The sequence below is a fragment of the Ornithodoros turicata genome, chromosome 5 (genome assembly GCF_037126465.1).
Source record: "Ornithodoros turicata isolate Travis chromosome 5, ASM3712646v1, whole genome shotgun sequence".
NCBI lineage: Eukaryota > Metazoa > Arthropoda > Arachnida > Ixodida > Argasidae > Ornithodoros > Ornithodoros turicata.
Genome location: NC_088205.1, coordinates 28,606,429 through 28,678,517, shown reverse-complemented (window position 1 = coordinate 28,678,517; position 72,089 = coordinate 28,606,429). Strand labels below are relative to the sequence as shown.

Here is a 72,089-nt window from a genome sequence, read left to right as displayed (position 1 = left end):
AACTAAAAACTTGACAGCAGTTAGGAGAACTAACATCGTTGAGGTTGTAATAAAGAGCAAACGTGTATACATTATGGCTGTTATGAAGTCTGTTGGTATCATCTGCTAAACTGTGAGCAATCAAACAAAACATAAAATAAAGGTGTGGTCGGAGTGAACGGCACGACAAAGACAACAATAAATGATGACGATGAGATGGGGTGTTTCACCGCGGAGGTGCGTACCTTACCCCACTGCACGTGGAACATTATGTGAAGATGATGAAGGAAGGATGAAAACACAAGAAAGAACTAAAATGAACAGCAGAAAATGGACCAACGACAGCTTAAGACGACATGTACTACTTTGAACAGGAAAATGTGATATCTGAGGTTCTACGATGTGCTGGGGTTGTCAAACCAAGTTTATCGAGGATAGGTTCATAATTATAGACACCAATGTGTCGGTCATAGAGAATGTCAATGACTCCAAGGGATTCAATGTTGTCATTCGGTCAATCTCTTATCTTTGAAAATTAGTGAAGCTAACTAAGTATACCATTTAGTTTGCCATCGAACACTGATGAGACCGGCTAGGAAAGATATCCGAGAGGCCAGGTATGTTAGGCGCCCAAACGGCACGTCCGGGGCTCTCATAAATTTTTAATAACAACTGTGGCACCTAACAAAGGACCACCTGTATATCCTCATGCGTTTCCATACTGACTCCCGGAAGAATTCGAGGCTCGTTCGAGGAGATCGAATGTACAATCGTATTTATGGAATAGCGCACAAAAAAAAAAAAAAAAGGAAACTAAAAAAATGACATGGTTGCAAAATTTGAGACATACACAAATAAAAGATTGGACTAAAATTGACTAACGAACCAACATTCAGTTTGATTCTAGAAACAAGGTATTTTGAGGCACGATAGATCTATAAGTTGAGTGAATGTTGGCGTGGATACGTCGCGGTGACGTAGATGGTGTCGTCTAGACGAAAAAAATGCTGGAGGCTTGAAGGCTCGGCAGTGCAGAGAACCTACGCATACGCATGTAAGATGAGGGAAGTAGGACAACCATGTACGCACACGCATGACGCTGAACTATAAAACCGATCTGTATATTCCGAAACTCCGAATGGATGAAGACACCGTTTGCGTAGACTGCCGGTTTCGTTTCTTCTTTCTCGCTCTCTCCTTTTTTCTTTTTCTTTTCTTTTTTTTTTTTGGGGGGGGGCTTATTAATACCTGAAGACAATTTATGATACAGCTATAGGATGTCAGGGTGCTCGCTAACGCAGGAGCCTCTCTAGCGAGGAAAGCGCAAAGGCGGTCACGTGGTCGGTTTGTATTACAGCACATTACTCTGCTCTCTTTTGACCACAATAATGCTCGTTGGCTTATCAATGTCATTGGTATTTTTTACACACTGTAGATATGTCGTTCACCTCGAAACTACAAAAAAAGTTAAGAAATCACGACTTTCTGCTGTTTTTTGTTTATTTGCGATTATCTGGCGACTTTCTGTTGTCGTCATCTCTCAAAATCTCTCAAAATAAGCACAATTTCAGACAACTAAAAAAAAATAGAAAAGTAAAGAAAACATATCGTTCTGCTTTCCTGTCTTTTATTTTCCATACTTAATACAGCTAAAGCCGTAGTGGCTCAAATCTATCCCTACTGCAGCCTAATGCCGCGTGCTTTTCGACAGCCGTGCTCCTGGCTTTTCTATTCGTCAGTGGAGAGGGCTCTAGCAGGTGTGCTGTCTTATCAGCCTAGTTCTTCTGAAGATTTACAATCGTGATCCAGACGTACATGCTCGCGCTTTCAGCAGACTGCTTGGGACTGTGTTGTTCGCTATCGCGTTTTTTTTCATTCGATCATCTTTGTTTCCATAGCTGTGAAGAAAAGTTTATTGACCGGTTGATAAGCAACTGCGTGCACCACGTAAAAGTCAGTTGTGTAGCATTGATTGCTAATACGTATGCGTTGAATAAATACGAATGAAGGACGATGAACATTTGATTTACACATAAGAGTTAGTGACGTCTTCATGTTGGGAAAAACTTCGCATGGCTGCATATGCGATCACAATGTCCTCCTTTTAACGTTGAAGCCAAAATAATCATGGGGCACTCCAAACCACGTTACTCAAGCTGTGACGCAATATTTGCCTCAGCTTGCCGTCGTCTCGATCTTTGGACGTCATTCCCGATTTCCGTTCTTAGCTCACCTCGCGTCATAGAGTCCACATATAACATGCGTGACACGCGCTGGTTGAGTTCGACACTTAAACCTGGCCTCTTTCCTCTTGGATGCCATCTTCTTCCCAGTACATGACGTCACGTTTCTGATATCTCCTAGCCTGTAGCCCAGATGAATACGGGGTCACGCTCTACTGTCCGTACCCCTTGCATTCGTTTCCCAGATCTAGAAACATAGTTAGGACGTTTAACGTCTCCTGACGCAGATCTTTCCCTGCAGTATCTTGCTCAAATTCTTTTACCACACGTCTAAAAAGATCCCACAAGTGTATAGTTCATCTCTGGTGTCTGAGGAAAGGACTGGAGTCACAAGGCGTGGTATATTATCAAGAAGTAAATCGACATCCTTTCCTGTTAATGATGTGAATTTAGCAACTTCCGTTTTGCTGTCAGTGAGCAGTCTGACGTTCGCGCCAGTTTCCTTTATAATGTCCACCAGTTTTCTCACGGACGTGTCTTTTCCTTTTGGATCGCGCACTCTATTAGCAGTGTCTACGTCCTGCATTTCCAGAGCAGGTTTTCAAGAAGCTGCTCGACTATTCGTATCTTCATGTGCAAAACATCAGGGACAATGAAGCGGTGTTCTATAGAGAACAATGGGGGGTGCCGCACTGAGATTTTCATGTTGCCGTACATCTGCGTCTGCTTTCCACTGGCCGAATAATAACTTGTGAGTGTTTGTTTCACAAAATTGATTATCATAATAATACCTAAGAGGCTCGTTAATTCAAGAGCTTATACGCATTCCATTACCGATGCCAAACAATTTAAGAAATGCTTATGCGACCATTGCGGGCGGAGGGGTGACGTGGAAATTGGAGCGATCTGCATGCCTACACTGACGGCACTTTGCTGGGGGAAGGGATGAAGAGGGGGAGATGAAGGAGGAAGGCTCACGCGTCTGGCTGGCATGACCATTGCGCTGCATTGCCGTTTTTCAATTTCCACTTTGTACGTGTTGTCATTGTTTGCTCCAGTTGACCAAAATGTTTCATGTACTTGTTTATATACCTCCACGTATCTGCACATTCTTTTCATGTGGTTGTATGCTGCTATGTTAACATTATGCTACGAAATGCTAACCTCCCGTGTGTATTGCCTCCATGGCCAACAGGGGAAATAAATACATGAGTCTGTAGGTCTCACAGCAAAACAACCGTCCACCTTCCGCGTACATGCTTTGAGAGCGATAAGAGATAAGAGCGATAATCAGCTTCTTTTGCGGGACTCGCCGATGCCACTCGACTACTGAAGTTTCTCTCTCTCTCTCTTTGTTTTTTTTTTCTTTTTTTTCTTACAGCGGTTGCAGACCGGCCACTGCTGCACGGCTCATGATGTACTCGTACCGGGGAATTATTATTTTATCTGTATCTTGTTGAGTTGCCCGCTTCATCACGACTTCTGCATTAACCACACGACAGACAGAAAGGCGAGGGCGATTACAGCAGCTATCAACGAAACCCGTGCACAAAAGTAACGACCGACTTATTGTTTTCTTTGATTTTAGTGACTTTTTTTCCCTTTCATACTTCATCTAATGAAATCATTCCTTGTTTATCAAGATATCTACTGGACCTGATAGCACTGCGGTCTTGTCTTGTTTAGAAAGTATGCTAGGACGTTGCCAAAGCTTATTCGCTCTGCGTGCGTTCTTGCTATTGTTCCTGTATGCAAGAGCTTTTGTACCCCTATTTTCTGCGGCTGAGAATTCTGGGAGTCTGCAACGGTAGTACGAACAGATGGGCCTTCCTATATGTCTTCAGACTGCCTGTACGCAATAGAACGAATAATTGCTAAAAGGGTATTCGATAATCTGTATGGGAATATACAAGGAATATATTACACGTCCGTGAGAAAGCTGGCAGAGATTATAAAGGGATCTGGTGCGAACGTCAGACTGCTCACTGACAGCAAAACGGAAGTTGCTAAATTCACATCATTTACAGGGGAGAATGACGATTTACTCCTTGAGAGTCTACCACGCCTTGCGACCCCAGCCCTGTCCTCGGACACCAGAGATGAACTAGCACAGTTATGGGGTCTTTTCAGTGGTGTGGTAAAAGAATTGAGCAAGATACTACAGGGAAAGATCTGCGTCATGAGACGTTAAACGTCCTAACTATGTTTCTAGATCTGGGAAACAAATGCAAGAGGCACGGACAGTAGAGCGTGACCCCGTATATACATGTTTTTTCGCATCACGCCGCGATGAGCCACATGCAGCAGCGCTGACTAGGATGGCCTTCTAGCCAAGGACTAGAAAAGATAAATTGTGTCTTAGAGAACCTACCGGCGAACAAACAAATGGGACGACACATGGGATGGGCTAAAATATGTTAAAGTTGAAAGAAAATTCGTCTGCGCTACTGGCTAGGAGATATCAGAAACGTGACGTCACGTACTGGGAAGAAGGTGGCACCCAAGAGGAAAGAGGCCAGGTTTAAGTGTCGAACTCAACAAGCACATGTCACGCATGTTAGATGTGGACTCTATGACGCGACGTGAGCTAAGAACGGAAATCGGGAATGACGTCCAAAGATCCAGACGACGGCAAGCTGAGGCAAATGTTGCGTTACAGCTTGAGTAACGTGGTTTGAAGTGCCCCCGATTATTTTGGCTTCAACTTTAAAAGGAGGACATTGTGATCGCGTACGCAACCATGCGAAGTTTTTCCCAACATGAAGACGTCACTAACTCTTATGTGTAAATCAAATGTTCATCGTGCTTCATTCATATCTATTCAACTCATACGTACTAGCAATCGATGCTACACAACTGACTTGTACGTGGTGCACCCAGTTGCTTATCAACTAGTCAATAAATTTTTCTTCACACCTACAAAAACAAAGATGATCGAATGAAAAAAGACGCGACAGCGAACAACACAGTCCCAAGCAGTCTGCTGAAAGCGCGAGCATGTACGACGGCTGGATCAAGATAGTAAATCTTCAGAAGAAATACGCTGATGAGACAGCACACCTGCTAGAACCCTCTCCACTGACGAAAAGAAAAGCTAGGAGTACGGCTGCCGAAAAGCACGCGGCATTAGGCTGCAATAGGGATAGATTTGAGCCACTACGGCGTTAGCTGTATTAAGTATGGAAAATAAAAGACAGGAAAGCAGAGCGATATGTTTTCTTTACTTTTCTTTTTTTTTTCGTTGTCTGAAATTGTGCTTATTTTGATAGACTTTGATAGATAGAACAGGATGTCGCCACAAAATCGCAAATGAAATTCAAACAACAGAAGTCGTGACTTCTTAACTTTTTTTGCAGTTTCGAGGTGAACGACTTATCTACAGTATCTAAAAAATGCAGATGACATTGACAAGGCAACGAGCATTATTGTGATCAAAAGAGAGCAGAGTAATGTGTTATAATACAAACGCAACACGTGACCACCTTTTACAATTGCGCTTTCCTCCCTAGAGAGAGGCTCCTGCGTTCGCGAGGAAGCCTGACATCCTATAGCTGTATCATAAATTGTCTTCAGGTATTAATAAGCCCCCCGCCCTCCCCCCCTCAAAGAAAGGAAAAAGGAGAGAGCGAGAAAGAAGAAACGAAACCGGCAGTCTACGCAAACGGTGTGTTCATCCATTCGGAGTTTCGGAATATACAGATTGGTTTTATAGTTCAGCGTCATGCGTGTGCGTGCATCGTTGTCCTACTTCCCTCATCTTACATGCGTATGCGTAGGTTCTCTGCACTGCCGAGCCTTCAAGCCTCCAGCATTTTTTTCGTCTGGACGACACCATCTACGTCACCGCGACGTATCCACGCCAACATTCACTCAACTGATAGAATTATCGTGCCTCAGAATACCTTGTTTCCATAAGCAAACTGAATGTTGGTTCGTTAGGCACACTTTAGCCCGCCAATTTTAGCCAAATCTTTTATTTTTGTATGTCTCAAATTTTGAAACCATGTCCAACATTGTTTTGTTTTTTTTTGCGCTATTTCATAAACACGATTGTACATTCGGTCTACTCGAACGAGCCTCGAATTCTTCCGGAAGTCAGTATGGAAACACATGAGGATATGCAGGTCGTCCTTTGTTAGGTGCCACAGTTGTTATTAAAAAATTATGAGAGCCCCGGACGTGCCGTTTGGGCGCCTAACATACCTGGCCTCTCGGATATCTTTCCTAGCCGGTCGCATCAGTGTTCGATGGCTAACTGAAATGGTATACTTAATTAGCTTCACTAATTTTCAAAGATAAGAGATTGACCGAATGACAGCATCCAATCCCTTGGAGTCATTGTACATTCTCTATGACCGACGCATTGTTGTCTATAATTATTAACCTATCCTCGATAAACTTGGTTTGACAACCCTAGCACATCGTAGAACCTCAGGTATCACATTTTCCAATGCAAAGTAGTACATGTCTCGTCTTAAGCTGTCTTTGGTCTATTTTCTGCCGTTCATTTTAGTTCTATCCTGTGTTTTCATCCTTCCTTCATCATCTTCACATAATGTTCCACGTGCAGTGGGGTAGGGTGCGCACCTCCGCGGTGAAACACCCCATCTCATTGTCATCATTTATTGTTGTTTTTGTTGTGCCGTTCACTCCGACCACACCTTTATTTTATGTTTTGTTTTATTTTTCACAGTTTAGCAGATACCAACATACTTCGTAACAGCCATAATGTACACACGTTTGCTCAACGATGTTAGTTCTTCTAACAGCTGTCAAGTTTTTAGCATTTTATATCCAATACCCTTACCACGTGAAGTAACACACAAATATTTGCGCCTCGTATTGTTATTTCTTATTTGTCTTCTTTATCTGTTGTAGTCTCTTCTGCGGCGAGTCATTTTCCAAACCTGTGGTTGCGCGTGGCCTTGAACGTAGGCTTCGCCGCCACGCGTTCGTGCGGCGATTGAAGGCTCCTTTACAGGTTCAAAATTTGGAACCCGAATGGAACCTTGAAGATGGCACTATTCATGCCCAAAAAAATGCTCAAAAGTTTCGTCTTGGCAGACGCAACATGCCATTAGAGAACGAATGCAAAGCGCTGCCAGCAGAATATGTAGCACGCGCTTTTCGTTCCAAAATACACAGGCTCTATGGGAGCCGTTTTAGGTGAAGCCTGCTTTACGTTTTGTCCCTAATTCTTGGGCATGAAGAACGTAACCCTTTCATTAGCAAGAAGACATGCATTTTATCAAATGTATGTGCGATCGCAACCCTTCATCGGAAATGCCACATCTACTGATGGTTCCAAGGAGATACTACTTGAACATGCCCCAGAAGCAATTCAGAGTTACATTCATGACGTGATATTCACGCAGAATCTATAGTCTATGTGAAAAGTGCAGTTGGTAATGATAACGCATTTGCTGTTGGCTGTGTTGTTGCAAAAGAACCTTCTGAGGAGGACTTACCCGTGTTCGTTGAGATTGCAGGCATATATGTTATTAACTCTGATACCATTTTTCTCATACAAATATTAACTGCAGTTGAGTATGATGAGCACTGTCATGTATTTGTTCTGTCTTGCAATTAGGAGCAACGTGTTTTAAGAAATTTAAGCACTATCTCAACAGATCTCAACTCAACTTTCTATCTCAACTTCTAAATCTGCATATATTATCTGATGGTAGAGGTGTTGTAAATCCACGCCATGCACTTTTGTAATTTCCCGTTCCCTGTTGTTGTATGTATTTACTTTTGTTCATGTGAACGAAAATAAACATACTCCCTTTATACACCCAGGCGACACACTTATGACCATATTTCACCTGAGGGTGTAGTACACCATCGTTACACCCTCAGGAACTTCCAAAACAAAGTTTTAGGGTGTGAAAGGGGTGTGATCTTTGTTAATACACCTATTTTACACCTTTAAAGGTGTGAAACGATTTAGAGTGCAGAAAGATATTCGGAGAATGGGTTACGCCATATACAGCAAGAGGGCCACAACTGTTAATTTGAGCGTTCGGAAACTGTCACACAAGGAACAGTATGTCCAGTCGCACTGTTAATGTCAATGTCGTTCTTTCCCTGTCTGATGTAGTATGTGCCTCGACCCACATTCGAAGCACGTCAAAACAGTCTCTTATTGCGTCAGAACAGTTGTCATTTATTAGCCTCCACTGATAATTCATATGCTGTTGGTAAACAGGGTGCGTAGAATTGATCCACTGTACTGAACTGTCAATACGATGTGTCATGCTATGTGTTGCTGTAGAGATGTGTAATGTTAAGGCTGAGACATACACTGAAGGCAGGAACACAAACAGGCTATCTGTATTTCAATGCAAAAGTGAAGACAATGTTGTACTTATTATATCTTCATACAGATAATAAGTACTACAAATGTCAGCACACACTAGTATACAGGTCCCAATAGTTATTATACTCTAGGAAATTTTTGTAAATTTTGTTATATTTTGCAACATCAACAACCGCAACAAACTTGCAGGCGAGTCAATCGAATGACAGATGTGGCCTGACTTGTATTGAAGGAAAATGATATTGTGTCAAATAGAGAACAATGTAATGATTGGATATTTGTAATAAAGAGGCAGAGATTGTAATCGAGCAGCATCGCTTTGACACTTGCATGGTTAAGACTAACTTTGAGGGCTGGCTGTCGCTGCATCGAGCTCTTCTGAGTGGGCATAGAGGACCTACAGTCAGGAAGCAAGTGTGTGTTGTTCACACTTGACACATGTATTTCAATCGAAACTGGCAAATTAATTCTGTATGTCTTAAGCTGGGTTGCACTAGTGCAGATTAGACCTCCGTAAACTTGAGAGTGCAGTGCCATGGACTGTGCAGGCAATGGCTCATTTGTATTTGCTCGCTAATTGAATGAAAATTCTAACATTTAAATTTTACTAGTGACACTTTTGGAATGTCTGTTTTACGTATCGGAATCTTCAGTGAAAAATATTAAAACTATATGTTGGCAATTGGTGATTTTTTCAAGTTATCAGTTGTTTACAGTTTACACATTTTTTGTGCAGAGCAGTGTCCAAAGCTCTCTTACTCAGCTCACTTGACGTATCTATCGCATGTTCATTTGTCTGTCACACAAACAGGGGTGACAAAGGATAAGAGCGTTCACACAGGCCAACTTTCTGCACCAACCGCACGTTCATGACCGACTCAAAGTGGAGGGAATCTGTCACCGAACGAAACCTTCAGAAATTGGTTGTGCATTGGCAAATCGGCGAGAGGAGCATTCTCACATGACTTATGCCCTCACTTCCAATGGTGATGCAATTTTATTTGTGTCATAGTGCTGTACTACTATTATTAGATTGCAGGTGTAGCTGAAAAATAATAGTCCTTAAAAGGTCAAAGCGAGAGAAACATCCCAGTTGGCATTCTTAAGAGAATGTTGTTCTCTTGGTGAAATAAGATGATGTGAGATTGTTTGTCTGCGGAGCTACCTAGTTTGTACTTGTGTATACGCAGATGGCACCGCCTCGAAGTTGGTCTGTTGGTCTCTGTGAACACTGCTCAAAGAACAGCCACAAGGCATGCTTTCGAATCCTTCTCTACCTGACTTGTAAACAGCAATGGCTATGATGTCATTCCGCAGGTGAGACAGCACGTGAGACGACACGAGTGCTGTGCACCAGTTCGGTAGAGAAGACGAATGAAAAGCTCAGTGTATCTTCCATGCATAGGTGGGGAGTAACGCGTTACAAAGTAGTGCGTTACCGGTAACGCGTTACATTCGAGTAGTGAAATATGGTAACGCATTACATTTGGGAGAAAAGTAATGAGTAACGTAACGTCATTACATTTTTAATAACTAACGCGTAACGGCGTTATGCGTTACTGCGTGTTCGGGAACATTGCTTCATCGTCTAAACTTGAAAGCTTGAGCGAGGACCGTGCCTGCAGAATCCGGGAAAATCCCCGATTTTTTCTATTCATCTTCAACAATGACAAGAAGGTCACATCGGCACCCACGAAGAACGCAAAACAAGGGTTATTGACCTACCTTGGTTGAGATGTCACCTTTGTTCACCACCACTGTTTTTCCCTCCCTCTGGTATTTTTCGGACGAATGAGGCAAAAGCAACAGAAAAATAGCCTCTACCCTCAGAACAAGTAAGTACCAAGGGATTGGCTGTTTGGATTTGTACTGTGTGAGATAAGAGGTCACCGTCTGTATCAACCTTGACAAGGAGCACTTACTGGTCATTGGGCGTCCTCTCAGCCAAACGGGCGAAGCTCACAGATGAAAATTTTGAACATCAACTACTTCTGTGTTGCAATAAATCGTACATGTAAGTTGTGTTCATGCGTGACCCTTGTTTGTGCCCAACATTGCTTGTATTGATTTGCGGAATGCACCTATGTGACTCAGCCATAAATGGTACATATTATAAGGACAACTGGTGAAGTAATGCAAAAGTAACGGCATTACTTATCAGAAGTAACGGCGTTAGTAACGCGTTACCTACTACCGCAACAGTAACGAATACCGTAACGCGTTACTTTTTGAAAAAAGTAGTGAGTAACGGTAGTGCACTACAAAATAAAAGTAACTTCCCCACCTATGCTTCCATGTAACCCTGACACACAACTGACAGCAGCCAAAGAGCACATTTGTACAATGCTTCACGCAAGAAATATGTAAACAGAATCCAACTAATAACTCGAAAAAGTCACGGAGTGTCAATGCAGTTTGTTTTACAGAATATTTTTTGCTGGAGGTACTGGCCCACTTGCACAAAACTTCTGCTACGATGCTAACCTTGAGGCATTTCCTTTGACACAGCTCTGGCAGTGCATTTCGCTATAGGAACGTTTATGTCAGTAGCATCTGACACAAGTACTAGCAAGGCTGTGCCAAAGGGAATTCCTCAAGGTTAGGACCCTAGCAGAAGTCTAGTGCAAGCAGGCAAAGGTACTTACCTAAAGGTGTCCAAAGTAAAATTCAAAAATTGATATTTATTTAATTAGTGAGCATATACAAATAAGCCACTCACTGCACAACTCATCTTTAGCGATAAGAAAGCTCTCCTATAGCACCAACTGTTTATGAATTATTCAGACTGGGAACCTTCACGAAAGAAGTCCAAAAGAAATGGGACGTGGACACCAAAAGGAGTAACAATTAAATGGGGTGTCTACACTTTGGCAGTTTATTCCATGTAGCAGCTGCAGCTTTTGAAATCTAATCTACAATATTGTAAATTGTGGTAAGCAGACTTCTGGTAGGACTCACATGATGTGAGGCCATCTTTAGGTATAGGAAGGGAGTTGCCTCAGGACAGAGGCAACTTCTTCTTCTTTCCTGAGGCAACTCCCTTCCTACATCTCTACCGGTTCGCTGGATTTCTACCCATCTACATCTTTAGGTATGTTTGGTATCAGATGGGTAGTGATTCTATTAGTAAACATATTGATGACACTTAAGAGATCCTTCTAATTTAATAGACGCTACCTGTAGTAATCAAAATGCATGTAACTTCTGAAAAAAATATGCCTTATGAGAGAATATCAGGTGCCCTGTCTAATCCTTATGTATGAAAAAGGGGGCCGTTCCTCCAAAAGCCCTGAGATCAAGAGGAAAGTGTTCTCCTGCACCCACCTTCCAACACCTGCATACATACAAACATACATTATATCAATGTAAACAAAGGGGTTGTGTTGATAGACCTGGTGGTTATGATGTTTTCATTGTCATCACGCATGCTTGTGTTTGATCAAAAGTTGACTGCATTGAAAGACAGAACTTTTGTTAAAAACCTTACACCACTTGTTTTTCTTTGGTTTGTCTTTCCCTTTTTTTTTCCTTCCTGGGAATAGGAAGCCGCCATAGCAGAGGCTAACCATTCCCTACTACTTCTTAATATAATAAACATATCCCTCCCCACCACCACCACCACACACACACCGCTATCCCTTGCTTTTACGAAAAGTGTGCTTTGTAGCCTGTATGATAGATGAGACCTGCGCTGGGTATCTGCAACCACGTATAAGACTATGCAGTATAATAATAATGCATGATAATACTATATAATTAGTTATATTATTAATATTAGTTTAACAATAATAGTATACAATAATAATAAACAAATATAACAGAGCATGTGTGGGCTTCATCATTTCACTCAACTAAATGGTTGCTGTGGCTGCAAGACATGAACTTTATTAAACACAATTGTATTACAACATTATGTTTCTTCATCTGTCTTTCAGATAGTATAGCAAAGACAAGTGCTATTTGATCTTAGAAGCAGGAAGCATGACAGTAACAAACAAACAATAATGTCTTTTTATGTATTTGTCCTTTCTATGTGCTCCAGCCTCAGAACATCAGTTCTCTCATGTTCAACAGTTGCCGCTTGCGTCGATCTCGTCGTATGAATGTGTGTATGAGTGAGCAAAAATGTAACAGTGAAAGCAGGATGAGTGAGAGAGAGTAGCTGGTTTGTCCTTTCAGATGACGCACCCTTGGAAGTCGCTGGGGAGGTGTGTTAGCTTAGCTCAATTGGTAGAGCCCTGGACCGGTTATCCAGAAGATGTGGGTTCGAGTCCTACAGCTGGCTAGCCTTTTCAGTGACTTCCATCTTTCATCAATAATGAGGTTGCATGACAATAACTTGACCTACAATCACTGATAGAACAGCATAAATGCAGGCAAGCTGGTGGACAAATTGCATGGTAAACAACCCTGAGCAATGGGCAAATGTTGAAGACAACACGAAAAGACTGCATCCTGTCATGTTGTTTTCAGAGTACGTCCAATGACGAGGCCTGTTTACCACAAAGCATGACCTACAAGATTTGCAGAACAGTCTGCGTAAACTTCTAAAATACTTTTTTTACGGGTTTCAAAAGATGGTGCAGTACAAAAGCAATTGTCAAAGTTCATCGAGCATCACATTGCTCTGCCCTAAGGGCATAAATAAACAAATCAGAAGGAAGCAGCATAACGAAGCAAAACGAATGGACTGGCCTTGCATGCAACTTTTTCATATGGGAATAATTGCAAGACGTTGTGTAGAACACCAAAACAGTAAATTCATTGATTCAAACCCCAGGTCATTACATATTTTTGTTCAAATTGTCATAAATTACTCCAAATATATGTTGCAGCTCACATTTTTTTGCCTTTCCTCTGAAGAAGTGCTATTATGAGTGGGGACACAAAAAAGCAGGCATAAGTTAATAACTGCAGAGATATTCAAAAGAAGCATGTCGATGGTCTTCTGCCCGTAGGAGGGTTTCACAAGGGAATGAAAAATGTTGATCAGGCAGAAATGCCGTTCAGTTAATAAACTTTTCAATACACTGAAAACTGTGGGCTAAACATGGAGGTGACATGAAGTTTGTGTGAAGTATGCAAACGTATGAATTACCGTAGCTCGAGGGAATGAGAGAACACCTACATTAAAATGTAGCAGGTACCAGACAAGTTCTTGTCGGTTGTTTGAGGTCTATCTTATTAACGGCCGTGAACCTGCCTGGGCTATGCTTGTATGGCATTAGCACCAGACATCATAAAACGCAATATATTTCCTCTTTCTTGTGCAACGATGGCCCGCTTAAAGACTAAACTCTAACTCTAAAGACTAAAGCTCACTAACACAACTGTTACCTGATAGCCATAGCCATACTACTGGTAGCGACACAACTGTTACCTGATAGCCATAGCACTGTACATGTTCATCGCATTGCCCTAGGTGGTTTGTTTTTCTTTTTGTTTGCCTTTCTTTGCTGGGAATAGCAACCCGCCATGGCGCAAGCTAACCTTTCCCTCCTATTTTTTTACATAATAAAGATATCCCCCCACCCCACCCTGGTGACCTTATACGACTAACCAATAGATGTCTTTGTGTTGTTGAGGCTGTGTGTTCTTCGAGTTTCCCCCTACAATCTGAACGTTATAGCAGTGAGTGGGACCAGAATTCATCAAAGCCATGCTCTTAAGCACAGAAAAATCAACACTTTAAAAAAAAATCTCATCGATTTAAAGCTTTCTGGCAGGTGTTGACACAGCCTATAGGAAAACCAAAAAGTTGTAACTCCAGTGATATGGTGCTACCATAATTGATATGTTGTTTGTGCACAGCAAACTGAAATATTAAAAGGCCATTATTAGCGGGAAAACATGGGGAATACAGTTGTAATGTTTTTGTATTATACGGAATTAGGGGCTTCACTGCTGCCGTCTAACTGCAACGACATGCATGAAGCCCAAGCAAGTAATTTATCCTGCAGCATGTGGGGGTTTCGTGGAAACGACATTGCTGTGTGACATTGCAAGTATTACTCTAGTGACATGAATAAATAATCTCTTTTGTTTGCTTGTAATGAAAAAAGAGGAGAAATTGAACATGTCTCCCAACTTGTTCTGCTGCTCCTAACATAATACTCCCTAAATATACTCCCTAAAAATACTGCTCATGTGCTCTGCTCGCAAGTTTGGTATTCACTATGCACATGGTCGCTATTCAGAAGTCCACTAGCCACATGTTCACTAGCAGTCCACTATTCACAGTTATCCCAGGATCATGCACAGAAAATCCTAAAAGGTTGTATCCATCCCACAGCTCTGAACACAAGTGCCGCGAAGGCAGCATCCCTAGTGTTCGGTGCCCAAAGTCCCAGCACCTTCACTATATTGAAGACACTGCTGTCTAGTCGAGCCCTTTTTGTTTCATAACCTGGCAGTGTATGTTACTGTTTTACAGAGCTGCAGTGCCTTTGCATTTGTGAGCAACATGTTGTACTTAAAGCTCAATTTATGTGCATACATACATACAGCATGTGATGGTGTGGGAATGATCAAGATTGAGTCAAATGGGTGCAAACACTGGCACTGTATTTTTTTTAGTTAACCCACTCCCTTGCCTTGATCAGTAAACATGTGAACCTAGACACCTTCCCAACAAGTTTCTAAGTTTGCTAGATACCCCCTTGTAGAAACCGTCGTATGACAGCTTCCCTAAATAATAAAAACAAGAGAAACGTGTCATGTGTTAGTTGCGAAAACGGAGGGCTCCCAGTAATACCCAACCAGCAGTGGCCCCAGCCAAAAATGAAAAGCAAGTTGTAGGCATCTCATGACCATGTCAAATACATCTTGTCACTCTTCCTAACCAAAGTAATTTAAAGGGACCGAAAAGTGAAAAATAACCCTCATATTTTTGCCCACTGTCGTGCACAACATCGTTGTTTGATAAGATACAGAAAGCATTACTTCTCAATTCGGCATAATTTTTACGTATAAATATTTTGAAGATTGCCGGAACATGGACGGTGCTGCCAGCGAACGGTGAAAAAGAGCAACTTGGGTTTCAGGTCCAGGGCTCCCAGGGATTGGTCAACCCTTACCACGTGAGAGTTAATTTGGTAGAGAACAAAGCTGACGCACATTATCTTACAGCTAAGCGCCATTTTAAAAATGACGCTCACTTCCATAGCTTTTACGTTAATAAAGCATTCAGCTACTTCGCCGCTACGAGCTACGATCCGCCGCGCCATCTGTAAGGCCGTCTGTGTTATCGCGTTTATTGTTTACGTCGTGGGTGGTCGTGTTGGTCGCTCGAGGAGAAGTGAATGACATGTTCGTGGTGGTTGTGGTCAATTATTCGAGAGACCTACATATGCCTGGTGTAATTTTGGTAACAAGGGAAAGGGTGCAGGCTAGCTGGTATAGATCCACGAAGAAGACCGAGAGACACGGACACAAAAGACGACACACGTAAGTTCTCTCGTAGTTTTGGTGTTCGGGGATGCAAAAATCATGCTCGTTCACCATCGGCGGCCGTTTTCTACCACAAGATTCAACAGGAGCGTGCTCAAAAGCGAATGTGGTTCGAAACACTCGGTAATTAGATGTGGCAGTCGTGTCGTTTGTGCTGTTGTCATTTTGCTGCCGATGACTACGAAGATGCCGTAGAAGGCGAATTGCGAAGACGTCCGAAGCACACTGATGCTCAGTACCCAGTGATTTTGCTTCACCGAGGTGACGAGTTCAACACAATGTCTTAGGTATGTACAGGCGTCACACATGTATAAATTATAATATAGCGACGACGTATTCCATTTCACTTATGTTATCGTACTTGTCCCGTACTCAACATTGTCAACATCAACAAATTTAATTTTAGGGGCCTTCCAGTGTTGAAGTGGCGCAAGACTGTTTCGTGTGTGTGTGTGATCCAGGCACTCAAGTTGACATGACAGAAATAGCTGAAAGCAGGTAGGCAAAGTCCACGTGTTGCAGTGTGACATTTTTTTTTGTCTTTGGACAGGTGCAGAACATTAGTATGACGTCAACAAGGGGAGAAGAAACCGATCAGAACTACTAGCTTGTTTGAAGGGCACAAGAATACTTCCTGTTGAGATGTAGTTATGACGTTATGACTAAGAAACGCTAATTAATTTTCTAGAGATGCATCCTCTACACTTGAATGCCCAGTGAAACAGCAAACGTTCGTTGTCTTTGAAGTCCCACTACTGGAATTGTTCAATGTGTGTCAGAGCTGCAGTGAGCCATGCAAGGTTAACACATCATATTGGTCCTAAATTTGCAGAGTTCCCCTATCTAGGACGCAACTGTCATTTCTCTTTATTGCTTTTCCGATCCTACCTTCTCAGAGATTAATATGGCTCACCATACACTGCATGGCACTGCCTTTCTCTATACTCATGCTTTCGGTTTCTTGTTCTGTTGAATAAATCTTCACTTGAGTTTGCAGCCATCGCGCTGTCTACTGTGTTTGCCCCTCTATCAATATTGATGTGCTGTAATGGTATAGCACATCAACATGCCAACAACCTACCAAACACCCTTGCCTAGTCCTACTTTTGGATGGAAACTACACGATGTGGTACACATGTAGAAGTTTTAGTTGACGGAGATTTGGTGTTTTTGTACAACCTTCATTGTACATTTCTTTTGTCTCACTTAGCATGCCTGAAGAAATGTTCTGATCTTCATCAAGATGACAGGTCATTGTTCGATCTGCAGCATTATTGTTCCTGTAATCTTTTCACCAACAGAGAATACAAAAGTGAACAAATGGTAAAATATAACTAGCTTGTTAAATTCAAACGGGAAAGACAAAACTGTCCATACTTCTTTTGTTTATTTTGTTGCAGGTTTTACAACTCTATCAAGTACATCAAAACATCAGAGGGCAGGAAGTCCTACTCTGTTCCCTAATTCCCTGGACAATAAAAAAGAAAGATATTGTTTGAGTTGTGACAAAATGTTGCTTCTGCTCTTATATTATATTTCAATTAAATGTTACGATGCATTTGTAGTGTACACTGAAGCCAGTTTCAATTTGCAGGGCTGTCTTTACTTCAAAAGTACTTTACAAAAGTACATCTCAATTACAGTAACAGAGAACTTATGCAATAAATTATTTAGCCATTTTGGAGTACTATGCACACCAATGGTGCATGGTTAACTTTGAACCCAGCTCAAGGGTTAATAATACTTGAAGTCAGCCCTCAAGTCCTTCTTTACAAATGTTAGTTGGTGACGTGATAATGAATCAGTTACAAGTACTCCGTTTAGCAAAACAGAGTTAATTAAGTGTTAAATCCCAATTTTGGTTCAATTATTAGATGACATTAGGAAACGTGGTCACTAAGAAGTATACTGAAAGGTTATGAACACAGTTCAGCTGAATGACACTGATGAAAATTATCTTCCTCACATATACATATGAGAAATGAGTATAACCTACAAATACATCTATGCCCACAGGTTATTTAACCCTCCAGGAACAAACTAGTAATTATAATATGCTGTGACAGCAAAGAAAAAGCAATGAGAAAGCTTGAAGTAAACAAGAAATGAAAATATGCTGACAACATTTCTACAGGTCAGCGCACTGATGGGAAAGCATCCGTAATAGCATGCATGACGCAGATCGAGATCCAGTGGAGTACTTTCTATTGTATTTTCTCGGAGCACCCCATATCCTTCTTGTGAATGGCCGACAGGTGGTATAACGGAATTTCCTGCAGAAATAAGGGTTTTCCGCCCAGTTTGCTGTTCAAGTAGCACGTAAAGACCACACGGCGCTGCCGTGTGTGTTGCCGCCGTGTGTTGCGCTGCCGTGTATGTTGCCATGCTCTTCGGTTTCTCGGATGTATGTAAAAGACACTTGCAGTACTTCGGTGTCAAGGCACAGTATTTCGAAATATTCGTTAGTTCTGGGGCAATCGTCTGTCTGCTTTTCACACGCATTCTCTACCTCTCGGCAGCAAAAACCGTAGTATCCATCCGTAATATCCGTCGGTTTGCATTTCACACATGAACACCTGCACGACGAAAAAACAGCGCTTGTTTCGGCTTATACAAGTGTTTCTTCCTGATACATGGAAATTTCACAAAGCAGTCCATGTTCACGGGACGGTGAGCTACTGCTGAGGACGAATGTGACTCCGATTGATCTCTGGACGAGGAATCTTCTGCTGCGAAGAACGCACTTTCCAGCACGCTAACGCACGAACAACAGTTCTGAGTGAGCGACAGTTCTCGAATGCGCAATTCCAGCGCACTCATGTTCAAAAGGCTCGACATTCTCGACGTAGAAAGTGGTCACAAATGCCCACTGCCATTTTCGTTTTCGCCGGATTAGCGCCCGGAAGTGCGCGTATTACATGCGTCCTCGACAGATGTCGCGGGGTCATGCAATTGTTGACAGACTGCACGGTTTCCTACTAGGTCCCTGGACATGCAATTATGGAAAATTCGATTACAGAAAAACTACAGCGACTTCAGCGGAGTTCTTTGATATTCGAACTCTTGAAGGTTCAAGGTTTTCGCTGAACATAAAGTTTCGATAGGTTTATATTCACTTTTCGGTCCCTTTAAACATGTTTTTCTGGAGCTACAATTCTAGTTATGACTGGTAATGATGTATGGTTGTCTCCAATGAACAATTCCGTGGTGAATCTGGTATGTGCATCATGAGGTATTGCATAAACAGGTGACGGGTGAAACTGATGATCTTTCGTCCTGAATTGATAACCACTATTGTCTCTTTGTCCATTACCATCACAGTCATGAGCAGAGATGAGAGTTGACCCAGAGACTATCATAGCTATGGGATACAGAGTGAAAAATAAAATCAGAAAACATAATTTACACCACAAATGGCGATTTCAATATTGCTCATGGAACGTGCAATGTGAGCATTTGCTAAGTCGCGAAGTTACAACAGAAATATCTTGCTGAGCTGCGTAGTAATGAACTAATCTAAAACAAGTAACGTAACTAATACTTGCGTTCAGTTCGTGCAGTTCAAATGAGAAAACAAACATTTCAGGAGTAAATGTGTGACAAAATTGGTCAGTTGTGGTTGAGTGATATCAAGTGAGACACAAGTAGCTATACCTAAATGTTCCAACTCGAAGCATCCCTTCTCTCTGCAGAAAACAATGTGAATGCCATTCCTCATCATAACATGACCAATGCAGTGATACTGTCTTCATTATTGTTTTTGCTTTTACTGGTAGCTTTTGTAGAAGTACGCTTTTCATTCATTTTAGTCTTGCTATTTTGGTGCACTTGCTACCTTTAGGTATGCATGCGTACATTATGCATAATGTTTTCTCAAGTTCACGCCACAGTTCCCTGTTAGCAGTCAGAAACACTGAATAAAAGACAAAATATAGCAATATAAAAACCTGTGTACATTCTTTGTCATACTGTGTACATTTATCCACAACATTTAGTAATGAAAGGCAAGTGTAATCGACTTTTTGCCAACATGTAACCACAAAAGCAAGCTGTATCAACACTATGGTCATAAAAGCTTATAAATATTGGTCAGAAATATATGTGAAGTGCACTGAAATGCACCATAAATACAGCCTGATTACGTGTTATACCCGATTCCACCCCAGAGTCTGAAGAGTTCGTGTTAAACCAAGTATCGCCCTGAATTCAATCACGTTTCAATCATGAACTAAACTGGGTGCACATTATTTGGATTTGAAGCTCAAGACCACTACATGCAACTTTCGAAAGAAAAAAAGACAAAAGGAATATAACCTGAAAACGTCAGAACTCTAGTCACTATTAGTGACTCTAGTCGGAACCACACACATAGTCTTTGTGCACGCACTACGCACAGACTTCACTACGGCGCCTTTGCTTTTGCAGATTCACTTATAATTTCTCTACACGCCCCAAGGACCCATTTTCAGTTTCTGTACCACTTTCACATTCGAACATTTTGAACTTCCATGCCGTGTATTAATGGCAACGACCACCCACATAGAAGCACAACATTGCTCTCATACGCTGAAAACACCGACTCTCTGCGGACTCACGCTTTCAAACACAAGGAGCATTAATGTTGGAAGAACTTGCGCGTTAAGGCCCGTTCCGACATACAGCGCTTTGCTCCACAGCGCTGCACCACAGCACTGCAAAACAGCGCTGTATTTCCACTGTGGGGTTCGCACTTGCAGCGCTTGTGCCAGCGCTGTACTTGGTGATCTCACGTGATCGTACGTGATCGTACCGTCACGTGAACGCGGCGCCGCGTTCTCATTGGTTCAGGGAGCCTATCGCTGGGAGACAGCGATGGGAAAGTTCACCGAAGCTCAACTTCGCCAAGCGCTGTTTTCCATCGAGTCGCAGCCGGGATAGGAGGGAAAAACAGCGCTGTTTCCCAGTGCTCTGGAAAACAGCGCTGGAAAAACAACACAGGAAAACAAACGCGCATTCTAAGTAGTGGCAAGCATGGTGCCAAGCAGTAGTGGCAAGGAAGTAGTGGCAAGCATAGCAAGCAGTAGTGGCAAGCATGGTGGTTCAGAACAACTATGTTAATCATCAGAGACAAGTTAAAAGTCGCAGAACAAGCCCATCCACAATCACAAATCTGAAGTCGCTGGCCATCGGCGCGAGCGGTCACATTACAGCTCCGACCAAAAATATATTACGCGCGCTTCCATTACACTCCCCGTTGTACACTGATCATGCTTCGAAATGAAGTGTCGCTGACGACGTACATGGAGAAGGCGTGTTTATTTAAAAACCGCATTACATACTCGCGGAAAGAAAACACGTAACTTAGCTTCCGCGTATCCGATTGTGCGCCACATTATGGGAGACCCCACAGTAAATGCTCGGACTACATTCTCCGCTCGCGGAGGTATATGCTTGAGTGTCCCCATTTCGAGAGCAAAGGGGATTACTCAAACCAAGGTGCTTCTGCAAGTTACAATTACCATGACAACGACGACGCACCCGCAGACCGACGTCATATGTGACGTATGCATGAGAGAGGCGCAGCTTTCGTCGTCTGCTCTTACGGCACGTTTCGACAAATTCCTCGAAAACGACTTGCTTATTCCGAATGAAACTTTGACGGTTGTACGTGTACAGTACTCGTGAAACTAGTTTTGGCTAAGTTTCGGAATCGCCCCGGCTGTACGAGACCGTCCCTTTAACGCGACACATGCGCCATCGGCGCGCTCCGGTGTTTCAGAAACCAACTAGTTTTTCGCGCCCTCATCTCAAATGGGTGCACCGAAGCAGACGACAAGCGCTTGGGGCTTGGAACGTTTGGCATGACGTATTCGCTGCTGAGCACGCGAACCACCAGGAGAAAGGGGCTGGCGCTAGCAGAAAAGTACTTCGAATTCGTTCGAATGGTAGGCTTGGAAGCGAAATAGAGACAGAGTATTTTGCCTAACTTCCCCATTTCTGAAAACTATAATTCTTTAGCCACTTCCATGCGGATGTCGGCGGTTATTCGCGAGTTATGCTGGCTTTAATGCTGGCACGTTGACAGTAAAGCAGTCGATCGTTTACGTTTCATTTGCAGTTGAGAGATATTACAGAGTTTTAGTGCATCGTACGCTATCGCCTTTGCGTACGCAAGGGATAGCGTTGGTGATTCTGCGCACACGCAAAACAGGAGAGCTTCGCGCAGTGCGCAGAACCAATATGCTATTCCCTACGTACTCAAAGGCGATAGCGTACGATGCACTAAAACTCACTAATGTCCTCAAAGCCAAACAAAACCACCGCCCCTACATTGGCGCCGTCACGGGGGAAGCGGGGGCAAGGGGCCGTTACCCCTCTGGTTTCCAGAACTGTACACGCTTAAAAATGAACTTCGCCACATAGCACGCTCCTAGCCAAATATCATCTCGAATGATACCGTTATCTGCCCTCATTTGTTGAAAATGGGAGGCGTACGCCGTTTTTGTGACACTTATGCAGTTCATAATTGTAACAAAAAAGGCGTACGCCTCCCGTTTTCATGAAATCAGGGCAGATAACGAACTCGAACGATATCGTACGATATCATTCAAGATCATGGTCGGCGAGGAGCGTGCTATGTGGTGAAGTTCATTTCTAAGAGTGTAGGGTGTAGGTAAGGGAGCCAAGACAATGTAATTGCGAGCGCAAACATTCTGCCCTGCCTCTGCCCCCCCCCCTGGAAAAAATCCTTGTGCCGCCCATGCGCCCCTCTGTCACTATAGTCTGTGCATAGCATACATGAGCAGATGACAGGAAGCGGCATTGGCGGCATGACCGAGCGAGCACCGTAACGCACCAAAGATGCTTTACGGTGTTAAGCGTGGCCGCTCCGGGGTTCTCAGGCTCGTACTCCCCGTTTGGGTGCGCCAAACAGGGACACCTACTTAACGTACGCAACACTTGTCAGCTTGTTTCTTCCCCTTTCTTTCCTTCTTCCCTTCTTTTCCTCTTTTTTGTTTGGAATAGCAAGCCGACCTTCGTCTGGCTGACCTTTCCTTTCTTTTTCTTAATAAACATATCCCCCCCCCCCTTGTTTCTTCTGTAGGCTTTGTGACGTCGCTCTGTCATTGCAATGGAGGCAAATGTCGAAACACTTCTGTGTGACGGCTGAAATGAGGTGTATAACGTAATCCCTACCGGTGACTGCTCACGCATTTATCCAACAAGGCATGTAAACAAGCGTGTGTGAACTAGCCTTCTCAGAGCTAGTAGAATGTCATGCAAACTTTTTCTTACGGGTTCGGTTCTTGCAGCACTCAACAGATCAACTCACCATATTCGTGACTTGTACGACGGAAATTGCGCATATTATTTACTTGAAGGAGCATAAGTTCTACGGTCGATCTACGATGCTTCCACCCTGTAAGATAACCGGAGATAAAAACACGAAGAGCACTTCTTCCTCATCACGCACGGCATCGGTAGAGCCACAGACAGTGCTACAACGAAACCGAAACCTTCGGATTGTCCTTAAAACATGGTCGACCGTGAGAGAAAATTGGTTTCAGCTGCCATGTCCCCTCCTCTAGATGGCGCGCTGCTGCTGGTCGGTGGAAGAAACGTCAAAGTCGCAAATAATTCAACAGGTGGCAGCATAATACAAGGGCTCATTCGTATAGTTTGTCCAAGCTTTCCAATTATAGTCAACATAGTCCAAACCTTCCCCATTTATTCCTATATTGTGGTTACCATATGGTGGGCTCACCATATATTCCATACAATCCACCGACCGCCTGGGTCGGGCAGCCATAATGTTTTTTTTTTTTTCATCTTTGCCTCTATGTGAGACAGGTACAAAATACTTCAAATACGTATTTAGAATATAATACAAAAACTAAGGGTAGTATGTAATTAAGACACATAATAAATACTTGTATATCAGCGGTGAGCAAAGTTCCATAACATTGCACTGAAAGTGAAGTACCAAACACATGACGTCATTGGTACCTCAAGTTAAGTACGATGTACTAGGCAAAGTACTTTAAAGTACTCATTTAATATATTGCCAGTTTTGTATCACTCTGCATCCCTTTCTGCTATTTTAGTAAAACGTTAGCAAATATTGTTGCAAATACTATTAACCTATGAGGCCCTAATCGCTTAGTCCTTTCCCGTGAATATGAACTGAATCAGATGGCGTAATTTGCATTTACATCTGCACAGGCTGTCTGCTGTGTTTGCGTAAAATAGTACCCTGACCGATCCAGGATCAGTGATCCCGGTGCACAGTGTTCTTTTTCTAACTTTTCTAATCTTGTTTACTAGTTTTCTTCACGGTAAATTTTTTACACCTCTATGAGTGTAAAATGAGTGCTAGATAACTCACACTCTTATGAGTGTAAATGGTACACCCCAATAACGGGTGTAACAAGGGTGTCACATATTATACCCAAAAGAAGGGTGTTTATTGGGTGTACTGACCTCGAAAATGGCAGGTTGCGAAAAAAAATGGCTTGCTCCCAAAATTCACGGAACACTATAGTTGCACTGATCCACTGCAACCTGCATTTGCAAGTGTGAGCATCTTAGCTAGCTAGACTCTTAGAGCTTAGCTAGATGCTCTAATAAAGCTCGCTAATAAATCTTCGGGACATTGCATATGAACCGCTTTTTGTTCAGATGCAAGGAAACAGGCATGTAATTAATCCCCACCATGCATTGTGCTAAAAAGAAGAGTTACGTGTGACAGTATTCATTTTTCAGAAGTTCCAAAGCTTACATCCGTAATTCTGTTATATGTGTTTTCTGTGGTCCGAATGACTCTCAATATATAACTGGCAGTAATATAGATGGGTAGAAATCCAGCGAACCGGTAGAATGTAGGAAGGGAGTTGCCTCAGGACAGAAGCCGCCGATATTTCGAACAGAGACTGTTCTTCTTCTGTTCTTCTTCTGGGCAGTAATATCTGTTTTGTACAGCATGCAGAATTCAAAGTTGTTCCTTGCAAACGCATCAAGATCGAATGTCATGAATGTCATGAGTACGTTATTTCACTTCTGTGTTTAGAATTCATGTGAGACCTGCCTGCATTAATGTGCTTTGATGTAGTTTTTTGTGTACTACTTTGTAATGTGTTCTTAATCAATACAGTTCACTTTATTCTAGTTTGGGAGTACTTGCATTGCCACTTATGTCACCTTTAATGTGCATCACTTTTCATATTCTCCATTAAACTAGCTATAGACATCGTGCTAAATTTACAGTTTCAATTACAATTTCCATTTGTTTTGTATACATACCGGCCCTTGATAGTTATTTTCTATCCCTAAGGGTTCCGTTGTTGTTGTGTCATCCACAGCTAGTGTGTAAAACACCATTTTCAAATTCTCACCCTTGAAAATAAACAGCCTGTCTCTATATCCATGCGTGTTACAATGTGGCTAGCCACGTATGGGTTTTTGGGTGTGCTATGACACTCAATGTCTTCACTCGGCTCTGCTCAACATATTTAAACATATTCCTCCACTCCAAATGCCATAGATTTGGCTGCTTTATTTATAGCTGCCTCAGGAGCTTACAGATGTGCATCTTATGTAACTACCACATGCAGTAAAGTAAGCTACCGCTTTTGCGATCAAGCACTTCATATAATCGTTTCGTCTTTGTTGTTACAAATGGACGTTTCTGCTCACACGAGTCTTACATGGCTACACGATAACAATTAGTAAACATTTCTCGGAAGCAGTGATGGAATGCTACTTCACCAACAACTTCAAGTTTTAGGGCAATGACTTGCTTGCATATTCAATGCACAAGTATTGCAACTTTCACCAGATATCTCAACAGGCATATTAGTCTTATTCAACATACAAAAGCAGACTGCCATTTTCATCAATCATGAGGCCGAGGCAGTAAAATAGATAGTACTTTTAAGATGCTGCACTCCAAGTGCTTCCGCGTTAATCTACTATGGAAGTTTGAGTTAGCATTCATTATATCACATGTGTGCCTTGCCTTTCCTTGTTTTTTTCACCTGACAAGTTTATCACGACCTATGTACGCACATCCCACATGAACACTGCCTAAATGTACTTGTATGTATGTACAGCGTGGTCCACCAACCATGATAGAAATTCATAGTAAAAAACGTCGGCCCCGGAGGCACATGCGGTCACGGGATTTTTTTCTGCCAATAACTTTTGCCACATATTAGCAACATTTTTATTTCATTTCACTTGCCGAACAGTTAATTTCTTGAATTGAACTCTGAAATTTCCCAAGGCAACCAAACGTTTTCTTCGCGGAAATGGGTTCCCCGTGGTCATTTTACTCATGTTGAATTCCAATGGCAGAGTCGGAGCAAGTGGCAGGCTCCGCAGTGGAGCGGCTTGATCTGCCCTAGAGCAAGTGATCCGAATCTGCGACTGGAACACTTCCGCAGAACCTGGAGTTAGCGCTGGGTAACCTCCTTTGGTGTATGGCGGCCAGAGACGGAGGAAGAAGAAGAAGAAGATGCTTATGTTCCATTATAACGCCATGTTTTGCGACGTCAAGGTCCTCCTAATCTCCTAACGTTGCCCTGGTAATGTCTGATTCTCGCTTCCTTCATGAAACAAAATCGCCAACGTACGACGCGAAATACTATGTCACGGCGAAGACGCGTTGCAAAGCAGCCATGTTGGCGAAATAGAGACAGGAAATAGGAAGCACGAGCGACAAGTGACACGTCACGTAGAGTTCCGGTTGAATCTGCCTATTTTGGCGGAGCAGTCTGGGTTGCTCCCTGGAGCGACCTTGGCTCGAATGCCGCTCCGAAGCTGCCATTGGAATACTCCAGAACTGTTCCCAATCTGCCAATCGAACAGACTTGCTCTCGGCGGAGCAACAAAACTTGCTCCGGAGGCGCTCTGAATCTGCCATTGGAATTCAACATCAGTATAGCACATAATCCCACTCGTAATACAATGGCAATTGCCGAAATTAATTCGTCGAAAATGAGCCCTTGGCTCCGCCTCTTTTTTGACGGCTCGTGGTTTGAGCGCAAAGCTGCGAAGACAGGAGGTTACATTGACACGCCAGTTGAGGGGGAAAAAGATTAGCCTTACTGGCCTTACCCACGGAAACAAACACACGCGGTGAGTACGGGAATCAGAGCTATCTTATCAAAAACGAGGGCCTTTTCAAATCGAGAGACCGATGCGCTGTCAATTCGGTTGACACACAGCATAAACAAATATTTCCGAGCTGTAAACATATGTTTCGGTGTTACGCGGCCAATCAGAAACGTTTGTCCGGTTTTATTCAGGTGACATTCAGGTATAATCGAATTATTCCCGTATATATCAGACCTGATTCCGGAAAGTGTCACCCGGAATCCGGTCGGACGTGTGCCGGAATCCTCTGATTGCGCCTGAACGTTGCCGGAATCCGCATGAATGCTCCCGGATTCAGGCCTGATTCAGGTCACTCAGGGATTTTCGTACGGGGCGCTTCACATTGGTGGTGTAAAAAAGCGACCCTTAACTCTGCAATTTTTCGAGTTCAGTTCGTTAAAATTGACATAATAAAGCTTAAGTTTGATTTGATTCACATCTGGAGATCGCAAAAAACAAGTATACACTCTTAAAAATGAACTTCACCGCATAGCACGCTCACAGCCAACCATCATCTCGAATGACATCGTTATCAGCCCTGATTCGTTGAAAACGAGAGGCGTACGCCTTTTTTGTGACACTTATGCTGTTCATAATTGTCACAAAAAAGGCGTACGCTTCTCGTTTTCAACAAATCAGGGCAGATAACGATATCATTCGAGATGATGGTTGGCTAGAAGCGTGCTATGCGGTGAAGTTCATTTCTAAGAGTGTAGGAACAAATGGCGTTGACCACATATTTCTGTGTGGTGCAGTTTTTTATTAGTATTATTATGGCGGGCTATTATTAACATTATTATTATTATTATTATTATAGTATTATTATAATTCAATGACACGTTTTCTGGGACACGCTGTATATATATTTCTTCTTCTACTTCTTCCACCTCAAACGCTGGCCGTTATCCACCAAAGGAGATTGGCCAAGGCAAAACAATTGATTTTCTTCTTCAAAAATGAAATCGTGGAACCGTATGTTATATGTTCCTTGTGTTGCCGTGGTGGAGGGCGGGTGATTTAGGCCATTTCAGAAAGGATTGGCGCTGCAGTGCGGCCAACCAGGAAAGTAAAGTGACTAGCATGAGCGTAGCGCGTGAGCACGTTCTCGTCGTATCCACGATGGACATGGAAGGCTATTTTGGTTCTAATATCAAGATCGTAGACCAGCGGCATGGACTGCTCGTTGGTGGTAGCCAAGGTCGTGCTAAAGACTGGGAGGTGGTGGGTTGGAATCCTACCACCAGCTGTGCTGTCTGAGGTTTTCCCTGGGTTTTCCGAGGACTTTCCAGACGAATACTGGCACAGTTCCCCCTGAAGTCATCCCAGGATGCAAACTAACACCCCTTTCTGCCCCACGCCCCCACTCCTTTCTGCTGTCCACTCTCCAGCTGTCCATATCTGTACGCCGCTCAGCCACAGTTGCTTCGCTACGCGGACATACACACACAAAAAAAAAAGAAAAGAAAAGAGATCGTAGAGCCCCAGGAAGCAACATCGAGCACTTACGACACTCATGCTGTCATCACAAGCTCGACGAAGATTGTAAGCAGTTTTCTGTGCCCCAGCAGCGAGCAAATATAGGACTTCTTTCACGCGCCGGATATGCCATCCCCCTCTTTTTTTTCCCCCGTTTCCTTTTCTTTTTTTTAAGGATGAAACTTGCCGCCTTGGCTGAGCAGGCAGACCTCACTCTATTCTTTTTTTTTATTATTATTATTGAACGTCACCCCCCCCCCCCCCGACATTCACGTCAGCGAGCTGCCAAATAACAGAGTAATGTGCGTCTTTTTAGAGCACCCGCCACTTTTTATGCCTGCAACCGACGAGGAACTGTATCAGCAGTATTTTGCGATCCAGATGGGAAGCAGTGAGATAGACAGTGTACACAACGACTTTTACGTTGCTGATAAACATGCTATTAACCATACGGTCTTCCAACGTTGTGGACAAGAAATGTTGTTCGACCGGGCGCTGTTTCCGGGCATTTTTGCACGATTGCAGTACACGGCAGTTTTTGATGCCAGGAAACAATTCGGGCGTGCTCAGTCGTGTCCGAGTCGTAGTGTTTTGCTTGAAAACATCACGATATCCGATTCCTTTGCTCATTTCAGAATTTTAGTGATAAAAATACGTCTTTTTTGTTTTCATTTACTCATTCTATTCATTAGTCACCCATGCTCACCAAGAACTTTAAAGTTGGCACGCCGCCTCCCATCGTGGTACGGGGTCATTTCATCCAACGAGCTGTTACATCCATCGATGGAGGTACTGGCACGATGGATGTAACAGCTCGTTGGATGTAATAGCACGCTATGGATGTAACGACGCGTTGGACATAACAGCATGATGGATGTAATGACACGATGGATGTCACAACACGATGGACGTAACGGCCAAAAAATCTGGGTCGCCATGGGGGCGATGGGAGGTAAGAATTCGACGGGAGATGAAGCCCAGATTAAGGAATAGCAGGAGTGAACCGGCGACCTGCTTGTGTTCAAGACGACTACCACCCGCAGGCGGTTGCTGGTCAGTGGCAATTACCAAAGGCATAACAGTGACTTAAGAGCAAAAGATCACAGTTCCTTGAGCAGCGCGACCATAATTGATAACAGCAAAGTACATACTATATTTAAGTCGGTACATCAGTTACAAACAGCGCTTCATTCGCGGACATTATGTATGGCAAATCCCAACGTCTATCACACATTTCAGGTACATTGCGACGTCTTCATATTGAACGGGGGCACACAAAAAATAGTGGCGAATTAGTTCCATCTCTTCGGCATGTCGGGCGATCCTCTCTCAGACTCGTGGCGTTTGTGGCTTGGGCAGCGCTGCAGGGTCGCACAGCAGAAGCCTCAGCTGGTACTTTGCGGTATGCTGCACCTTCTGGAAAAAATGCAAGCAGTTCCGCGAGACTCGGGCTGGTTCGGGAGTTGGTCATGGAGTACATTGTGCCAACCCTAAACCACATTCATGCTGCGTGCTCCGGAGTCGCCAAAGTGGTCCTATACGTCACGGACGGGAACGTACGTCAGCCAAAATTACGGAAGCAGGGTATGAAGTGCTGCAGCAGAGCGCTCAGAAGAGGTAGTACTTGCTGAGGTGGATTGGAAATGAAATCCTCGCTGAACGAGAGACAGAAATGTTCGGGGAGGAAGGGCTTTACTACCACTCTGAACCACTCTCGTACTACTTCATTGTCTCTGCAGACGGTTACCAAGCAAAGCTCGCCCCGCTTTTCATTTATCGCCTTCGCATAATGAAAGGCGCAGCCACTTATTTTTATCGGCTCATTCACACGTACAGCGCTGAACACTGTCACTACTGCATTCATAGCTGCAACTTCCAAGTGACCTGAGCTTTGTAGTATTCCCAAACATACCTGGGTAAATTACTTCTAAAATGTAATTAAATTACATTACTCATTACTGCAACTGAAGTGTAATGAAATTACATTACTGCGGGCTTAATCACACTCTTCTATTTGTCTCTTCTACATGTCAGGGTGCCACGTATGACGTATCGTTTCACAATGTAGAGACGAAGATGACACAATGTATCACTGCAACAGGAAGACTGTCCGGAGGATTGGCCTGCAAACAATGATTCTCCAATATCATAAACCGTTAACCTGACCACTCGATTCTTTTGTAAAACGTAATGAAAGACGTCATTAAAATTACTGCCCAAATGTAATTAGCTTACGTTACAAATTACATAATGTCGAGAGTAATGCATTACATTACAAATGATCAGAAAAAGTAATTCTTACTACACAGGTATTACTACACAGGTATGTTCCCAAGTGGCTGAAACGGTGTAGGAGTGTGTCACAAATTACACAAAGAGTTTATTCATGGGCGGCTCTGTCACGTCGCCTGGTGAGCGCAAACTTCACAGGGTGACACTCTCCTCGTATCGACACATAGAGGATGCACAACGGGATTCGTGAATTCTGGTGAGTTCCCAAAACACTTACTCGGTCGACAAAAGCGCTTCCAAGTCGCTATCTCCGCACAAGACGATCATTTCGCTGGCCGGGGTGGTGTCTCTGAATCGGAGGAATTCTCCTCCGTCGAATCATCGGGACAGCAACAATAACCCGTTTCTGGGTCAACCCGTGGATTTTCACGGATTCAGGTGACTATGTGTGTGCACCTTCCCAACACTATCTGGTATTCAAACCACGTGATTCACATAAAGGCCGCCATCTCACAGGTGAAGGAGGCCATTGGCAATAAAGCATGGAACAGCGACATTCGCATGCGTAACAAGCACAGAACACCGACGAGAACATTGACCGAGTGTTACGTGTCCGTGGATGTAATGGCTCGTTGGACGTACTGGCCCGATGGATGTGATGACCCGTGGATGTAGTGGCCAAATATGGATGTAACGTCTCGTTGGGTGTAACGGCACAATGGATGTAACAACATGTTGGACGTAACGGCCAGTTTTTGGATGTAACGGCACGTTGGATGGGATGTAGTGGCGCGGAATCTCCCATCGTCACTGAGCATCGGGTCCTTTGCCAGGCTCTGGCTCCTCTACGGTGCTTCGCTTGTTCTTCTAACGGTCCTTTGCACTGGAGAATATGCACATCCTGCACACCGATTCCTGCATTTTACTTGTTACGCGTATAGGACATGGCCAGTAGCCATTTAGAAATTATTGAATAACCGATTTGTGGAATCATTAGTGAAATCTGAAACACGCATAACGTTCGTAGAACCCGTACTCTCTCTGATTTTTGCACTGCTCTTGCATTTGGCCCGTGGGGCGAACTCTCCAACTTGGCCACCCTACATGCCTACTTATGACACGATCCCTTGCGTGTAGCTAATCCTAAGAGGTGAAATGCCATCCTTCACCGAGTGTCCCTTCCAAAATGTAAACTGGAACGTTTCAGAAGAGCGTGCTTCATCAGGTAAAGAAGCATCGTGTAACGGGCCTATCTGGTTCAATGCACGCCTGAAGGCTGCATCCTTGTCCGCTGAACGTGTTACAATCACTGATGACATTAAAATAAGAACAACAACAAAAAGGCCATGAATCGCCTCACGGAAGCAGGGTGCTGGTAGTGTTTAAGCCGTACACCGGCTTTCGCCTCGTCTCTTTGAATTCGTATCTGGAAGGCCAGATCGCAAAAATACACCATAAATTTTCACACGACACTCTTCTGTATTTGGTAAATTTGGGCGATTTCGTCCCACCACCGAGGAGTGCACACAGACAGCTGTCTTGTTCGATCGTGTCTGTTTCCTGTATACGCTAAGGTAATTGGGGTAGTTTTACACGTAAGGTATGTCAGCCAGTTTGCGTGGCGACATGCTGCACGTGCTGCAGGGTAGGAGCGCTGATAATTTCGACCACGTGGGGTTCTTATGGCGTGCTCCAGAAATATCCTACACACGGTGATGAAGCAATGTTTACCTCTCCCCTACTGCTACCGTCCTCGGACCTGTATACTTCGGTTCGGTATACACACTTCGGTTGTCCAACAAACATTGTCTGTGTAGGACAGGAGAAATGCTTGGAAACCAGGGTCGTTCGGTGACTATACTAACTCTAGTGATCCGTTGTTATGTTATCCGTGTTTATGAAACGACGGCGTCTACGACACCCTGTGACGGCCCTCTGCAGGCCCATCATGACGTGAACGTTGCGTACGTCATCAACGGTTTCCCATTTGTCTGACTGAACGCCCAAGCAGCACACAATATTGGGTCCATATTGGCTGGTCATTGGCGATACGGGTCCAATATGGGACCCGTTTCGCCAAGATTTCCCCCATATTTGCTGAAACTTTGCAATATGGGTCCCATATTGCCCGTGTACAGGCGTCGCCACCCTTAACCGTAGCGCGGGAGCGTGTGGCCTGCTTGCATGCCAGCGCCGCCTTGTGTCGATGATGGGGCGTGCTGGGGTGGAGACTCTGGGGCCTGGTGCACAAGCGCCCCCTCTCGACAGGGGCACGGCAAGCACGCACGGATCACCTACTCGGTTAGCTATCTGCAGACACTTCAGCGATAAGAAAATCAGTATGCTAGCAAAAATAGCAGTGTTTCTTTGGCGTATTTGCATCCACACAAGCCCGTTACCAAATCTTTCCTCAGCACCGTGAAACAAAAACAAAAACATTCTGTGATGACACATATCATAGTGAACAGAACGCTCAGAGCAAACATGGGTGAGCCTATACAGTGTTTGCATATGTCTCAAACTTGTCTCAACTATGTCTCAAACAAATATCGTGCCCCACAAGCTCGCCCTTCCGCAAACCGGCATTTAGATAAAGCGTGGTAGATAACGCACACACGCGGTTATTGTGCCTGTTTTGCGAGGTCGTAAGGTGATACTATACAGCAGGTGATCCATTCGTACCATGCCGATTACCCTGAGCACAATCGATCGAGAGGAGGCGCTCGTGTACCATTGTCTTAGAGTCTCCACCCCAGCATCGACGCAAGGCGGCGCTGGCAAGCAGGCCACGCGCTCCCGCGCTACGGTTAAGGGTGGCGACGCCTGTACAGATAAAATGGTTGTACACCCTGTACACGCCTGTACACCCCATACTGACTTGAAATACAGAAAATGGTACGTACCCGTGTTGCACAAATGCCCAATTAGCACGGCAAGATTGGACGTTCAAGCGTGTGAAATGCCCAATTCAATACGTCGTTACATCCGACAACTTCCCGGATGATGCAGATGATACACATTGTTCGAAACAGTCAACATACGTGGCAATCCCATTCAGGGGCGGATCCAGACGCTCGTTTTTTTTGTTTTTTTTTTGGGGGGGGCGGTTTCTTTGTCGGAGCGCGTAGTGGGGGAGGGGGGAGAGGGAAATCCAATGTATAAACTGACGTTTTGGGGACCCCCCCGTGGATCCGCCACTGATCCCATTGTAACGTTCAGTAGAACTCGATAACTCAACTTTCCACTTTCTGGAAGCAGCCGCCATCTTGTTTCGCGATTCCAATGCCAATCGGTCGAACCGACTGAGAGCGAGCGTGGTCGTTTGAGCGAAATCACCACAGGGGTGGCATCCAATGTATTGCTCCATAGAAGAAAGCGTGCTGAGCGAACGCAATGCATCCTGTACGGGTCCTGGTCGCACGTCACAACAAACGTCAAGGCACACGTGGCCTTAAAGATGACGGCGCTCCTGATCGGCGGCCAAACCGTTTGTAAACAATGCGGTTTTTGTTTCTGCGCGACGTTCTGGACGTCTTTCGGTCACGGTAATATTTTTATCCGATAATCTTGCAGTAAAACGCGCAGTTTTGCAGATAAGGCCTCGTACTGTTGACGATTTCCAAAGATGTGATGACGACCGCGCGTTGAGACTCACTGAGCCGATGCGATGTACTTAAACTAAAGGAGGAATGGGCTACCATGTTGTGGCAGAAGCACCGCATAGTTTACACTGGCAAAATATGTTCATCTCTTTGCGTAATGACGACGGAAATATGTCGGTAAGCGGGGAAACGACATGTAAACAAAGTCACACGACCTCAAAATGACGCTTGTTTTCTCTGACGTGCGACCCAGACAAGATGGCACTTTTGCAAAAAGCACCTGCTTGAGGGTTGTCGCAACAATGGTGGGTTTCTGTCACCTCTGCGGAAATCACGCGTCCTACAACTAATGCGCATGCGCGACAGTCGGATCAGACGTTTCATACGGACTAAAATGTCGCTGGTTCCTCTACTGACAACGAAATTGCGGCAGGTCAAGTACAAAAAATATTTGATAGAAAGTTAAGTGCTTTTAAGTTACTGCAAGCAGTGTGAGTTGCGGAGGTGTATGCCCGTCACCATCACGAAAGTGTTTCGCTCCTTTGTACTCTCGGAGCGGGTTCGAAATACTTGGTTTATAGATTACTGCGATCCCAGTGAAGGCTTCTCAGGTATATGTTTGGCACTGGAGTTCCGTCGGACTGTCTGTGTCCTTCAGCAAGACGGGCGTTCCACCTGTTCTCCGTTTTTGGTGCGATGCAATGTTGTTTTTGTAATTTTATGCAACGTCGATCAATAAGAAGGTCTGCAGAAATGAAAAAGCAAAAAGAAGAGAGGAGTAATATCGGTGGTGGATATTAAACCGGATAATGCTTTATTATTACACATACTCCCCGTTGTCATTATCACAGAAACGTTGGCAATATTGGCGCAAAATGGGCTTGCCAATATGAGCAGCCCATATTGGTCCAATAGTGGACCAATATTGGCATGCTGCTTGGGCGCGTTCGCCAGAAAAGTGCACAACGCTCACGCATCACCTCTTTCAGAGCATTGCAGAGCTCTCGTCTTTTTAGAAATTGTTCTTTTCTACTAGATCAGGAGTAGCTTGTTCTGCTCTGAGCGGGCTCACGCCTCCATATTATCTCTGCTCCTACCATCGCCATCAGGTATTTAGCTATGACGGTTAATAATACTGTCCGTAATACTTTCCGTCACACGAACTGAGTCACTCTCATCGCGTTTGTTTTTATTGAAAAATATATTTCCATTTTGCTCCAAGTTCTCCCCATTCTCTCCTCCATTTTCTCTTGTCACTTGTATTTTACAGTAGCCTTCATGAACTGCGGACCTGTGGTACGCCTCACCACCGTGGCTGAATATTCCCCTTGACTGGCTCCATACCATACACTTCGTAGGGGCAGTAAATGACGTATTTTCCCTGAGGGCTCTGTTGGATGTAACCGTGAATGGATGGTGCTGCCGGCGGTGGGGGTGGAGGTGGAGGAGCTGCGGGGACGTCGACGTGCAACGTCGAGTAGTGTCCGGGGTCAGCGAATCCGTGGTGCAAGTGCGCTTCGTGTAGATCAAAATGTCCAGGGCCAAAGTGTGCGGGGGCGGCGTGCACTGGAGGAAGTGGGGCGAGCACGAAGCCACTGCGGGAAGATCAACTAGGAATGAGGCACAACAAGCTAACAGACGAGCATCAATATTAACACAAGCCGTCTTTCTGAGGAGCATATACTGTTGGTTTAGTTGGTGCATGGCTTCAGACTGGTAAAGCGCAGGGAAGATAGGACACAAGCCAGGAATACGACAGGACGAGCTGCTGTTGTCATGTTCCTTGCTTGTGTCCCGTCTTCCCTGCACCATTCTGAAACCGGTCGTACAGCACGAGACATCTCCTTTGAGTGTTAACGCGGAACAGCCCCGACATTTTCTCAATGCGGTGAGCTCCAAAACGGATGACTGGCTTTTCACAGACAGAGAACATGATACGTTGTAGCCTTAAGGCTGATACAATATTACATCGTAAATAAAAAAAATACCATGCTCTAAAGTCATAAAGTTGATTCATTGACTGTACGACATGCACTCGCTATTGTTAAAGGCGGATGTGCCGTACGGGCGTACTACAGGAGGACGCAAGGGAGCACATACATATGTTCAGAGTACACGCATGCGTGGTGGGAGTTCTTGCACTTTACGAAACCAAGATCGCAAGATAAGCACGCACATCGCTAGTTATGGCTTATACCTACGTCATATGTGCTTTCACGGTGAAACGTCCCACTACATCATCATCACTTATTTGTTGTTGTTGTGCTTTCACAAAGCCAAGCCGGACTATGGCGTCTAACATGACGCCATACTTTGCAAGCTGAACCTAAAAATTAGCGAAACGAAATATCCAGGATGAATTCTGAGACCCCGTACATTTACAATGCATCCAATGACAACACTTTGGGGTCTGCGCTTAGGACTCCTGACCTCGGGATACCGTATACTCTCATGTTTCCTACGTATCTCACACACTGACACAATTCTTTGTGCGCAGTTCAAGTATATTCTGCGCCAATAAGGTGACGATGGTGCTGATGCTGCGAACATCTTGCCGCTGTCGACTCACAATTACAACCATTAATGATACTAATATCATATTCACAGTATACTGATTAACTATTGTTGAACAATTTAAAACACCCAAAACAACAAGCCGAAAACGTACGGGCTTAAAAATATTGACTTTGTGAAAACGACATCCGGACCGACCAAAAAACGTTATTATTCGGGAAGAAAAATAATCGCGGACAACATGAGAATTCCAAGCACAGAAACAATAATACTTAAACTGCGTCTGAACAAACCAGCGCTCATGGTTAACAGCCTCGTGTGATCCATCCAATTTTGATCCAGTTTGAAGAGGGTAGTAATTAAGCTGTGTGCCGTACGATTTATCCAAAAGCTGCGAGAGAAAATCAGTGCCAGGAACACCGACAAGCAGAAAACGCACTGCCTTGTCGTCAACTGTTGTTGTTTGAATGCTTAAGGGTAGATAGGTTGGATGGAATCGTCCACGTACCTGGACCATCCTCCACCTTTGCCTTTCTTCTGCTTCTTGAGTCTTTTCTTGAGCAAAAAACCATCCGAGCAAGTGCTCAGCACGCACACCGCCACAGCGAAGAGCACCAAGAGCCTCATGACGGATTCGGTGATAGCAGCAATGACCTCAACCCTGGCGTCGAGGGCCGCTTTTAAAGTCAAGACGGGGCAACGCCCCCCCTCTACGTGGTTCCCCGAAAAGTGTCATTTCTGCAAAGTGGGCCACAACGTCGATGTGTCGCTTCAATTCCGTTGGGTGGACCGCTGACACAGATCCCTGCACTGGCACATGCAGCACCCCTATTTTGGCAAGACACATTCGATACATTTCCGAGTTGCCACGGATGCTTGAGCATCAGTACTACGTCGAGTCTACAGTCTAAAAGCGATCGAGCTGAATCGGAGAGCTACCAACAGAAACTGCTCCTTTTGTGAAAGATCTGCTCACTCGGCATCCACTTTACGAGAATCTATTGTGAGAGTGTGTAACATAAGCTGGTTATAACTGCTGGACAGCAGAAGCACTCGGCTCCTTTCTCCAGTACGCGTTAAGTGGGCTGAGAACGTTAAGCTTCCCCACACAATGATGAACTCAGCTATAACTCCTTCCACTGTCGTGTTACAGACTTACAGGTCATTCATTCAGAGCTATGTCCTCAAATATGATTTGTGAAGTAGAGATAAATATGTGACTAATTATGTTAATAATACTTTTGTCTCATTACGCTTAGAAACATACAAGGGTCACATTTGGTTCATCTAAAGAAAACAGCGATCCCTGCATCCTGAATATAAAATTTTCGTCTGCGTAGACAGCAAGATTTATTACACGGTTCATTCACGCATTCGTTTCCGCTTGAAGGACTTCAAAGAGTTACAAAACGGTGCCTTAATCATATACAAAGGTGATACATGACTTTTCTGTATCACTTGAAGCCTGTACGCTAATGCCAGCTTCCATGACATATAGTGACATCAGCAGCATTGCCCAGCGAAAGTCAGCGGAGTTGTTGACTGCTGCCCGAATACGGACTCGTTCGTAGCCGAAATTTGTACGAGGATGAAGCCGAATTGTTTTCTTATATAATTATACATCTTATTAGCTTGCTCAGCCTTATTATTTTTCTTTCTTCCTTGTGTCTATATCTTAATATTAGTGCACTCGTCCTACGACACACAATGGTTCTATAAGGGAGACCAAGTTTTCTCTTCTTCGCAGATTAACATAAACACCACCTGAAATGACGTATACATGCTTTTCCGACGTAGACATGATCCATTGAAATAATTGTTTGGTCTCGTGCAGCTATACTTAATTAAAACACGAAGAAACGAGTTCAAAGCTGCAGCAATATTATCGTGTCTCTTAATTTTGCTTTGCTACCACTCTATGGGAGAGGGAAAAAATGGAATCATCAACGAGGCCTCTTGCTCAACTGAGTGAGGGCGTTTTCGGAAATACCTCTAAATAGACAGCTCTCATTTCCAAGTCAACTTTCAGTGCGTTCCGTGTCGTTCATTCGCATCAGGCGTGTCGGAGGAAAGCATTACACTGCATGTATAAATAGAAACTTCGCCGTTAGTGAAATGCCTCTCTATACTCGAGCGGGGAATAAGTGTGCATAAATGCTGTGTGGACTAGTTCACATAAAAAGACAGTTCACATGAAAAGACAAGATTATAAGGACCCGCACATGAGACGAGAAATTTTGACGGGTCGTGTTTCTTTGCTTGTGCTGTTTTTGTCAACGCTCTCCCAGCTGTGTGCGCAAGAAATCATATCAGTCATATCACATTTCACTGCGATCGGCAAATCCCTGCTGAGAGAGGGTAAGGTATACCGCAATTCTTGCGGTGACAAGGTGCGTCAGACACTGTGTCGCTGTTCTTCTGGCAGCGCATTCAGACAGCACTCTCCCTGCATGAAACCGGACGGAGAGTGTGCCGTCCCCTGACGCGTATTTCGAAACCCTGACCGATAGCGAACCCTGCTCTTGGCGGCCGTACGGAAGCGAAATGGCGACGGCCGCAAAGTCCGCCCCTCTGTTCTGTTTACGGGGGCCGCTATGTCGCGTCCGTACAGCGGCGCAGGTTTTTCAGGGATTCTGCCGCCGCCGAGAGCAGAGTACCCTATCAATGTGGGTCTCGAAATACGCGTCCTTGACAGAGTACACTCTAAACGAAATTTGACCACATAGCACGCTCAAAATTAGTGAGTGCACAGAGTGATACCATAGTCTTGATATGAGGAGAGTGCGGGGCGTATGGCTTTCTGTGACATTACCACAAACACAAAGTACAGTTAAAAGAGGCGCATGCCTCGAACCAGTGTTGAGAGCGATACCAATCGGAATTATGGCATGTAAGGCGCTTAAAATGCGAGGTCGGATAAGAGCGCGTTCTGCTGTTATGTTGTAGATACGCCAACTGTACTACCCTGTTCCGTAACATAAAGGGAACCTATTGCAATTAAAAGCTCAGGGGAGAACAGTGGCCATGGACTGGGCACCATCCGACGTCGACACAGGAGGAAACGAGAAGGCTGATCAACTGTCGTCTGGCAACAGCACACGAAGTTGTATTGTCCCCAGGTCCGAAGACAGTGACAGAAGTGAAGCTGCGACGTATCTACTTCGGTCCTTTCATCGGGCCGCAACCAAACTACTACTCGTGTGTAAAATGCGTCCAGTTGATTTGCTATACCATCGCTGTCCAATTACCCTATACAGGTGGTCCTCAACCGGGTTCCGCGAACCTTGTCCAGAGGTTCCGCGAATAAGAAACTGTCCAGCGCCCGCGAATGATACTTGACCGCCTTCCAAGGCTCGCTCTCGGCTTGCCATGGAATCAGATCGAGCTCGTCAACATTTCATCGTTGGTATTGGGATTGTAGTCGAGATCACAGGACCATGTACCTGACCATGCTGACTCTCAGTGTAGAGAGCAGGGCCAGTAGCTGTCGTCATCATCGGTTAACCGCCAACCCAACCTGAGAGTTTCTCCGCACCACGCTTTTGCTTTTCTCTTATGTTTAAGAAGCATGACAAACCCTTCGAAAGCCTGTTGCCGCGTTTACATGAATACGACACAAGCGTGTCGTATCCAGTTGTCGAACCGAATCCACCCATGTAAACGGGTCAATTCGCTAGGAGAGTGTATCGTATTGAATCCGCTAAACAGAGGTGGATAGAGACGGTGGATGCGCATTCAGATTGTGCATGTAAACAGACGATGCGCATCCAGGGAAGAGGAGATGATTATGAGAAGGGGCGTTCGGCTGCGGGCTAGTTGCGTCATCTGCTACTCCTAATCGGAATGACAAAATGGAGGGAGTTCCCAGCCACGTTCCGTTTTGGATATCCACACTGACAGAAGCAGCAGGGCTTGCAGCCGTAGAGTAGAGTTTATACTGAGGTAGGCTTGAAAATGGTGCGTAGATCCTGCGTTTTTTTTCGACGTTTTGACGTTCGGTGTAAAGGTAGCGGGACACCGGAAACGGCAGTATTTGCGGAAGTGCGCCTCTTGACACGGCGTGGCGCATCTTCGGTCTGGACTCGATGCGCATCCATGTAAACGATGGCGTATCGTCTTCTCTCCGGTTTCGACTCGATTCGATACGCTTGTGTCGTATTCATGTAAACGCGGCTTGTGAAACTTCTGAGAAACTTCGGAGCCTGGGTTTGGGATTTACAAGCATCAGCGATAACCCACATGCATTATATGCCGAAAAGTACTGCCAAAGAGTCCGGCAAACCTTGACCAACAGCTTGAGGCAAAAGAATCAATAACTAAATGTATTTAGACAGTTAAATATAGTATTCAAATTAAACAGAATGAATAATTTACTGCTTGTACGACATCTGATTCCGCTGACCCACTCCTACACAGTTGCTTGTAGTATAGTAGGTTGCTTGAAGACGCGCTGACGGATTCCCTCGAACAGCATGAGTTCAGAACCGCTGCTGTACACCATCATTATACCACATTTAACACATCTCGTCACATTCATACTATGTATTCTTTGACTTCGCGTCGTCACCCTTGGGTGGTACCGGTACCCATCGCTGTGTTGCCGCCCGCGCTTCCTGTGCGCACGCGCACTTCGTCGGCCACCGTCTTCAAGTGGTGCTCTGCTCCTTCGAGCAGGCAAACAAACATACCTACAGATAACACTCCGAAACACACAGACTGAAGAAGGTTGGAAACAAACACGGCATAATCGTGGTTCCCTCGGTTGATAGAATTTTGGGATCCCTTCTCGCATATACTATGCCTAGAGACACAGGAACATTTCTATATGGTGTGCGACACAGGAATAAGTTTACTGGCTGTTGTTCGGGGGTAGTATAATCAATATCCCTGTCCTGCGAAAGAGTCTATATTGGGGGAACCGGAGGTGCCTCAACGAGCGGTTGAAAGAGCATCGCTACAAAGTCGAGCCACGAGACTCCCATGATTCACAGCCAGCACCACACATATATTAACAACATGTTGGTGCATTCCTGATTTTCATTCCACGCGTATTCCCCCGGCGTGCATGTACGCCAGGTTGTAGAAAGCAATACTATAAAAATTAAAGATAATAAGTGTATCAGGGGCTCGATGCTCAACTTATTATTTCGTACCCGTGCATAAGTGCATGTATGTTCTCTTGCGTGTAAAACTACTCCAATTATTTTGTATGTGGTTCGTTGTGATTCGTCACGAGCTATCGCGTGATGACCAGTTGTGTCGTTTCTTTGAAATCCCAGCCTACCGGAACAGTGTGCCGCCACGTGGCGTTCGGAGCACGCCAACTCGAAATAATAGAGAGTTTTAGTGCATCGTACGCTATCGCTTTTGCGTACGTAAAGGATAGCGTTGATGGTTCTGCGCATGCCCATAACAGAAAAGGAGCTTCGCACAGTGCGCAGAACCGCCAACGCTATCCCTTACGTACGCAAAGGCGACAACTTACGATGTTACTAACACTCTCTAATGATAACGAACAGTATCTTCAATTCAGCATCTCGTCCCAGCACTCCTACCGCCACACCCACTCAGAAGCAAGATAAGGTAATCGTCCAAGGCATTTGGTTCGGGTAAACTATGCGTCATATTGGATTATTGCGCCATTCACGAGAAATCGTACTCGTTTTCCTAGTTATTCCTATACAGTATAGGTTGAAAGTGTGACTGCTGTGTGCTCCTGTGTCTTGCCTTACCGTCGTTTTTGCCGCTTTTGCCTCAGATTCCTACATATGTCACAGACCTACGGATTGTCACACGCACCGCAGTCCGTCCGCACCACTTGGTATAAGGCATTTGACTTGAAAACCAGACGACCTTTCGGTACATGCCGATGCTTTCAGTTTCTGTTTTCAATGGCCTGCGTTTTCGTTTGTTTGATTTTTCTTAACAAGCGGAAAGGGAAGGGAAAGAGAAAGTAAAAATAGAGAGTCTTAGTATATCGTACGCTGTCGCCTCTACGTACGTAAGGGATAGCGTACGATATACTAAAACTCACTAATAACAAACAAATTCCATGAATGCCGCCGCGGTGACTCAGTTGACAGCGTGTTCGCGTACTGATTTCAAAGTTGCGGTTTCGAACCGGGCCGAGGTCGAGAGTGACTTCGTGGCGAGGTACAAGTTGATTTAGCACGCCGACTTACGCGAGGGATGTTAATTGCGGCGTGTTGTCACTTGCATGTCGATATTTCAGCCCACGTTAAAGAACCCTCACGTGAGCTGAATTAATCCACAGACTGACCGCTGTGACGTAAAGCCACGCATTATTATTATTACAGTATATTATTCTGCGTAGTTGCTCATCTGTACGTGGTGTCGATTGATCGAATGTGCACGATATTTATCTACTTCTGTATGACACAGCTGCAATATAAGAAATTTGCTAATACGGGAAGGCGCGTAGGTGAAAGACTTATTCCTTCCCCAGTTTTGTACCCTTGCCACACGGGCAAGAGAAATGACATTAAGCGCGTCATGAGTTAAAGGTACTGTAAAGCAGTGGAGCAGCAATCTCAGAAAATGTATCTATTCAATAGCCCTCAATAGTCTTACGTCACAATTTTCGCCCTGACGAAACTGCGGCGAATTCCCCACCAACTGCAGACTGCTCGTCAAGTACGGCGGTAAAACAACATTTGTCTGTGTCTACAACTGTGTCTACTGTCGGCTACGTGACGGCTACGTAGCCGTCAGGAGCAGCAAGCGAGTCGGGGCACATAGATCACTGTTACTTGACAAATTGGGGATTATTTCCCACCGGACGTCGCCCCGAGCCGTTTTGCCGCAATTTTACTTGCAAATTAAAAATATTTAGCGTTCCCTGTCACATATATAAGTACATGTAGTTGCGCTGCGTTTACAAGCAACAAGCTATTAAACAATACCGTCAACGTAACATGTCTGTCTGGCCGGCATCAGCCCTATCTCGTCATCGTAGCTTTATGTGTGTGTGTGTGTGTCTGTCTGTCTGACGCTTTATGGTACCTTTAAGTTCGTGCCGTGCTATATGGAGATATTTAATGGCATTCGTCTGAATGACAGTTTCCGCGTAATGAGATCGCGACAACTCACACACACACACACATAAAGAGACGATGATAAGATGGGGAGGGGGGGGGCAGCAGGCAATAACTCCTTCGCCCACGAAATCCGTATTCTCCCTTGCTCCCATTGTCTCAGCACAAGAGCAATTTAAAACTTCCATAAAGCCACTCTGTACTATGCGCACCGCGCAATTATTTCATGAATTACACGAAAACGAGCGCTATTTTTGGCAAAAATGCCTAGCGTTGTTAACGATTGCTTTTCTTTCCTTCCTTCATCATCTACACATAGGCTGCGTTGCAATACTTCGCGCCCGCGAAGCCGCCTGACTAGGCAGCTGAGTAGACCCCTTTGCTTGTCACTATTGGAACAGGCTTGCCTAGCCGAGGCGCCTGTGGCGCCATCTCGTTGCTCACGCAAGAAATGCGTACGGCGTAAGCGCAGCAGGTCTCTAATGCGCTAAGTTTATAGGACATCGTGCATAAACTGTCACCTTCACAACTAAACATGTGTTGCAACTCTCTACGCAGTTTTAAAAAACATACCACTATGTGCAACTTTACATTTAAAGCCAGCAGAAACAGCAGGCACGCTGGTACCGTCAACGCTCGTCTCCATCCCGGCTGTCAGATGGTCAGGCGTATAACTAGACTGCATCGATGCGCACTAGGCGGTAGCCGACTGCATAGCGGACTTGGCGAGATTTGGAACGAGGCTTAACATGGCGGCACTTACGGTTAGACCGCTAGGCAGTCGACTAACCGGGGTATTGGAACGCAGCCATAATGTTCGACGTGCAATGGGGTAGGGTACCGCAGCACCGCGGTGAAACACCCCATCTCATCGTCATCATTTATTGTGCTTTCCTTTGTTTCTTCATATTTGCTTTTGGCGTAGACTGCCACCTGACAGGCAAGATGACAACAGTTTTCCGACTAGCACAGACCATCGATTGTGAAATAAAGCAATTTTTATCATCTTATGAGGTATTATTGGTGTTTTCGATCTCTTTTGAACGCGACTACGCTCTTCAAGTACCGCATCTCTTACGTGGCTAGTGGGAGACCCGCATCGGCATCAACGCGTTTAATGTAATTCAAATCTCGCGTGTAGCACGACCATCGTAGGAAATGGCATTCGGGACCGCGGACTTACATTGCACGCTAATGTCTTTTTTTCTTTTCTTTGTTTTTTCTGCCAGTGTGGCACGGGTATAACACTGCTCCTTCTAATCACCTAGAAATCAACTGTTTACGAAATATTTGTCGACGCATATTTTACATGCATTTTACATGTACTAGAATACTATACGAGTAGTTTTACCTAAGAAAGTATAAAATGTATCTCGTTCCACACGGGATTGGCTTCCGCTTTTAAAAATAAGTGAGAAGGCGGAAAAGCACTAACTGGTACAGAAGAAAGTATCGCGGACTAAAAACGTCATTGTTTGATTGATTAGGTGTTGAGCGGTAGCCTCTCGAAGCACAAAAGGTTCAGTGTGTCAAGTACGATAAATACTCCAATTAGACGGACACTATAGCGTTGCCATTGCCACGCTTTTTCTCCTTGCAGGCTTTAGGTCAAGGACCTATCGGTGTTTCCCCGTTACACCGTACTGCTGCCCTACCGGAACCCCATGGCGAGGTGACTTACATTGCATGAGAGTCCGCAAATTTATATTCACAACAGGCACTTTCCAAACCTACATGGTAGCTAAACCAACACGGCTATGGAAGGCCTCTTCGTTATCATACCCTCAGTATACGAACATGCTAAGGTTCGGTGTAGCCTGCCAGTTGATCGCGGGTCGTTTCCATTGGTAAGGCTGCTGAAAACAGTACTCTGATTGGCAGGGCTTCTAGTAACTACGTCACGTCCATTTCTGACCAGGCCTCGTGTAGTCCAGAAGGCGTTAGATTACCACATATTCAAGTGAAGCTTTTTGCTCGCTCCTTTTCACATCTTTGTGAATAAAGGTATTATTATTATTATATTAGTTAACGGTTATGAATATTGTCGGCCATTTGAGCAGAAATGGCGACCAAACGAAAAAGAAAAGAAAATAATGTTGGGAGCGGAGCAGTAAGGGAAGTTTATTTACATACCCTCAGGGCCCATGGACATTACAGAGGGGAGTGAGTGCATACGAATACAAATTAATAACAAAATGATCAGAATAATCAGACACAACATATGTGTACAGGTGACAAAGTAGTCACATAGAAATTCACCGCTAGCATAACATTAATTAATTGTTACACGACATTAAACAGTGTGGCTAAAGTAGAGTTAAACCGAGGGTGATCGTGTAAGTCTATGATGGATCCAGGAAATGTGTCATATCAAAATAGAAAATTGGAGTAGATATGTAAGATGTAATCTCATAGTTGAAGAAGCCTGAGCTTGGCCACGACGAAGAACGACAGATACACACATGGGGTGTGTCTCTTGTTCTTCCTAGTGCCCAAGCTAAGGAATTTATTCAACTATGGAATTTATCTACCAGCTTGCCTGCACGTATGCTGTACTATCTATTTAGGATGTAACTTCCGTAGTCTCATTTTTTCCTGACAACGAGTTCAATAATAGTAAAATATTAGCATACAGTGAATACGTACGTGAAGCAATAACACACTTTGCATGATGGGCACGATGGGCGGTGCATTAGGTTTACAAAGGAAGAAGAGCACAGGCGAGGGCAAATACAGAGGACAAGTGGACAAGACAGGCATATACGTAGACTACGTGTGAATGCGCTTCTGATCATCATAATTGATGAAATAGCGAGCCACAAGATGAGAGACAAATTTCTGCAGTTGTCGACACTGCAATTCCCTTCCAAGTATTTGTTGCTGCTGTTGTTCTCATCATCATCATCATCATCATTATGATCATCCTCGTTAGTCACAAAACTTTACTCATCTGAGTGCGTTACTTGTTGACACAATTGGGCATGGCTGCCAGGTCGTGGAGTCATGACACAGGTGTGTACTACACGTGCAAAAGGAACAGCGTCAAATATACAATGTGTTGTTGACGAGTACCAGAAAAAATGTTGATACGCATCGATTTCTGTTACCATATTCTTCTTGCTGCACACGTAGAGCCATGGGGACGCCAACAGAAGCGGTTATCGGATATTTCACACACTGACCTTCACACGTTCGTTTGGAGTCTTTCCGTTGCCGTTGTGCAACATTTAATAAGAGAGACCTCCGGAATACGAGATGAACACGATCTCAATAGTCTCGGCCACATAACATCGAATATGAGTTGGGACCTTGGGACTTAAAGATTGGGACCAGTCCTTGACCTTCAATCTCCAGTCGTGGCGCTATGTGCCTGTAAAATAGTACAGAAAGCAAGTGTTAGCTTTCGCGTCCTATGATTATGATCAGTGTTGTGCATAGCAGCGCTACTATAGCGTTTTTGCAGAACAATAGTCTTCTACTTGAAAATTTGCTTTACAGAGGATAATGTAAACACGCACAACGTGAGCTTCGAAAACGACAAAATTATTTATATACTCGCTGCTATTTGTCGTGTTTGCTGTGCATCTTGTGCATATTGGTAGTTTGAAGCAACATAATATGCAGGCGATGAGGGTAAAGTGGCGAAAAAATAGCGGTAATGGAGCTGGGTTTATTTTCTTCTGCAGCGGTATAGTGGAATCGCGTTTTTTTTCCCCCTCAAATTTGTGTCGATGCTACTATTGGATTGCAGTATTAAATTGACAATTAAATAAACAGAGGGTGGAGATTATTTCTTGTGTACCCAAGGAGAGCTTTCCGATTTTATCATTCAGGTCGTCTAGATGTTGAAGTATGAAATAGAGCTCCTGCTTGCATGTCGCCAGTTGTCAAGACTGCAGGTAGGCAAATCATTCGGTACGCTTCCTGCATCAGCCGCCCCCTCCGTATGTGTCGTTTCCGTCTTTCCGCATAACTGAGGTCATGCATACGCGTCTACATAATGATGGCCAAATCAATCGCACGCAAATATCGTAACCGCTAAGAACCGTGAAATACACCTGTATAGGTATTTGGTATAGGGATGTGCCAACGGAATCCGCGAATCCTCGAAGCCTAAGCAGGGATTCGAGATTCCGGAATCCGAATCCCAGTGCCCAAAACGGCGAATTGAATCTTTCGAATCCACCAACTACGTTTCTTTTTTCTTAAATTGGCGCCTCTGGAGTTCCCCGAAAGCTTGATTGGCCGGTGGATGTTTTCTTGTTTGTTTGTTGACGTTGCTCTGGACTGAAAGAGTTCGGGCAGGAACTCTTGCCTTGCATTACAAGGTTAAAAGTAGCACGGCTTAGCCGTTGATTGTTTCTTAGTTTTCTGGAAACAATTCAGACTCGAGATATGTAATTCCTGTAGTCGACGAACAACATGTTAGCTAAATTACATTTAAGAAGTATGTGGGTATGTTTTGTCCTCAAAGTTAACTATTATTTAATTTGTTTTTCATTAACGGAACATTAAACGGAAATATCGCATTCTGCTTCAAACACTCAAAACATTCAAAACACTTTTCTGTAGAATTATTTTTTGCACTGGCTTTTTCAACACTTTTTTAAGAAAGGATTCGAAAGATTCGAGGATCGTAAGATTCGTGGATTCGTCCCATCTCTAGTATTTGGTATTACCGATACCCACTCCGCTCATGTAACGGCCTCACGGCCCCTTGATGGCTCAATAAATAAATAAGTCAACGATTAATACCTCTGTCACACGGGATGACTTAGTGTCATTTTCATGAAGTGCACTCCAACCAAGCGAATGTCAATTTCACTATATACGTGCTTGCTACACGGCTTAAGTAAGTGTCACTTATGCAATGATGGCAGTTGTGTTAACTGCTCCAGATACAGTGTCCAACGTAATGACCTCACAGCCGCCTTGGAAAGACTGGACCACCGTCCTCTAGACTTACTGAAGCTCCTTTGAGAATGACCGAGGGATCTTAGACAGCGTGCGACAGCTGCTTTAATGGCATTTCTTGTGGACATTGCAGCGCCTCTAACATTTTAGACTTACTGATTTTTATTTTCAAGTGTTTCGGAGTAGACGGCTCCTGTGTTTTGTAGGAGCCACCATCTCCATATTTTTCTTTTCTAATTCCAACTCCAACTCCAAGAATAAACGGCTGTAAATTTTTTAGGCGTGCGCCACACTACCTCCCTCAGAATGTTTTTCTTTGATTTAGAAACACCTTCTGCAAATTTCCTTCCAACATTAAACAAATTGATCTCAACCATGTGTCACAACAAAAATGCCGCTGCCCGATCGCCGAGAGCGCAAAGTTCCCACAGGCTGTTAACGAGAGTAATGACATGTTTTTTGGACACAATGTCGCACTGTTCTAAAGTAAAATAAACACGCTGTTGAAAATACTTGTTTAAAAATATTGTGGTGTCCGGGCCACTCGCTTTTCTCAATATTTTTACCTGTGCCACAAAGCCTGCCGTCGAGGCTACGCACTCAGTCTCCGAAAACAAGTAAAATGAGTTTGGGGAACTCACTAAATCGTTAGTGCACTTTCTGCCGAGTGTAACTGAAAGATGTCGTATGACAGCACATGAATGACACTAACTGCAAGTGTCACTCGTTGAAAGTAACACTAAATTAGTCCGTGTGACAGAGGTGTAAACACACGAGTGTAGTATGCACATGCAGAAAGGTGTGGGAAAACAATTTTTTTGTTTGTTTTTATTATACATTTCGGTTGCTCGAACGAATGGGGTGCTTTGCAAACGCGTTTAAAACGTTTAGAGTGTATATATCCGACCCCTACTGTAAGTTGCACAGTTGTATTAATTCCTGGATTGACTTACATTCAGAAAAACGAACCAAAAGCTCATTATGAAACATGTAGGTTCCTTGCCACCTATAGGTCCAGAAAAATCCGAAATCGAAATTTCAGGAAGTACCTGTGGATGTATGGACATTGTGTGGAGATCTTAAGCCGAATTTGACTAGTCGATGTGGAGCGAGCAACTGAATCCCCCCCGCTGCAGAGCAACACAATCTAGCACGGACGGACCCGTAGAACAACCACGCCCCCGCCCAGGGCATGCAAGAGGTCGTCGCTATCCGCCAAACTGAAACGGCCCTAAGCTTTTTGTTGCTCAGCCTCACAATATGCGGAAGTGACGAGTGTGGTTTGTTGCAGTTCCGGCTAAATCTGAGCTCTTACAGCAAAGCGAGAAAGAGCGCTCCGACACGGAGCGAATTGATATCAAGCGACCATGCGGTGAAACACGTCTTCTCTACCACGAAGTACAAAAAAAAAAAAAAAAAAGGAAAAGGATTCTCGCTAGAGGTCGACCAGTCGTATTCGCTATTAGGCCAATAATATTGCTACTTACATATTGATGACGTCATTGTATCTGCTCTTCGTTTGGAGAAAATTGGGAACACGGGACGACTGTGTGCCAAATGTTTGCTTTCAATAAATACAACGTTTCTTAGTTCTTTCATCTCATAATGCGGTTGTTCTCGTGCAATTTCGCAAGCACCATGCCTCGCAGACAATGTTCTCAGCGCTGCAAGAACTTCGTTACTTAGAAAAAATACTTACCCACAATCGGAACTAATGCAATGACGATCTTGAGAAGTCATCCCAACCCAGCAACGTGTTGTTTGAGCATCAGTTAACGTGTACTGATCGCCTTCTTCGCCTGAAGAGGCCAAATGGCCGTGATCCTGATCCGCGTCCTGCTGGGCTACCTCCAAAGAAGCTTCCGGCTAAGTTGCCGATTGTGCTAAGTCCGAAATCGAATCCGTTCCCTGGGCCTGCTCTGCCTGCGTTGACGAAGTTTCCAAGTCCTCTGCGGAGGCCATTGCCGAAAGCTCCGTTCAGTGGGTTGAGGTTGTTGAAGGTGCGGTAAGGAAATCCAAAGAAGGAGTAGTCCGGCTCCTTCCCGTATTTATCGTGGAACTGGCCTACGAACTGTTGCACACCAGGCGCTTGTTCCCACGACGGTTTTGCCAACAGCAACACCGTCCCGACGAGCAGGACACAGAGCTTCATGGTCACCTGACGACACGGGATAGATCGAATATCAACGTTTCCTCTCATAGATCGAGACACAGGAGAAAAGACATCGACTCTTGCAGTAAAATTATGCATATCAAACAAGTTCCTCCACGACTGATAACATAGAAAATAAAACTAACAACAGTGTGACCGTAGACTGCAAACTGGTTTTGGACTCCTATAATTATTCGCTATTGCCCTTGCCGCGGAAGCTAGTGGACTTTTAAGTGCCACGAGGCAAGTGGGTTGTTAGTTTTCATGTTTCTGCTTTATCGTTACGTTATGCACGCATAATGTTTATGCTTTCACCTTTATGTTGAGCTGTGTAGTATCAACTTTGTACGAGCGCGCGTTCTGGAAGCTAGTCTCCTGCAAAAAAGCGATAAAGTCTGCCCTTGTTGGTAGCTCACGAAATCTACAATCGCCGATGGTACCATATATATGTATTTATTATTTAGAATATCCTGAAGGTCACAACTTCTGTAAGACTCTCAGCTCGCGAGACACGTGTCTGGCGAGCACACTGCTCTTTGGAGCTATTGCGCAAGAGGCGCGAGAGCCTCGAACATTCCCATTGATTCCCGGAGATGCATGTGACCACTGTCACGGCTGCTGCCGGCTATCTTCCCTCGTTGTGGGGCTTGCTGTAAGGTCGCACCAGCATCGGTATCGCCTGTGCTTTTTTACATCTAACCGAACCACTTTGAGGCGAAGATTGACAACCCCTTTCAAGTATGGGTCCGCCACGCCGTCCACGTCCGTCACGCCTGTAGAATCAATACAACGTTGATCCAGACGAGCACAACTGCTAGAAGGGACGAGAAATGGAAAGGTTTTGCGGCAGAAAACCGCAAGCGAGAGATTGTCAAAAGAAAAAAAAAAAAGAAGAAGAAAACAAAGCGTGATATAGAAGCGCATTTTGTGGAAGTATAGTGCCTATATATTGAGAATTGGTGGCGGTAGTCTTGCATGAAGATGAAAGTGTCGCCGATTTCTGTGGTATATGAAGTCCCTCGGTTTAATCGAACACCTGTTGTTTGTCTTGGATAGTCATTTACTTCGCGCTTTTAAAAGCATTTGCTACTTTGGTCTTCATACTGAAAGCCTCACTTTCAGCTCCACGTGATGCGTTATGACCGCGCGACAGTTTGCTTCACTGCGTCTTCGTAATGTCCATGTTTCTCAAGAGTCCAGACGAAACCATACTAAATGCCCATCGTAGCGGGCGAGAGGGAACGTCCTGTTCCATTCATCATGTCGCTGTAGTGAAATCCGTCTAGCAGTTTTTTTACGAAGGAGGCTACCTTAAGAAAATCCAAAACTATCGGTTTTTCAGATGACAGTATACCAATGGCATGGCTACATGGAAATGAAGTCAGGAGCAGTTATAGGGAACGGCGCTGCTGAACAGAAGAATTGACATGGCCACTATCTCGTGAACAAGCGTTGGGTACAGAAAGCGCACGACTGCGGCAAGACATCCCCATTGTTTACATAATTATATAAAGTTTACAAATACGAGATTGTTGTGGCTCACTACTTCAAGCTACTCACTATTATTGCCTTTACTATGCGACGTACAGTGCGGTAGCTTCTGGATTGTAGACAAGGCACACTGAAGTCATCTTGGAAGTTTTTTTTATTATTTCAGTATTTATTATCAGTGCCCATGGACAGCAGAGCCTCTATAGTGGTGCACTTATAAAAAAATATAATAAAACGTGAACTACAACCGACCAAGTGTAACAGTTATTAGATAATATTGGGCATAATTATTAACAATAAATTAATGTGTTGTTAATTAAATGTGCTAAATTAATATGTGCACTATGTTGTTGTTGTCTATTGTTGTCAGCAGTATTACGACACTGCAAGGTTATTTCACCTCAACCTACCGTGTGTATATACAGGGCGTTTTTTTTTTCTGATACTTTAAAAAAAATTAAATAAAAAAGGAGCCACATAATGTCGTTCTTGCAGTGGAATAATACGGTCATGCTCACATACTCTCGAACAGAGTATATGTAACTATGAGTTGACTGACTACCTAAACTCTTTAATTACGGGATTTCGAGCAAAAACGGGGTAGCAGAATGGGAGACAATCCTCGTTGAAAGTCATTCTAGCTTTAACAAATCCTGAAACGCGCACTAGTTTTGACATATTTATCGCCGAATTTTGATATGATCGGCGAATGATATTTCACGGCATGCGCTCGTTTCACGATGTAATAGGATGTCTCCCAATATGCTATCTCGCTTTTGGTCGAAATTCCATAATTAAAGAGTTTACTAATGAATTTTAGGTAATTATACTCATTTAGTAGTTACATACTCTCTTCGAGAGGACGTCCGCCTGCCGAAAACTTAACTGCACAAACTGCATATATGCTGCTCTCGTACTTTATATATATATTTATATATAAAAATTGGAAATGATAAAAACGACCTGAATATCCCTTGGACGTCAAAAACGAGTTCCACCAAGATTTATGCGGTTTATATTTGCTGTTTATGCATCAAGGTTTATGTTTTCATGCGGACTTTCGTCTAAATACTCTCTTGGTTACTTGGACATAAGCAGTAGTTTCCCTATGTACTGATTATGTAGCTCACTCCTACTTCAGCCCCAACAGGGGGGTTGTAGTATATGCAAATATAATAATAATAATAATAAATTGTGCACGTGCGACAGTGCTGCCCAAGACTGAGATAAAGCAGCAGCACACAACTTTCGTGTCAGTGATTGCATACAATGCGCTGACGTCGAGTAGCACAGCGCGTTTATGTCTACACTCTCCACCTTGTTCAAGGTCTGGCTACCTGACGCGTTGCTAAAACAGTTTTTGTTTTGATTTTTTTTACCTAGCGTTCTTACGTGTTACACCCCGTGAAAATGATTGATTACTCTGTCACAGCACGTGTCTTAGTTTTGGAGCAACGAGTTTTTCCAACATGAGGACTGCTGCCTGGAACACCAGCAGCCTTGATATCTTTAAAGTTCCGGTGCATGTCTATGCTCTGCATCCATTCATGTACGGAGCCTCCTCCGGAGCGTTTTTATCTGTAAACAGTAAACACCGACATTCTTGTAACTGTCGCTGGGCGCATCGGAAAATTTTGCAATGAAAATTCGGAATGTTCCGGAGTGCGCCGAACTTCAAGAAGATATTCGGCAGGTATTTTTTCGGCGTATTTCGATGGACGTTGAAAGCACGCAACTCTAATTATAATTTGTGATACCCCCAATACTTAGTTGTAAAGTATTGAATATTGACATTGTGAATGCTACAGAACCCATTATTTACAATGAACTGCAATTTGCGAACGAGCCTAGGTAACGGAGCACGTAGTAACGTCTTATAGACAAGCTGTTTTTCTGTTTGTTCTATAAAACGGAGCTGAGCGACATAATTGATTTAAAAATGTGGAGTTATAAAATCGTTCGCTTTAAAGTAGCAGCGGCACGTGTTATACGCGACACATGCGCGGAGCACAAAAACTCAGGAACCCTCCCCAACAACTGTGGTCGCTTGGTCAATCTGTGCTAGAACAAATCTATAGGCAATATCCACTTTGCTGAATACTGTTGATGCAATGCCATCTGTCTTCGATGCCCATCAACCATTTTAATAACGTCTATTTGTGAGAACGTCATTTGTTCTGGAAACAGGCAAGTGTAACGAGCCCAACCAGTACAAGATAGTGGAAGCAACGAGGGACTACAATATAAGGAATAGAGCAAAGCGTAAGAGTCTCTACATTTCAAACGAAAATTGGCGGATTGCAGTGTCCGGAAAAAGTTCCCAAGAACCGAACTCACACCAATATTGCGTCCATTTTTTTTTCTTTTAAAATCAATCAATCAAAAGACAAACAGCAACTGCGTAGGCCTCAGCTTAAATTACCATAAGAGATTATACGGTGTTCTGCCGCCCAGTGGGCATGAAGTATATGCTTCATTACGATAGCACGTGTAGCACGATAGCACGTCTACGCAAGATAAGTCTAAAAAGGGCTCAGCAACAGAAGCAGCCACATACCTGTTATTCGATGAACAAAATAGGATGTCTCGTTCGGTGCGCGTGTGAGATACATCCGAGTGTACCACGGCGGCGGGAAAATTACACTTTTCTCCCCAGGGTGACGTGCCATTTGCGTCACGGAGAAATTACACGCCTCCAGCGATTGTTTATACCTGCACGCGTATTTCTCGGAACTTCCGTCTGGTTAAACTCTTTCTATCGCTGCACCTGGGTTCACGCCAATGGGAATGGCGTGCATACATAAAAATAAGTTGCTTGTTGGTTTCCTGGATGATGACCATCGTTTCCTGGACGCTTTCCAACTTCGACTTCAAAAGTTGTTCACGGTATACTGTTTCTACAGTTTCCGCAATATCACGAACTGTGTTATTTTTCGTAGCTTGCCACTAGCTTCAGCACTACACTTAATTACAAACGATTAGTTGATCACCTTGGCTCATTATCTGCAAGCACGAATGAAACAAAACAAACTCTGTAAAGTTCTGGCATTGCAACCTGATTTATGTAGCGATAGCAATCCCGATAAGCACCTACTGTGGGAGCAAGTTGTGGGTAGCTGGATTAAGTTAGTGTGAGAAGGGGGAAATTAGCTTCTCTCTGTCTCTTTTTTTTTATTCGGGAGGAGGCAGCACACAGATGTTGTCGACAACTTCGACACCGTACAGCTAAAAAGAACTTCACCCCGTCCAGGAGGAGACACCTATCCTGTACATATGCATAATGTGTCCAAGATAGACGCCACATCCCATTTTCAGCAAATCGGGGAACAGAATGATATGGTTCGGAACGGTGGTTTGGTGGGAGCGTGTTTACGGGCTGGAACGTTTTTTCTCTTCTGTTTTATATTTACCTGGTTCAGCGAAGTCCTCATCAGCGAGGGGATTCCCCAGGGTAAGGCCCTGGCCTCGGTGCATACACGCGCGTTACAGTATATATACGACACACTTTTCTATTTTGACAGTGTGCGATGGTTGACCTTCACCGTGTTAAGTGGTGAAGTTCCGTTTTGAGAGTATAGTCGGCTGTCGACGCAAAGCAGCCGCAGCGTGGTTCTCATTTTTGCGGTCTCGTTTATTTTCGCCCAAAAGGCAAAGTACCGAATGGCATACTTAGCTGCTAAGTACGAGGGGATGTATGCATTTAACTATCTCGGCCCATACTGGATAGAACTTTTGTTGGTTGCAATGGTTGGTTTACACCAGCACTTTTCGCTTGCCAGATCCCAGTATAGTTCCCCGATAACTACGTCATTCTCACGTGATCTGCCCACTGGTGGGCAAAACAAACACACGTGGTCATATACGCCAGAACACGCGAACAGTTTCAAGGGTGGCCGGCACTCACCACTTTGACGCTTGAGTCGTTGCAATGTTTACACAACACGGAGATCTCTACAGTAAGCGAGGGGAAAGTTCTCCTCCCAAAGCTACACATGGGTGATCACTCTAACTACGAACAACTGCGCAGTTTTTAAAATGCGTGCGCTTCATTCTCACCGGCATGCTCCACCAAGCGATAAGCTTCCCAGACCGCTGAAAAGGGGCATACTCACTTGATGACCCGCTATTTAAGACAACATACCAACCCAAGCAGCACAGTGTACTGAAAGTCGAGTGCAATAGGGGTGGACGGTATGTGTCTTACCAATGTTCTTTACTTTCACGAGTCCGTTCAAGGCCTTCCAGCTACCCGTCCACCCCTATTGCACTCGACTTTCAGTACATTGCGCTGCTTGGGAAGGCATTGACACGCCGACCTTGACATTGTGCCGCGTGTAATCTTAAAAGGATGTCTGAATGCGGCGATGCAAACGATCAAAGTAAAAAGAATCACACATTATGCATCTGTATAGGTCGATTGCTTCGAACATTGTTTATTTTTCACAAACGGAAATTTTGCCGGTGATGAAAGAGGGATGGGGAACTTGGCTCGAGCTCCATAATCGTTGATGTCTGTCCATAGGTAACGTCCGTCTTATTAAAGAGAGGGTGTTTGACTGCGAGGGTGTTAGCAACTGTGAAGGAACAGAACGCAGGACATCGTAAGTTTGCGGAATGGCATCACTTAATACGAGCACAGATATACATGAATCTCAGTGGGGTTATGACACGCAGGCATGCATTGTACAAGTTTATATCGAGTGGCGAGCTTAACAAGGATCTGTAGCCGATGGTGAGGGAAAGGCAACCACAACGTGGTTCGCATAAGCGGCAAAGGCCACACGTTTGTCTTCTCTTTATTTACGCAAATGTGCGAGGGTGTACCAGGATATTACGGCTGGTGTCACAATTTTCTTCAGCGTCTTCATTTTTTAAACTTCCCACAAATCTAGAAATCGTCGAGATTCTTCTATGACCAAAGCTGAATGTTTTTTGTCGTACATAATTTACGGCATGGCCTCTCTGTCACGCGGAATTTTGAAACATTATGGCGTGATGATGACGATAATTTCGTTCTTTATGGCGCATTTACATAAATCTACCTTATCAGAACCAATAGTGACAATAAAAAAAGAAAACGTATCGGGAAGGATACTATGTCTCCTATTATTCACTGTCTGACGCCGATCTGTAATATATGAATAGTATTACAACGCACTTGTAACTGACAACAGAGTGGAGATACTAGGATTGACCAGAACATGCGCCTAACCATTTTCGCAATTTCATTGTATACCTTACAGTGCTATGTAACACTTGCTAGCATAGCATGTCGCCACACTAGGCTGACACACACTTACGTGTAAATCTACTCAAATTATGTATTTTCCTAGCCTCTCTCTCTCCAAAGATGATAGCTTTACTTGAAAATCACAAACCTTGAAAGTTAGCCATAGAAACCGCGGCCGTATCCACCGTATCCGCGGCCGTATCCACCGTATCCACCGAAGCCACGGCCGTATCCACCGTATCCACCGAAGCCACGGCCGTAGCCTCCATATCCGCCGTAGCCACGACCGAAGCCACGTCCGTATCCAAACTGGGCTTCAACGGCGACTAGACACAGGACAACCACGAGGGCTAGGGCAAGGATAGCACTGCACTTGTTCATGTTGATGGCTAGAATGTGGCATGCAAGAGGTAGTGTTAGACGTGTTGAATATCACTGTGTTTCTAATTAATTATACCCGGATAACGTAGAGAGCTCCTACAGGTACATCTTCATATTTCCGAATAAATGTATCTATATCTTTTATCCTTCTGTACCGCACTTATTTATCTTTTATCTTATCTGTCCTGCATTTATCTTTCTAATTATGGCACACCATGACATGAGAAAAAAAAAAACGAAAGAACTACTAAGACAGTAAGTAACTGGAACACCGTTTTTCCAAAACATGTCACATGGCATGCGAACTATACGAACGGCGCCACATTGCAAGGCTAGTGAATAATGCGCTATGCCATCTGCGCAGCTTCCATCTTTCCCCTATTTCCCGTGGTGCAACCTCGTTGGTCTCTCCCCCAAATAAGGGGATAATATTTCAAGGTGAGGTACACGTGGTTTCTTCTGTGAACCCATTCCAGTCTGCGAATGCCCACTTATTGCTGCATTGTAAGTGGACAGGCACTTGGTCACGTGATTTCTCAAAACTTTATCTTATATCCCCTGCTCAGAGACGAGCTGTCGTAGCGTAAGAGTCTAGGTAAAATAATTCGTTCGATCTTGTTCTTGCTGAATTCACACACACACACACACACAAAATCACGGTCTCCAGTAAATCGACACTGTTATTTCATTCCCCACATCACCACCAGCAATGGGGTAGAGTATCGCCCCTGGTGATGAAACTCCTCATTCATAATCCCGAAATGAAGTTGTTGGCACGGACTGCACCTATACAGCAAGCACCCGCTATAAAACCCAGACGGCGTTAAACAACAACAGATAAAGGGTGAAAGATGAAAGATGATGAATCATCGTTAATGTCTTAGGCAAATTGAGGCTTTGTATGTATTTGTCCCTTCTATGTTGTTCCAGCCTCAGAACATCAGTTCTCTCATGTTCTCTCAAGATAAAGGGTGACTATGACATGAGGTATTTCACCGCTGACGAACAGTGGCGTATACCCCGTTTCACGTGTAACTTCAGACGATAGATGTGAGATAAAGTGAAATGAGCTAAGTACAAGACAATAGAGAGTTTTAGTACATCGTACGCTATCGCCTTTGCGTACGTAAGGGATACCGTTGATGGTTCTGCTCACGCCCATAACAGAAAGAAAGCTTCGAGCAGTGCGCAGAACCACCAACGCTATCTGTTACGAACGCTATCGCGTTTGCGAACGATGTACTGCAAGTAGGTTTTGGTTGGTTTGGTTTTAAGAAAAAATAAAATGGAGATCGAGTAAGTTTTCCTTTAACTTTCTCTATTTGATCTGTAGGTGAGAGAAGAGGTCGTTTGTGTGTATCAACCGCTTCTAGCTTCGTCATGCGTATTAGAACGGGAATGTAACCGACAGCTAGCTCGACTGAAGTACTACTGAAAACGCGTAGTTCTGAACTTGTGCTGTTGGTGAAGATACTACGTAGTACAGTACGTACTAGTACAGGAAAACATGAATATCTCACTAGGGCTTTTAAAGCTGCATTCCTGCCCTCATTTATTGTTACAGTTTAAAGGCCTTGGGTATGGAAGATGCAGGATGGGGCTACTGTGAGGTAAGGGCATGTTCGGTTTCTCGTTACATGGTGAAACAGCATGCCGTTCGCCCAAATGCGCCTTATACTGCGTGACAGAGAGCTAGGTAAGAACGACGAACTGCATTTTTTACCCAACCAGGCCTAACCTAACCATGTAGCCAGAATGGAGTTACGTTAACCGCAACCATAACAGAAAAATGAACATAAGGCCGGCAATCATACCCATAAAAACAAAACATAAATACGCAGAGCAGGAGGTAAACATATAGCGTGCTCTTGCTGCACATTAACAATCAAGACGCCAGAAAGAAAAATATAGGAACCGAAGTCGTCGGAACTGGACCATGCCTACCTGCTGGGATGTTGCTTGCAACTTGCAGAACTCAGTTGTTGGGTGTTGCGTGTCCAAGACGGGTCTCTTTTATAGGCGAACATTTGGTGTGAGAAGCCCACCTCTAATCTCCCCTCAACGTGGACGTTCCTGGAAGTGCAATACATCACCGGTTGCGCGAGGAATTCCCGACCAGCCAAGGTCAAGTCCAGCTGCAACGGTTAATCTGGTTGTCGGTTCGGCAGATGTGTCACCCACTTCACTTTCTTTTATGTACTTTTTTAGTCATGGTCTCGCGTGGCTGCCGTCGGTCAAGAAAAATAATACTGTAATATGCCTCGTATAATACGATAAGGATACAATATAACAATAGCATTTCTCCCTCCCTTCCACATAATAACCCTTCGCTGTACTTCTAATTCTAAGTAAGAATGTATGAACCAATAACAATCGTGGCGTTGAGGAAAATACTTAGACGGTGGACACATGGTGTGCGGGCGAAGGACGGTTGTTGTGTTTCGATTTGCGTAAAGCACCGCGCTGTACGTCATTTAAATCACGTTTATGTTAATGCAATCGATTGTATTTTTATAGCTATGGGAGCGCCTGTTTTCGGTCTATGAACTGTGAGGGCACGTGCGTAGTGATATAGTGGTGTATGCAGCAGCATTGTTACTTCTGTACTGGTATTATACTGGCACGTTCGCCACTTTTGTTTTAGTAACGGCGCAGCGGTTGCGCTACATTGTCTTGCTGGCGACGGATGCCAGTCAGTAACTTGGGTAGCGTGGTATTTCTGCTTGTTAACAATAACTTTAAAGGGAGAATCCGCATAAGGTCCCTTCCGAGATTTTCGAATATTCGTCACCTTTAGCCATCAATGACCATGCCTGTAAAATATCTCCTTCGAAAACTGAGTCAAACTTGATAAAAATGATTTTCTTCTATGACGCGCTCGGTGACAGGTTAGTGCGAGCCACGAGCGCTTTTCTGCAAGCAACACCGAGCGTGATGTAAGTCGCGAGATATCCCGCGCCGTCCGCCTTGCTTTGCTGTGTGTTTTGGCAGTTTTGACGAAGGAAATTTACCGTAGCAATTGTGTTCGTTACGTCGCACACTGATCTTACACCCACCACGATGGCCGGTAAGACATGCTGTATAATCAGTTGTGGCAACAGGTCGGATACAACAACAGACGTAGCATATTTCCAGTTTCCGACGGCCAAACAACGTCGTTTGGAGTGGGAAATGGCGCTGCGCAAAATCAAGTGGAGGAAGACCAGCTCGAGAACGATATGTTCTCATCATTTTCTCGTTCTCATCATTCAGGAATGTTCGACACGAAAAGACGGCTCATGCGGGAACTCGGAGTGGCACCTGCGGGAGGCACCCACCGCATGTGCACCTGCAACATGGTTCATATTACGCGTGCACCCGTGGCACTTATACAGGGTGTCCCAGATAACGTGTCATTGAATTATAATAAAAAAACTACGCCACCTAGAATCATGCGGTCAACAGTATTTGTTCTTATTAGTTTTTGCCACCTCCTAATGTGAATGTCATTACTCCAAGTTTAATTATGTAAATATTTGCGAACTGAACTCGGAAATTTGCCAAGTAAAGATCACTTTTTTACCCCACCAATATGAAGAGCGTGCCGAATACACTCAAATTCATGATAATTCACAGTGATATTCACGAGCTATTCCATCGGAAAAAATAGCCGAATATCATGCTTTTCGGAGCACCGGACAATAGCCCGCGATGACGTTTTGAGCGCAATCGCTCTCAGTGCGACGAAAGGAGGTTCCGAAGCCAGCCCACAGAGTGATAGTAGAAAAAGTAACAGTTCCTAAAATTGGGAGAGGGAAAGCAAAATCCCAGCGAAAGTCGGACATGATAAGCCGTGCCTGTTATATCTCTTTCTGCGACGTTGGGGAGGGCTGGGTTTCCAACCTCCTTTCGTCGGACTGACAAAGATTGCGCTGAAAAATTCATCGTGCGCTATTCTGTGCGACCTCCGTAGAGTATGATGTTCGGCTATTTTCTCCGATGGGATAGCTCCTGAATATCCCTGTCAATTATCATTAATTTGACTAAATTAGACACGCTCTTCACATTGGCGGGGTTACAAAGTTACCTTTACTAGGCAAATTTCCGACTTAAGCTCGCAAAAATTAACATAATTAAACTAACGTTACACGACATTCACATGAGGAGGTGGCAAAAACCCAGTAAGAACAAATGCCATTGACTGCATGACTCTAGTTGGTGTAGTTTTTTTATTATAATTCAATGACACGTTTTCTGGGACACCCTGTATAAGAATGTGCGACAACCTATTAGAAACTCATCATTAGTTACTCCGAGTTCGACAGTCTTCAGTGTATGGGTCCGAGGCCTCGGTTTCAAGCGACGCGCGCACTGGTACAGGGTCCGTCGAATACGGCGAGTCGTTGTGGTTTATGGTGGCGGTCAAGCCATTCTCCTCATTAGAATACACGTCTGAATCGGGCTGAAGTCCCGTGGAGTTCTATTCTGATGCGGAGTCGGCTTCCATGACTGCACGTTGAGCGTAACTTGCTTCCTGGCGTCTTCAATGCAATACAACACATGGGAATCACGGCAGACGAATCTCGCGACTGACGTCACGGCGTGGCGCTCCTCGATTCCGATGCTACCGCCCGCTCTCATAGTTTCGGTTTCGCTTTATCGTTTTCGCTTTATCATTTTCGCTGTTTATAAATTATACGCGCACGTTTATACGAAACGGAGGCTGTTGTCAGCATCTGGGGGGTGGTCTCTGCTGAAATCAACTTTCACTTAATTTTGGGCACAACCGTTGCGGACCCTCCCTTTAAATTAAGATAGGAAATGGGGAAAGTCATTCTACGCCGTAATACATATATATATATATATATATATATATGAATGTCGCAACGAATTTGTTAAGGTGACGCCATGACCACGACCACTACCATAAGGTGACGACCATCACCTCATCGCGTGACCTCGCAACCTTGCTCCTACCTACTAATCATCGTTCCAAAAAATCATCGTACTTCCGCCCCGTACTGCCGTCCTTGACTTATTTGTACCGTAGAATAGGTGTCGAGGACAAAAAGGAGAAAATATACCTTGCTCCATAGAACACAGTTTATATTCATCTCTAGGTCTAAGAAGCGCGTGCATGAAGTGCAGGTGAAGAAGGTTACCTTTCTGTAATGTAGGCCAAAAAATAAGCGAGGACACATTTTCTTTTCCTCTTCGTGCTCGTGTCTGCCTTCTGGAAAACGCAAGATGGAAAGCATCTCTTACGCACAAGATCAGCATTATGAATGTTTTAGGTGCCAGAAAGCAAAACATGAGACTACGACCTCGGGCATGCGATAACGAAGTTAACGAATTGCGTTATAGTCGTATTACGTCGATAAATATTAATGTGGCACGTGGACGTGTGCAAAATATGCGGAGCACAGGAGTAATTTATTGGTTAGATACATCGTCTTGAACTAACATTAGAAAAAGTTTAACGACTGGACGCTTGAATGCTCAACTGTGCAGGCCAGCGCGGAATCATACGTAGACATCACTGATGTCATGCGACACCATATACAGAGCATAGGAGTTATTTATTAGATATCCACATCCTCCTGAGATAGGAGAAGAAAAATATTAAAAATTGGACGTTTCAAGAGTCATTTATCCATGTGTAATGATCATCAGCGCATGAACATACACCACGGAAGTCCCGTCGTTTCCAAATAGAAACCTCAATGCTTTTACATCCTGATGAGTATAGTATTTGTTCGTATGCTGATGGTATAATGGTGATGATGATGATGCATCTTTGAAGATACGCCTTTATTACTAGAACCCCGTATAGTCCACCGTACCCCGTGTATTGCTGAAACTCCAACGTCAGGCGCATTTTTTGTTGACCCCACTAGCTTCGGCGGCCTCGGCAGCGCAGTCGGTAACATGTTCGCTTCTTGAGTTCAAATAGCTCAAGATCGCTGGTCCAGCCCCGGTCGAGGATGGTAGCAATGTGGGGGAGATCAGCCGATTCTTTCCAGCACCATATGTGTCGGAGATTTCCGGCACACGCCAAAGAACCCCAAGTGGTCGAAATTATCCGCTCCCGCTCGTTGGTGGTAGCTAAGGTCGTGCTGAAGACTGGGAGGTGGTGGGTTCGAATCCTGCCACCGGCTGTGCTGCCTCAGGTTTTTGCTGGGCTTTCCAAAGACTTTCCAGACGAATGTCGGCATGGGTCCCCCTGTCGTCGGTCTAGGACGCATACTAACCCCCTATTCCCCACTCCTTCTTGCTATCCTCTCTACATCTGTCCACATCTGTACGCTACCCGTAGCCACAGTTGCTTCGCGGCGCTAACACGAAATAAAAAATATATCTGCAGTCCTACCCTGCGGCACGTGCAACGTGTCGCCACACATACGGGCAGACAAACCTTACGTGTAATACACACTACCATTACCACTCTGTAAATGATGGGGAGCAGGGTGTGAAGACGGAATTCAACAGGTCAACTGGCTTTTGAGGGCAGATGGGGAGATTTCCAAAGTAGCCCCTGCTTTTCGTCGCCGGTGCGGAGTCATTGAGCTTATTGTGCACGTTGTACAACGTGCTAGAACTGTTGTTCTGCTGTGATTGATACTCGCGTTCTATACTGCAAGTAGCAGTGGGCTACGTCGTGAGGTTGCCCGTCTGAGCGTGGCCGGCTACGGCAATCAGTTGCATCACCGGCACCACCACCGCTGCGGCTGTTGTTTTTCCTCGTTATTATTCCCGAGGCTATGGGATCTAAGGACGCAAGCAACTTGGGTACAGGGTGTAAGTTGGTCTGACACGTCGACGTCTGCAAGTGACATTAAGCAAGATGTGTCCTCTGTTGCGATTTGGACCTACGTTGAAGGAACTGTAAAGTGAATGGTACACCTGTAGAAACTGTATGATTTCCTGAATGATCTGGGGGCTTAATCGCTTCATCGTCGTTACGATCGTTACAAGCTAACGAGTGGCGGGAAATTCAAAATGGCGGGCGGGAAAATTAAAAAGGTGGGCACGTGATAAAACACGTGCACGGCGCTCTTCGCGCGATACGTGAAGGCCGTGGTACACGTCACGCGCAATGTGTCACATGCCCACATTTTTTAATTTCCCGCCACTCGTTAGCTTGTAACGACCGTACCAACGATGAAGCGATTAAGCCCCCAGATATGTTACGGAAATTGTTGTATGAAAGATATGAAAGTTCAGGGCCCGCTTGCACGAAACAAACTTAGTGTCAAACTTAACGAGTTTCCCACTTAGTGTAGTGCCGGAGCTGTAAGTGGCTTACACGAAACTTTTGGAACACTAAAGTGGTGGCGCTAGCTCCGTGCAAATTGCGACGCTGGTCAAGGGTCCTAGGAACACCCTAAACTACCGCACTAAAGCTTAGGACTAACATCTCAGCCGCTATGAACCGTGTAGCAAGGATTTGTCGTCGGCACCAACTGTGTCTCGCAATACATTACGCATTTTCGTTACAATACTAACAACGTCTCATTTTTTTATGCTGTGGGTGCCGTACGTTTTGTGCTTTTCGCTAGCAACATCTCTGAAAATAATCGCCGCGCGAGGTGCCTCTCACCGGCACTGCACGTGGAGATAATCTCTCCATCATCAAGCAATTCGAGACATACTTTGGGCCATAGGCTTTATTTTATTTGAAGGGACCGAAACGTGAAAAATAACCCCCATATTTTTGCCGACTGTCGTGCACAACATGATTGTTTGAAGATTGCCGGAACATGGACGGTGCTGCCAACGAACGGCGAAAAAGAGCAACTTGGGTTTCTGGCCCAGGGTTCCCCGGGATTGGTCAACCCTTACCTCGTGAGAGTTAATTTTGTAGAGAACAAAGTTTACGCACATTATCTTACAGCTAAACGCCATTTTAAAAATGACGCTCACTTTCTACTTCGCCGCTACGAGCTACGATCCGCCGCGCATCTGCACGGCCATCTGTGTTATCGCGTTTGTTGTTTACGTCGTGGGTGGTCATGTTGGTCGCGCGAAGCAGAAAGTGGGAGTGAATGACATGTTCGTGGCTGCTGTGTCACGTATTCGAGATACCTACATATGCCTGGTGTAATTTTGGTGTTCGGGGATGCAAAAATCATGTTCGTTCATCTGCGACGGCTTGCGTTTTCTACCAAAAGATTCTACAGGAGAGTGCGCGAAAACCAATGTGGTTCGAAACACTCGGCTATTAGATGCAGCAGTCGTGTCGTGTGTGCTGAGCTCATTTTGCTGCCGATGACTAGTACGAAGATGCCGTAAGGCGAATTGCGAAGGCGTCCGAATCAAACTGCCTCTGCAATCAAACTGCAATTTTGCTTCACCGAGGTGACGAGTTCAACACAACGTCTTAGGTATGTACAGGCGTCACACATGTATAAATTATAATATAGCGACGACGTATTCCATTTCACTTATGTTATCGTACTTGTCCCGTACTCAACATTGTCAACATCAACAAATTTAATTTTAGGGGCCTTCCAGTGTTGAAGTGGCGCAAGACTGTTTCGTGTGTGTGTGTGATCCAGGCACTCAAGTTGGCATGACAGAAAAAGCTGAAAGCAGGTATGCAAAGTCCACAGGTGGAAGCACTAGATTTGTTACGTGTTGCAGACTTTGTGACATTTTTGGAGTCTTTGGACTGGTGCAGAACATTAGTATGACGTCAACAGTAGGAGAAGAGACCGATGAGAACTACTAGCTTGTTTGAAGGGTACAAGAATACTTCCTGTTGAGGTGTAGTTATGACTAAGGAACGCTAATTAATTTTCTATAGATGCATCCTCTACACTTGAATGCCCAGTGAAACAGCAAAAGTTGATTGTCTCTGAGGCTCGACTGCTGGAATTGTTCAATGTGTGTCACAGCTGCAGTGAGCCATGCAAGGTTACCACAACATATTGGTCCTAAATTTGCAGAGTTCCCCTATCTCGAACGCAACCGTCATTTCTCTCCCGATCCGCTACCTTCTCAGAGATTAATGTGGTTCTCCACGCATTGCATGGGCACTGCCTTTTTCTACTCATGCTTTCGGTTTCTTGTTCTGTTGAATAAATCTTTACTTGTGAGTTTGCAGCCATCACACTGTCTACTCTGTTTGCCCCTCATCTATATTGATGTGCTATAACGGTATAGCACATCAACATGCCAACAACCTACCAACAACAACCAAACAACCTTGCCTAGTCCTACTTTTGGATGGAAACTACACGATGTGGTAACATCCACATATATAAAATTTTAGTCGACGGAGATTTGCTGTTTTTGTACAACCTTCATTGTACATTTCTTTTGTCTCACTTAGCATGACTGAAGAAAAGTTCTCATCTTCATCAAGATGACAGGTCATTGTTGGATCTGCAGCATCCTGTAATCTTTTCACCAACAGAGAATACAAAAGTGCACAAATATATATATATTAACTATAACTATAACTAGCTTGTTAAATTCAAAAGGGAAAGACGAAACTGTTTATACTTCTCTTGTTTATTTTGTTGCAAGTTTTACAACTCTATCAAGTACGTCAAAACATCAGAGGGCAGGCGAAGTCCTACTCTGTTTCCTAAATCCCTGGACAATAAAAAAGAAAGATTTAGTTTGAGTTGCGACAAAATGTTGCATTTGCTCTTATATTGTACTACAATTAAATGTTACGAAGCGTTTGTCGTGTACACTGAAGCCAATGTCAATTTACAGGGCTGTCAAAAGTACTTTACAGAAGTACATCTCAATTACAGTAACAGAGAACTTATGCAATCAATTATTTAGCCATGTTGGAGTACTATTGCCCGGGCTTTGCGTTTTTTATGCGTGCCTGGGCTGGGCTCGGGGTTTCAGCCACCGGGCCCGGGCCGGGTACGGGCTTGACAACGCCGGCCATGGTCGGGCATGTACGCGAACATAGTATTTCACGAGACTGGACAGCTGAATTTTCATGTCACTTTTTTTTCCCCATTGGGTATGGGATATCATGGTATTCTCACCTGAGAACTATTATTTTTTTATATGTGATCATGCCTATTTCGTGTAATGGGTCTGGATTTCAAACATGCACTCACACACATTTGGGGACGATTGGTGTGGCGGGCGCACTGAGAGTCCGGCACGAGGGTCAGTTAGGTTAGGTGTTCTGACGTATTTCGTTGGCATGAGAGTTCGAGAAAGGGGAACTAACACCGGTGCATGCGCAATACAGCGGAGATGAGTCTCTCTTGAACCGCAAGGTACATACATATCGCCCACGCGCCACTGCGCGTTGCCTTCCCAAGCAAGCAAGCACAAAGCACAGAGCGGCTTGCCGGCAGAGAAACACAGCCGATCCGTTCGAGTGTACCTCCTCACTCTCCACCAATTAGCTGCGTCCTTTTCCTCGCTGCGCTGTGCTCTCTAGTAAATCTAAATACGCCTCCTGGCCTCGAGAACATATAGAGCAGAGGCGGCCTGGGACCGGGCCTGAGCATTGAAACAGTCGGGTACGGGCTGGGCCCGGGCCGGCGGAGTCGGGCTCGGGCCGGGCCCGGGCTGTAAATCTATAGAAGACAGCGGGCCCGGGCCGGGTGAGGGCCGTAGCAGCCGGGCACGAGCCTGAAAATTAGGCCCGTGCAGTGCTCTAGTTCATAGTACTTCTGTGTAAAGTTGCTGAATATCTGTTCCCAAATAGCATATTTCAGAACATACAGGGTGTTCAAAATTAAGCTTTCACGAGCGCTACGCAAACACAGCGATGACAGGAAACCGGATGATAACTTTACGCTACTTGTGTAAGAGACAGCTGCTGCTAATTATGTAGCACCTTTCTTACTCAAGGAACAGAAAAATAGCATCAATTTTCTTTTGTTTCGCCTATTTATAAAGTGCTAGTGAAAGCTTAATTTTGAACACCCTGTATACATGTTTATTGAGGGAAGACAATATTTTATTTGTAGATGACTGCTGACCTCCTCTGGGACCCACTTGTGAGCACGGATGACATGGTTCTGGGCTACTTTTCCACATCATTCTTCTCTCATTTATTTTTGTTCCGCTACACACTATTTTGTTCATGAATTGAATACCCCGTGGTGTGCTGCTCGTAGCACCCTTTGTAGTGTTCTACAATGTGGAACTTGATATCAGTGACAGTACCTACTTAGTTATCATGGACATGTGTCACATTGCAGGGCAGCACAGGGTTCCAATCGCCAGGTGAACCATATAGCCCTCCCACAGACCAAGACACAGATGTAAGTTATGTTTGCATGCTCTGTGCTATATGCTTCTGCTCTACCACCCTCCTTAGCATTTTATAGTGTGGCATTTCGCATCAGTGGCAATACGCACTTACGTCATTGGATGAGTGTCACATTACAAGAAAGCACAGGGTTCCAGTCACCACAGGAACCGTATAGCCCTCCCACAGACCAAGATATGGATGTATGTTAGGTTTGCTTGCTCATGGTATGGTGCAGTTATTATTAGAGTCAATAATTACAGTCATGCAAGGGTTTTTTTTTTTTTTTACAGCAGGGTAAACCTTGCATAATGTTTCAATATCTACTAGACTAATGATTTGCCTTATATCTGCTCCAGTTTCAGTAGACTATTCGAGAAACTGTTGAACCTGTGCAGCCTAGGACAAGTGCCCTGCTGCGTGCCTGAGGTTTTGGGGTAAACCTCTGTATTCTCCATTTCTATACCCTGTTCGTACCCTCATATACAGATCATAATTTCAGCCTTGTTTCACTAAACCAAGCAATGAGCACGAAACTAAAGACAGCTTTCTCTAGGTTGTTGTTATTGTTGCCAATTCGATTCGCAAGAATAATAAGCCCAGCTTTTTATCCTTGACCTCCGTTTTGGGTGTAATCGTTTATCCCGAGATTCATAAATTGAAGCATGCAAGTATAAAACTTGATGTTTGCACAGAATTTCAAATAATATATCCTGAATAATTCTCGCCCAAAATGTATTGCATGAAGGTAACACACTTAGCCAGCAAATGTTAATTGTGCTGAGTTTGTTCATAGCATGCCAACATTGTTGTAATTTCCATGGTTGATTCTTTTCTCCACTAACTATCGTCGTCTTGATGACTGTTCTGTGCATGTATGAATATGGAATCAATAAATGAATTCACTGGAAGATTATGTGTTTCTGCTCCTTTGGAAAGTCATGCAAGCAACTGTAAAACCCTTTATTTCCTCGCAACCAAAATTTCTGCAAAGGTCACGAACATATCATACATTCCGAAAAATACTAAATTTGTGAAATCTTGCGGCCCCCAAATTACTTATTGTGGCCCATTTGCGAGCAATTGGGGCGCGAAAATGAAGGGTTTTACAGTAGCATGAGGAAGCCTGTGACACTCTTTCTACGCTCAGAAATAGCATAGTATCCTGCAACAACGAGTGCATCACTGTATTTTACTCTGGGCAGGCACTTTACTGTGCCTTTTACCTGCCGATATATCCGCAGAAGCATAAGACAGTGAACCTAACATTCATCTCCACAATTGTATTGAGCAAGTAATTTCACTTATCACGTGGCGGAGCCAGTTTACGTGGTACTTTCAGAAGTTCACGTGCATTTCTTGGGACCCAGGAGAAACGCGACTTGTAAATGGCAGCGAGGTGCATCCATAGGTATTCACTGTCTCGTGTCACCATCAAATACATCAGCATTGATACTTTCACTATAATCATTATAATGAAAGTTACAAAATGAGTTTCGTTAATTAGTGAATTGCAAAACAAAAAATACATAGAATCAGTTCGGGTTACGCGCAACGTTGCGTGCAACATAATTTTTTTCTGGTCCGTAGATCCAATTGATTTCCGGCTCATTTTCGATTTCTTGCACATCGTAGACGATTCAAGTCATCGCAGCTCGGCGTTTGCGTTCTGTTTGGCGTCCGGGATTGCTGAACCACCGGCAACGCCGGTCAGCCCAGAGGTTACCACTCCAGCGCTGGAACCCCCACGTCTCAAGAAAGAATCGCAAAGGTGTAAATGCCCCAGAGAGGATTTGGAGGACGACAATCCTTCTTCTGAGGACACCATTGTTAATGCGCAAGACGAAGCTTTTCTAGATCCTGAAGCAATAGAGGAGATCGAAGTTGACCCTCGACCCTTTCAAGTGGTAACATATAAGAAGAATCGGCCTACAGGAATCCCAATAATCTTGAAGCCTATAAATCCAGAGAAATTCTTCTGGAAAGTCAACCCCAATCTGATTGCGAAGGATATTGTTCATGCGACGAAGGAGAAAGTTTTATCCCACCGGATCACGAGAGAAGGGAATCTCGTCATCAGTGTACCCTCTGAAGGCTCGGCCAGAAGTCTTCTGCAGTTTTCAACCGTGGCTGGAATCGAGGTGCAAACTTCGATACCGGGTTCCTACTTACGATCAATGGGAAGGATCCAAAACATCCCAAGGTGGTACTCGGAAGAAGAACTACTGGAATACTTTCAGCCATTCGGGCTTACGGCAGTACGACGGGAAATTGTCTATAAGAGAGAAGACGATGGGTCATCCACGCCATACCATAAGTCAAGTGTCATCCTCACATTTGGTCCCGGTCATGCCTTGCCGGAGGAAGTCAGCCTGGGATTTACGACGCATGTGTTAACAGAGTACGTGGTTCCTCGGATTCGATGTTTCCAGTGTCAGAGATTCGGCCATTATGCGAAGGATTGCAGGGGAACACAAAAGTGTAAGATATGCGCAGGAGAGCACCACTTTAAAACCTGAACGGCGCGTCGTGAACCAAGGTGCGTTAACTGCGGAGAGAAGCATACAGCGTCGTACGGAGCGTGTAGAGTAGCACGGGCAGCGGCGGCTACACACGCTGGGAGGGCCTTTACAGAAGCGACCAAAGCGACCAAAGTATTCACTCGTCCAAATGCTACCTACGTTAAGCAGCGACCAAGGAAGACTCCTCCTCCAGCAGAGGTGCACAAAAGCACACGTGACCAGAAACACACACGCCCTAA

The 72,089-nt window shown here is 44.4% G+C and overlaps 1 protein-coding gene and 2 long non-coding RNA genes across 3 annotated transcripts; all 3 read right to left on the bottom strand.

Moving 5' to 3' along the window:
* Positions 1 to 35,606: 35,606 nt before the first annotated feature.
* On the bottom strand, positions 35,607 to 43,630 carry LOC135395442 (uncharacterized). The gene is made up of 3 exons (XM_064626643.1): positions 43,479 to 43,630; positions 37,396 to 37,715; positions 35,607 to 35,968 (listed from the first exon to the last, which is right to left on the bottom strand). The coding sequence occupies exons 2-3, from the start codon at positions 37,512 to 37,514 to the stop codon at positions 35,677 to 35,679; spliced, it is 411 nt and encodes a 136-aa protein (XP_064482713.1). The 5' UTR covers positions 37,515 to 37,715; positions 43,479 to 43,630; the 3' UTR covers positions 35,607 to 35,676.
* Positions 43,631 to 46,043: 2,413 nt separating this feature from the next.
* Positions 46,044 to 55,167, bottom strand: LOC135394275 (uncharacterized). The gene is made up of 3 exons (XR_010422813.1): positions 55,057 to 55,167; positions 50,556 to 51,014; positions 46,044 to 47,312 (listed from the first exon to the last, which is right to left on the bottom strand). It is a non-coding gene; the product is annotated as an uncharacterized LOC135394275 (long non-coding RNA).
* Positions 55,168 to 56,906: 1,739 nt separating this feature from the next.
* On the bottom strand, positions 56,907 to 60,149 carry LOC135395440 (uncharacterized). The gene is made up of 3 exons (XR_010423089.1): positions 60,055 to 60,149; positions 57,878 to 58,118; positions 56,907 to 57,073 (listed from the first exon to the last, which is right to left on the bottom strand). It is a non-coding gene; the product is annotated as an uncharacterized LOC135395440 (long non-coding RNA).
* Between the last annotated feature and the right edge of the window lie 11,940 nt (positions 60,150 to 72,089).

Coding starts and splice junctions, on each gene's coding strand:
- LOC135395442 (XM_064626643.1), bottom strand. CDS start 37,514: ATGAGGCTCTTGGTGCTCTTCGCTGTGGCGGTGTGCGTGCTGAGCACT. Junction 35,969..37,395: donor AAAGGTGGAGGATGGTCCAG/GTACGTGGACGA, acceptor ATCTTCCCGCAG/TGGCTTCGTGCTCGCCCCAC.